A 59,176-nucleotide genomic window follows, 5' to 3' on the forward strand; every position below is an offset into this window, starting at 1 on the left:
GATAAAGCTGCAGGACACAGTGAAACGCGTTAGTTGCCTATTCCAGCCTCTGGATACTACAATTCATTACTTCCCACATCGTGGACTCCATCCTCCTTCCATTTGGAACCCCTCAATTCAGTGGCGGACACCGTGCACAGCTTATTCAGGACACCTGACAAATACTTCCCTGCACTCATATGTGCCTATCACCTACTGTGCACGGAAGCCGGAATCCCCATTTCACCCAGAGATACCCAAGGTGGTGGTTCGCTTAAAAGGACTCCTCGGTGACTCTTGCAACAACTTTCTTCTCCCATTGAATGGGTAACATGCACCAGTGAGCTACAGCGACTGATACACCCTTCAGCGGTGATCCAGCAATACCGCATCTATCGTGAGGTCTTCAGCTTATTCTCCACCAACCTGGGACCTGTTCCACATGTGGTAATATACACCAACCAACTACAATCAGTGAATGTTTCCACCCAATATTGCATAATATCCATTGAGGCTTGGCTATTGATTTTACCTTCATTCCAATTTACTTTTACCTTCCCCCCCTATATTGTTATAGTGTATTGTATTATTGTGTATTTTAATGTATTTTTAATGTGAGTAAAACATTTCATATATTTCCAATCATCTGGGATGATTATTTATAGCGCTGCTCGACTTGCCTTGTGCTTGTCCCTTTCTCTGTATAAGGGCCCTGTGCTGATAGCTGAGGATCCCCCTTTTCCAGGGATACCAGAATTTTGAAAATCGGCCCTGGGGAACTGGAGATATCCAACTTCAAAGCAGAAGTCCACATCCGACCTGTTAATTGCATTTCCCTGTCATATTTCTCAGGTTCTCTCTGACTTAGTGTTTTTCTGAGAGTATAATCCAAAAGCTGGGACTCTCCCCTTTCTGTGGACACTAGCGGCTTGTCTCTATCATGCCCAGAACCAGAGATATCAGCCTTCCAGCAGCCAGTTCCTGCTCCAACTCCAAACGTCTGGTGTACAGTTTTATATTTTTGTCAATGGATTGCTCTGGCTCCTGATCTCTGATCCCCAAGTTCCCAGCACCTCCTGAAAGGTGGGACTCTAGGTTTTTATACTATTGAAGGCTAAGAAATCTATTTCCAGATAATGGCGATATCTGCAGTCAAACAAGCTGCCCTTCCACTGTAAAATGACGAATATTAAGCCCACTCCATTATCCAACCCTCCCCTGCATATAAAACACCCGCTACCTCCCTGGAAGGGATGCAGTTAAAATCCCGTCGGTCGGGATCCCGGCGTTCAGAATCCCGACGCCGAAATCCCGACACTTTCTCCCTCCGTGGGTGTCCATTCCGAACGCCGGGATCCCGACCGCCGGGATTTCATACTGAATCCCCCTGGAAGGGACCCTTCATACAGCTCAGTGCCCCCTTCCACACGTCAGTGTTCACCCTCCCACCACCTGTGCAGTAAAGGAGTAATTAGCAGAAGTTACTGCTCCAGGTCCTACATGTTGAGTGGAATATAGAGCACCCACTGCCACCCGTGGGACATCAAAGCTGCCGCTGATAGCACCCCAACCCTTAGGAGGGGAGAATAGGTAAGGGCCCCAGTGCATTGCTTTGCCCAGGGGCCCACACTGCTGTTAAGATGGCCCTGCTGTTAGCACCAGCTAATAAGGCCTCATCTTCTATCAGATCTACTTATTGTCCAATACTTGTGAACTGTCCTTGCAGTCTGCTAAAATCTTGTTTCACTAGACATCCAGCTGTTTCTATTTAGAACAATGAAGTTTCAGCATAAACACATCTGTTATTACACTAGTTTGACCTTGGCCCGGCATTCTGATGGGAAATGTGGAGTCGAATAACATAAAATGTCGCAATATTCCATCTGCATCATCACAGAACTATTGCCTTGCTTTATTATGCAATAATACCGTTTTCTGGCACAATCATCACGTGAAGTTTCCAGATTATTATTTTGAAAAAAAAAAATTGTACTCTAGAAGTGATCATATAAAAATACATAAGAATTAGACCCATCTTCTTTAAAAAAATCGCATCAGATCGCATTGATATATGGGCCGATATCACATCCGATATATCGGCCGATATCGCATCCGATATATCGGGCACCGTAAAACTAAACAAGTACCAAAAAAATGTTATGGAGGAGAGTCTCAATCCAGCTGTACAGAGTGGGGTTTCATCAGATTAAGGGGGGTTACTCTGGTTGATTCGCTGGAATGCAAATTTGCATCCTTGCGAGCGAACCAGATCCCGCCTTGCAAATGGTGGTAACCCGGCCCACCGTTCGCACTAGCTGCAAATGGGTTTTACATAAACATCCATTCGCAGCCTACAGGGTAACATGGTCGCTGGCCATCCAATGATGTGAAACGCTCAGAGCCACCTTAGATCTGCGCGCACATTTGGAGGAAAGTGGGCGGGCAGCTGACACCATCGGCCCATTAGCATGAGAACGCCCAGCGTTCTCATTGGAACGCCCATGAAACACTGGGCTTTCCCATATGCTAATGGTCGCTCCCCGTTCGCGAGACTGGGTGCGTTCACCCAGCAGTTTGTTCGCTACGGGTGCATGCACAGAAATGTGCAAAGCGAAAACATCGGCCCCGTGTAAACGGACTAGAATAAGGTCCTAAGTTCTTAACACGTTTGTTTCAAGAGGGCACAGAGAATAGAACAATTCTACAGGTTTTTCATGTTATTTTTTAGCCGACAGTATTTCATGCCCTACCATCCACTAGTTCAGGCATTCCCAACCACGGTCCTCAAGGCACAACAACAGTTCAGGGTTTAGTGATATCCAGGCTTCAGCACAGATGGTTTAATCAGAATCCCTCAGATACTAATTAAGTCACCTGTGCTCAAGCCTGGATATCACTAAAACCTGCACTGTAAAGGTGCGTACACACGGGGCAATATGTCGTTAGCAATATATTGCTCAGCAATCATATTGCTCAGTGTCCCGTTTTCATGAAAATGTCACACTGCCGGGAGAAGAGGCAGTGGAAGTCGCTGGTCGCAGGAGCATGCTCCTCCGACCAGTGACCATTCAGGGGCTGAAAACGGGAGCGCACACCCGGCGATGTATCGCTGGTGCACACTCCAATCGCTGGCAATATGGTCGCTCAGCGACCATATTGCCAGCGATAAGTGTACCGTGTGTACACAGCTGTAGTGTGCCTTGAGGACCGTGGTTGGGAATGCCTGCACTAGGGCATAGAGGGAGAATAGAACAGTGCGCAAAGCTTTGCGAGCCATCCCGTACACTTTGGCGGAGTCCATGTCGAGATTCAGGACAAAAAATTATTATTTTTTTTTTAAACTCGGGTCATCCTTTTGACCTTAACCATGTCAACACATTTCATGTGTCGACATAAGCCATGTCAACCTTCTGTGGTTAACTCAATGCAAGTCAACCTAATATGGCCCATACCTGACCATGTTGGCACGTTCCCAATGTCTACATCGGAAATGTCAACATTGCGCAAGGACTGGCAGGATAAGCAACGTGAGGGGAGATTTCAGTGAGGATTAGCGATACTAGCCACACCGCAGGATTCATAAGAAGTTATCATATCATTGCCATAGCAGGTATCCCACCGCTAGACCACCAGGGATGTTTCGTCGACTTGCTGCATGCCGACATTACTACCTGGTTCCAGGATTTCTAATTTATTTAACTAAGAATGAATAATCTATAAAATTTGGGTTATTGAAAAAAATATGCTTAATTGAATAAAGATACTAGAGAGCGCCACACATCTTGAAAAAAGTTATTACAATTTATTGACTAGAATAATTAAAATGATAGACAATAGACATATAAAATTAATAATTTTATGTCTATTGTCTATCATTTTAATTATTCTAGTCAATAAATTGTAATAACGGTACTTGTTTCCTAGAACGGCCACAATCGTGAGTGATCGTGGCTCTTAATTAAGGGACACGATCCTCACGATGTGGCCGATTTTTAACAATTTTTTCCCTTTGATTGACAGAAATCGGGTCAATCGGTCGGTCGCGACCAATTAAAATCGGCCGCGATGCGACCGACCGATTGACCCGATTTTTCCATAGACTTCAATGTTAAAAAATCTTTTAACATTGAAATCGGGAGGATCTTGTCGGTCTTGTGCCATTATAATGGCACAAGATGAGATGGACTTGATTAAGTCCATCTCACATAGGGAAAAATGATAAAAAAGGTGAAATGGGCCAATATGACCCATTTCACATTTTTTATGTGCCCGCCATGACCCCACGATAGACGTCAACCCGAAGCGTGGCGAGCGCAGCGAGCCCGCGAGGGGCGGCGGTGCGCGTCCTCCGACCTTTTCATTCCCCTACTATCCACTAGGGCGTGGAGTGAGAATAGAATAGTGTGGCGAGCGCAGCGAGCCACCGAGCCCGAAGCGTGGCGAGCGCAGCGAGCCCCGCGAGGGGACGCGTATACCTGTGAAGTTATACGCGTCCGCTCGCCACGCTTCGGGCTCGGTGGCTCGCTGCGCTCGCCACACTATTCTATTCTCACTCCACGCCCTAGTGGATAGTAGGGGAATGAAAAGGTCGGAGGACGCGCACCGCCGCCCCTCGCGGGCTCGCTGCGCTCGCCACGCTTCGGGTTGACGTCTATCGTGGGGTCTAGCCCACTTAGTAACATTTGGGGGGGCAATTGAAAATAATCAAGTGAAAAAAAAAAAAAAATCGGGTGAAAAATCGGTCGGTCGGATCGGTCGCATCGCATGCGACCAAATCGCATGCGATGCGATCGATCCGATTTTTTATCTTACGACCACAACGATCTAAATCGTTGTGGCCGTGCTAGGAAACAAGTACCGTAATAACTTTTTTCAAGATGTGTGGCGCTCTCTAGTATCTTTATTCAATTAAGCATATTTTTTGCAATAACCCAAATTTGATAGATTCTTATTTCTTTCATTGGCAATTTCCAGAATTGTCTCTTGCGCTCGATTGTCTTCTTTTTATTTTTATATTTTTTTATTTAACTCAATGATTATTTTCCCATCTGCAAATTTTGAAAATGTATTTCCCAGAATCCTTTGTGATTCTCCCTAGGACTAGGCCACCTCAGTGAGCACAGACTGCTTCACCCGTTTATTCAGCAGTTGCAGACTGAGGCCTCGTACACACAAGTGCTCAGAAAATGGATAAAGGAATGCATTTTTTAGAATGGGGCTGAAAACGGGAGCGCGCACCCGGCGATTTATCGCCGGGGCACACTCCCATCACTGGCAATATGGTCGCCTGCGACCATATTTCCAGCAATTTCAGCCCCTATCGCCCCCGTGTGTACACAGCTTAAGAATGATCTTTCTTCCCACAAGGGTGCAGTCACGTGCCTGTCCCACTGGAGACACCCAAACGTGCTGAACCTCTTTGCGTGACTAGTAGGCGACTTTGGAGAAAGGGAATTATCGGTAAGTACCAAATTCCTTATTTCTCCTACGTGCATGGGACACTGTAGTCATCACATGTGGGATAATACCAATGCACTAAACCCGGGAGGGCAAGCGCTGAGGTTCCTGCAAGACTGCTCTACCAAAGAAAGAGTCCTCCTTGGTAAACCTGTCAAACCTATAGAATTTTGCAAAGGTATTGGGATCCCACCCAGGTTGCAGCTCTTCACACCTGTGGGAGAGAAACTCCTCTGGCAGCTGCCCAGGAGGTACTGACCGACTGAGTGAGCACAGATTGTAGCAGGAGTCTGTTGATGAGCCTTTATGTAAGCCTCCTTAATAGTAAGACATATCCATCTGGCCAGAGTCTGTTTAGACGCCAGCAATCCTTTGCATTGACAGAAAGACCCTTCAGGAGGTTGTGCGCTTGTGAAAGGACCAGCCTGATAGCCCTGAGCTCCAGGATATTGATGGGCAGCTTCGATTCCTGAGTGGACCATCTCCCCTGAAAAGTGTGATTCAGGGTAAATGCCCCCCAACCTCTCAGGCTGGCATCTGTCGTGAGAATTGTTCACTTGCAAGGCCTGAAGCTGCGGCCCTGCAGTAAGTGCAGCGTGTGAAGCCACCATCGAAGTGACAGACGAGCTTCCCTGGACGATGTAATCCGGTGAATTTCTAATTGGGACGCCGACCTTTGAGTCAGTAGATTTCCCTGGAAGGTCCTGGTATGGAACCGGCCATATGGGAGGGCCTCCAACGAGGCCACCATCATTCCTAGGAGGCGTGTACACACGTGGACTGAGACCCTGCATGTGAGCAAAACTTGACAAACTCTTCTGCAACACCAGAATTTTGTCCATCATGAGAGAGACTGTCTTGTCCACTGTGTCCAGCATGAGACCGAGGAATTTGAGTCTTTGGGACGGGTTCAGGTGGGACTTTTGAAGTTCAGTACCCAACTGTTTTGTGTTAAAAAAATTGCAAGCCAGAGGGGCGTCTGCTACTAACCTCTCCCGAAATGGGGCCTTGAGGAGCAGTTCGTCCAAATACGGGTCGATTGTGACTCCTTGCAATCTTAGAGAAGCCACCATGCAGGCCCTTATTTTGGTGAAAACCCTGGGGGGCCGAAGACAGGCCGAATGGGAGAGCCCTGAATTGATATTGATTGTCTTGTACTGCGAATCGAAGAAAACTCTGGTGTGGTTCCCAAATGGGAACATGCAAATATGCATCTCTTGTATCCAAAGACAGTAGGAACTCTTGTGGTTCGAGGGACGCTATGACAGATTGGATAGATTCCATCTTGAATTTCTGATAAGAAATGTACTCGTTTAGCTCTTTTAGATTTAGAATTGGTCGCACCAAGCCGTCCGGCTTGGGGACCACAAAAAGACTTGAGAAGTAGCCTGTTCCCCACTGGTGTGTGGGGACAGGGATAATAACTTCTGAGTCTAAGAGACCCTGAATGGCCCCGCAAAGAGCTAAACGGGTTTCTTCTAGTCTTGAAAGACCTATCGGAAAGAAACACGACGTAGGTGGAGCCTTGAACTGCATCTTGTAGCCTTGAGAGATTATCTGTAAGACCCATGCATCTCTGCAGTTCCAAATCTCTGTGAATAGTAGCAGTCTAGCGCCTACCGTGGGATTTCCACGTGAGCTGGGAAACAGTCATGCCACGGCCTTGTCAGTGGGCTTGGCGTCCTTTCGGGCTGTGTCAGCAGCAGCTGTGGCTGTCCTAGGCCCTCTACCTCTGCGTCCTCTGAAGGATGAGAATCCCCCTCGGGATCTGCCCCGAAAGCCTGAAGTGCTGCGAAAGGCACGGAAGGAGCCATGAACTGACGTTTCGGATTGCAGGAAAGCCGATTTTCCCCCAGTGGCTTGATAAATTAACTTATCTAGTTCCGGCCCAAAGAGTATGTCACCTGTATAAGGAAGAGCTTCTACGGCCTTTTTAATTTCTGCCTCTGCTTGCCAGGACCTCCGTCAAACTGTGCGTATGGCTAGGATAGCTGAGGCAGAGTCTTTAGCCCCCAAGGAGACCATGTCTGCTGATGCCTCTCCAATATAGGTAGAGGCGTCCTTAATGCCTTCTGCTAAGGACAGAAGTTCAGATCTAGGGGTGTTTTGTTCTAGGCCCGTAATTAGTTGAGCGGCCCATATTTCCATTGCCCTCGCTACCCATGATGAGGCCAAGGCTGGCCGTAATAAGACTCCTGCCGTGGTATAAATAGATTTTCATGTGGTATCCAGACAGCGGTCTGGTGCCTCTTTTAGTGATACTGCCCCTGAAACTGGTAGAGTAGTTTAAGACAGTCTAGATAAGGAAACGTCCAGGGTAGTTGGAGTCTCCCATGTTGCTCTGGACTCAGCAGTAAAAGGATATAAGGTCCTGATACGGGCTGATAACTGAAATTTTTTATGAGGTACTTTCCAAATGGTAATAAGTGGATTATCCAGTTCCTCTGAATCTGGAAAGCATAAAGGCTGCTTCTGAGTGCGGCCAAAAATGGAGAGCCGACTTGGGGCCTCGGACTGTTCTAGATTTAGGGTAGATCTAACTGCCCTAATTAACCCTTCAATGCCCTGAGTTATTTAAATAGACTGCGCTGCGAGCACTAATCTAGCCGCCCCCCTTGTTTGGCGCACAGTGCCCTTACCGGACTGGAGATGTGGGGGAAGATGCCAGGACCTGTAACACGAACAGCATAAGGCTGTGGTGGGTCCACCGGTGGCTGGGCACTGAAGGGAACACCGCATGCGGTGCCGACCAGACACCTCCAGGGTCCCTCATAACAGGCCTGTCCTCATAGCTGACTAAAAACGAGCAAATAAATAAAAATAAATAAAAAAACAACTTAAAAACCTAATCCCCTTAGGAGATCTATGCCCAGGAGACCGACTCCTCCGGGCACATTTTTAAGACTGGGGTGTGGGTGGGAATAGAGGGGGGAGGAGCTAGCCATATCCAAATATTTTACAAAAGTGCCGACTCCTCCAACACACCCACTCTATCCCTCACGTGATGACTGCAGTGTCCCCTGCTGCACGTAGGAGGAAAGTGTTTATATACATAAACAAGAATAAAATAGTAAAACGGTCATGAAAATGGAATAGTTTTATTTGATGGCAATATTACAGAAGTACACAGGATGTGACATTCACCTTCACGAAGATCTCTCTCAACACCTGAACCAGGACTAGTGTCTGAGGTGGGGTCACACTTAGTGTAATACCCTCTTTCACCAGTATATAAAACCCTTAGATATTCTTTGGTGCCCTTACTTAAGAACATACCCAAAAGTCTACATCTATAATGCATCTGTGCTAGAACACACAGCAGAGTTCCAAATCTAATGTAGGGTACACACAGAAACGATTTGGACACAAAACACCCAATTTAGATACAATCTTAACTGATTGTATGCAAATCGGGCATGTTTTGGGCTATTTCTGATCCGATTCCGATCCGATGCGCGGCCCCGCTGGTCGTTTCACAGATCGGATTGGATTCAGAACGCGTGCAGATCGTGTGCTCCAACAGATCGCGAGTTGATCTGCTCACGGCCTGCATCATTCCGGTGTGTACCAGGCATAACTCATTCAACCTACAAATAAAACTATGTACAGCAGATTTTGAAAGACTATTTACAAAGCGCCATAAGAGAAGAGATAAAATGGGTGTGATCTATCACCAGAAGCCTGACGGAAATATACAAGTCCAAAGATATTTTTTTTTATTTTTGCAAAAAATATGCATAGTTCATACATGTGGAGGTTTGCTATTAATTCTGTAGGTGTTGCCTTTAGCCTTTTTTGGGACATATTTGTTGCGCTCTAGTAATTAAGGATGTGCAGGTTTACATTGCGTTTTACGCTTCAGTTATGTTTTTCGAAGTAATAAGAGCCAGTGGTGGTAAGTCACCGATAATTGTAGTACTGCTCACAGTGCGTCCCACAGTTACAGCGCATTCCACTGTGGAACACAAGTGCTGTTTAGTTAGTCTATGCTGCTGTGCGGGAAATGTTTCAATTGTCCTCACGGGTCTGGTTCTGGAACTTCATTAAGGTCCATGGGTTCTTGAATTAAACAAATGTTGAGCCTGTGTAAAGCAACCCTCTATTTTAGTTCCAATTAACTGTAAATACATAGGGTGATATGTTTGTTATATAAGATGCTTGTGCGGTTGGGTGACCAATTGGCACAACCGGCGGCAGGATCATATACGATACATCGGATGCAGTCCTTTTACATATGATGTATTGTTTACAATCCTTTTCCTGGCTACAAAATCCGATGGGTCCTTGGTGCAGCAGTGACGATCTTTGTCTACTATTCGATGCACACAGGACCGTGCGTCAGATCAGAATCATTAAATTCCTCAGGCCAATGCCTCAGAATCAGATGAAAAAGGCCAAAATCACACTAGTGGATGGGGCTTTAAGACCTTACAGTTTTACAAAAACCATGCAACTTTTTGTTGCCACGGGTGTGAAAATGCAAGGTCTCTGTACATCTCAAGGTCTCTTCTTTGAAGTCACTTTCAGTGTCTTGATAACTATCTGAATAACTTTAGTATGCTTTAGGAACGTGAGCCGTTCCATTTCATAAAAAAAAATTGCAGACAAAAAACTTTTTAAAAAATAACGATGCTCCATTTCCTGTCCCAACTATGTGCAGTTATAGCTTCCCCGAACCATCTACCCTAACAGTGACTGGCCAGGACATTAAAAAAGTGATACACTTCTTCCTTGTCATATACCGCCACCTCTGTAGAACACTCAGTACATTTTACAGGGTGATACATTTCCGCTTCTGTACTCTGTGCTTCAGTTGCTGTATCCATGGAGGGAACTTTCCTTTTTTTGCGATCCCGTCTCCGGTGCTTCATAGGCTGTTCTGGGAATTTCAGTACTTCTTCCTTATTGACTGTGCAATTCATAACAAACATGGCTCTGTACTGTGTTTTATAGGACTCGTGCCTGCAAATGAGTTTAGAGGTTTAACACCCAGACCCAGTAGAGTAGCATTTTATCAAGTCTGGAGCAAGAGTAAATGGACAAGTACACTGTGGTTGCATAGAAACATATATTAAATAACAATTTTACCTTTGGCAATCCAAGCAAAGGGTGGTCATGCAGGCTGGGCAATTCAAAATGGCATCACTGCTGGGTATAGCTTGTGTTTTAGACTGCGAGGTCTGATTGTGCCTCTGCTTCCTTATGTTTCTGTAACTAGAATTAAACCAGACAGACAAATAGATGAGAATGATAATTAGCTGGATCTCACAGCAGGTCAATAATGCACGTCCTCATTGGCGGCAATGGGGTTGGTTACACCTGGTGCAGCCAAGGTGCCCCATCCCGTATTGCAGGCATGTGTCCACACACTGCAGTCACATGACCTAGTGGGAAGCTGAGCTTCAATCGTGCACGCAATGCTGCCTCCTCAGTGACAGGAGCCAATTGCTGCAGGATAATCTCACACTGCAGCAACTGTCTCTTGTCACTGCGGAGGAGCCAGCGTTTCATTGTCATACCGTGGAAGGGTGACACCCGGGCACAACCCGCACCCCCCTTGTGATGTCTGTGTACATCCTCTGCCCATTTCAAATGTCATGGATTAACCCTTTTTGCGTATTTTTCACACTTATTTCAGACTTCCAACAAAACCAAAAGGCAAGACCACAACATTTTGTGTAAACAAAAATTACAGTATTGGATGATTTCCTACGACCCCCTAGCCTTTCAGGGAATCCTCGTCCTTACCTCCTCCTTCTGGCATCCACCCATTCCTGGTCTCTGTCATCCTGATGCGGATCATATAGGAGGTCATCATTAGTTGGTACTTTGCGCTTCTGTTTCTGCTTCTTCCCAGGTTCAGCAGCTAAAAGTGATAACAAATGGGATGCATTATAAAATACACAACATTCAGCAGTACACTTGCATTTACTAACTTACGTCCAGCCACAATACAGAAATATAGGCTGGAAGATAGCAGATCATCAACACTTATAAAATCTAGAAGCAGCTTAAATATTTTAGTGGTCAGACAACCAAAATATATGAAAACATCTCATTCATGCCCCTTCACTGACCCTAAGGCTTCCCCACATACATTCCCACCCTGGTAGATGCCAGTTTCCAGAGTAAAATTCTTAGAATGCCACCAATACATACTGTGTACACCGAAGTGCCCCTTATACATAATATGCCACAATGTAGTGCCTCAATTACATAGCATGCCACACACTGTGCATCCAAAACGTGTCAATGTGTATAATGTAAATGAATGCGTACAGGGAAGCAAGGTTGCCGTCACTGCATCTCCTTCCTGGGCTGTGTCCTGAGACACCAGCAGGATGACCTGGTGGTGCTAATCAGCAAGGATAATCACAGCCATGCCCGTACTCCAGCCTGCGCTGCAGAGCATGCTGCAAATATTTAGCAACACAGCTTATCCAATCACAAAACAGAGGTAGGTCATTTTGCATGACTAAAGCTGGAGGAGATATTTGTGGAGTAGACTGTGTGGAGCAAACAAAACCTCAATCCCGGCACTGACTGACACAGGCACTTTAGGGTTAATTTTGTTAGAAGCCAGTTGACCTACCAGTATATTTTTTGATTGTAGGAGGTAACCCAGGCAAACACGGGAAGAATACACAAACTTCGCAGTTAGGGCCATGGTGGGAATTGAACCCATGACCTCAGTGCTGTGAGGCAGTAATGCTAAGCATTACACGTCCGTGATGCTTAATGATGTGTATAAAATACCATAAAATCCTCCAGCACTGGAATAACAGAAACAAGAAACCATACATATTTCATAAGCATGAAACATACCTTCGTCCTCCAAGTCAGAATCAAAATATACATCATCATAATACTGCTGACTGCTGCCTTCTGCTGGTGCGGCAGAGCCAGAGGCTGCACCTAAAACAAATAGCATAGTGATTACGGGGTGGTCTCTGAAACCCAAGGGGGGAAGGGGGGGGAACAAAAAGCAAAACCTCTTTAGCTCTGTGATGGGGAGTGTCATTCAGTGTTCTCAGCAAAGAGTCTCCTACAGAGCTCGAAATGTGTTGGTTCTTTCTCATGCTGCACTGCCATTACGGACCCAAGTATGTCCGAGCCTGTGAGTGTCTAGCAGGGAGTTATGGGAGACTCTTTGCTGAGCCCTGTGTACGGTGGTCCCTTATAATAATAATCATCAATCCACTTCTACTCACAATATGATGCCTGGTGTTCAACACAAATATTATTCTATTATGCGGATTTGGATGGGACCCTTTAGGTCTGATTTTGGAAGTAACAGTTACCACACCTGTACGTTGGACCTGCCAGCTCCCTTCAACGGTTTTCATAGTAGAAGTCAGCTCCTTCTCCATCTCTTTTGCAAATTCATCTTCACTGGAGGACTCGCTCTCACCAGTAAGACATTCACGAATCAACTTTCGCTTCTGCTCAGGGGTTCCATGTAAAAGCACATCCAACTCATCCTCAGAACTTTAGGGATGGGTAATTAAAAATGACATTACTGGAGTAACCTACAGTCAAGCTAAATAAATTTCACCAGCATTAAATAAATCATAGTTTCACTGGTAAAAACGCATTGCTATGAATACACCAAAATATCACCATGCACATAATGCAGTAAAATATAGGAGTCATTTAAGGCTTAAAATGTATCCATAAAATGATAAGCAAGGTTTATCTGATTTAACACAGCAAGAAAAAAAACTGACACAAATATAAAGATTTACAAATGCTAAAAATACCTGCTACTGGCACCTTCCTCATCACTGGGCTCCTCAATTGCATAGGCGTCATATTCTGGCTGTAACCGGTGCATGATGAAAGTCTAAATCAAATCTCTTTGGCATACAGCATGTGGTGTGTTCGGTGACCTGCTGGTAAAAAAAACATTAGGTTTAACCTCAATAAATGTCTCCAGTAATTCTGAGGACAAATCTAAATCAAAGATGGAGCTTCTATCATAGATTATAATGTACTCCTGACCAAAAACCAAAAGAACATTAGGAAATGTACTTCCCCAGCCACATAACAATCGTTTCAAAATAAGTCATGCAACAACAAACATTGCTGCTGCCCAATTAGAAATGACGACATCACCGCTCCGCGACTATAAGCAATGGCATCTCTGCTGCATGATTATAGGCAATGACACCACCTGCTCCCGGGTAAAAGCGATGACACCACCTGCTCCCAGGGTAAAAGCGATAACACCACCTGCTCCCTATAAGCGAGGAAAACCCTACTCCCTGCCTATAAGAAATTACATCCCTGCTCACAAACTCTTATGCTCTGTCCCTCTGACTTGAGCAATATGGGTCAGAACTTATAGTAGTATAAAAGGACTTGTGCTGCTCTCTAAAAATCATGGTACCCTCAATACCCTAAAACCACAACAGCCTCTGAAGACATCCCAATGAGAAATATACTATTATTTTAAAGAATAACAACACCTTTGGCACTAAAGATCGGCGTTATATATACTGCACTATAGACAGCAGGGTGTGTGCTAGGACTTGTCGTTGTGTATATTACCGGTGTCTAGAGAGCAACCACGGCCAGATCACCCGGAACATGCAGGTCAGGGGCTGCTAAACAACCCAATTACAGCCAGCGTCGCAGGATAATGGCGATGTGACCGCACTTTCTTCCGTCGCACCCCATGTGACGTCACTATGCAGGCCGCGCTCCCGCTCCGGGCACAGAGGACAAGCGCTCGCTCCTGGGAGCATGCGCGCACGCGGCTCCGTGCAAGCTTCAGTCACCACAGTGGACGATGATATGTTGTCGGTAGGGATTGCCATTGTTGGCGATAGTTCAGTCATCGATGGCAGCATATCTACTGGATGACCATCGATGTTTTTGACTATCGATAGTCATCTATTTTCTTTGACTGACTGGCTCATGGGTCAATCACAGGTGTCGGAGACAGAGCTATGCACCTTTAGGAGAATTAAAATATAAAAATAAAAAATAATTGCTGTGCCATCGATGGAGGAGAACCATCTGGTACTCCCCCATCGATGGTAAAACTATTCTACATCAACCATAAACCATCGTGTGCACTGCCTAATGGTCGCTGGAGCATGCTCCTGCGCCCAGCGGCTTTCCCCGACGATCGCTGTGCCGGGAAGTCAGCGCCGGGGAGATCAGCGTTGATCTCCCCAGCCCCGTGCCGCTGCTCCCTCCCTCCTCCCATCAAAGTGATCCCCCTCCGCCCCGTAGCAGTGTCTCCTTTTCATCGCTGATGAAAAGGAGACACTGAGCAATATGATTGCTGGGGATATATTGCTAGCAATATATCCCCAGCAATCATATTACCCCGTGTGTACACAACAGCATAATGCTGTGTACACATGGTGCAATATGATTGCTAGCAATATATCCCCAGCAATCATATTGCTCAGTGTCTCCTTTTCATCAGCGATGAAAAGGAGACACTGCTACGGGGCGGAGGGGGAGCGCAGCAGCAGCAGACGCTGCTGCTGTCACTTTGATGGGAGGAGGGAGGAAGCAGCGGCACAGGGCTGAGGAGCGATCACCGGGGAAAGCCGCTGGTCGCAGGAGCATGCTCCAGCGACCATTAGGCAGTGCACAGGGGAGTGCGCAGCTGGCGATTTATCGCCAGCTGTGCTCCAAATCACTGGCAATATGGTCGCTCAGCGACCAGATTCCCAGCGATTTTACATGAAATTGCACCCGTGTGTACACACCTTAATCGCTTTTTCAGCTGAAATTTACCTTTTTTTTTTCTTGCCAGGACTTATTTCGGAGTCCCTTGCACACCCCGCTAATGACTAGGCATTTGGAATTTTTCAACTAACATATCGACAATATGGTAAAAACAATGGCCTTATTTCACCCCAATCTACTTTTTGAATGTTTTATGCACTTCAAATGTAACTAAAGTGTTTATACACAAAAAATATATAATTTTTTTGCTATTTTGACTTCTTTGAAAAAACCCGTGCCAAGCGTAGCGGTAGCGCAGTGATCAACTTTGCCCAAAGTGTGGCAAGTGTGTATATGTTTTTAATGATGGTGGTTACACATTACTGAACATACATAATACACATTTATACACATAAAATTTGATCAAAAAATCCCCCAAAACTTGTGTTGATTATTGTTATGTCGACCAATTACCTTTCGACCTAAACACTTAAAAAAACTGTAACCACACCATTTGGCACATTTTAAGTAACTCTAGCACTTTCATTATGACCATAACAGCCTTCTATACGATTCAATTGTCACTCTGTTGGGGTCCAGGAGGCCTTCCCCATTTTTTTCAGATTGGGATCTCCATCTAGAATGTTCCGTGTTCTTTACCTATGTAACCGGATACAATTTTAACTAGGCTTACCATATTGTTATTAAATAAATCATAGACTGACTTATCATAGACAGTCATATGGTCGACATGGTCAAAGGGTCGACAGGTAAAAGGTTGACATGGTTAAAAGGTCGACATGGAAAAAGGTCGACATCAGTTTTTAATGTTTTCGGGTGTCTATGTCGACATAGGTCAACATGGACACTGTCTAAGTGTGCTACGCTCGGTGCACTATTTTAGTCTCCCTCCATGCCCTAGAGGACGGTAGTGTATGAAATACCGCCTGTCGGCACATGTCGACTGAAAATTTTGTAAAAAAAAAATGCATGTCGACCTTTTTCACGTTGCCCTTTTGACCGATTGCCTGTCAACCTTTTTCATGTCAACCTTTAAACCCTGTCGACCTTTTGACTGTGGACATTTTGACCCTGTCGACCATATGACTGTCTATAGACTGTTCTGTAGCAGATTCAAATAAATTGCAAGCTTGAAGTCAGCCAGCCACAGAACCTGTGTAATTCAACAATGTCCCAGATCAAAGACATAGTACGGTCAGCCTAGTTTTAACAGCATTTTAAATTTCTGATCTAACCAGCTCCATTAGATTTTTTATAATCACTGCGGGTAGATTTACAACCAAGGGTGCCTCAAACAGGAGCAGCGCCTTTGATTATCACATATACCCTATATAAACTCAATCTATCATTTTTATTCCTTGAAATAAAAGAAAAGAAAAATACCACACCTCTCACCACATCAAATCAATAAGTAAAACAGGGAAGACGGCAGATATTTCAGTTCGAATAAGCTTCAAGGCTAGTAGCACCCGCAGGATTCTGCAAGTTGTGGAAGAACTTGCAAGGCCAGCAGAGAAGCCTGACCTCAGCCCATCAAGCACATTTTGGGATGAACTGGAATGGAGATTGATAGCCAGACCTTCTAGTCCAACATCAGGGCCTGACCTCAAACCAGGGATGCGGAACCTTGGTCTCTCCAGCTGTTGCTGAACTACACATCCCAGCATGCCCTGCTACAGATTTAGCATGGCCATATAGCAAAACTGTAGCAGGGCATGCTGGTATGTGTAGTTCAACAACAGGTGGAGGGCCAAAGGTTACCGCCCATCCCTGTCATAAATGCTCTACAGAATGAATGGGCACAAATTCCCACAGAAACATACCAACATGTTATGGAAAGCCTACCAAAAAGAGTGGAAGCCGTTATGGACCAACTCCATACTAAAATATATGTACAGTATTTCAGTACAATGTCAATACAGCCCCAGTTGGCGTAATGGGCAGGCGTCCTAATACTTTTGCCCATATAGTGTATGTTAGAACTTACTGAGCATGCGTGCAAGCGATGAGCAATGGTACCAGCCAGTGACTGGAGCATTCATATATAGCCAGCACCCAATAAGAGCTTTGGCTTCACTGCAGACTGCAGTAAGATCTCTGCTGTATGTACATGGACTGATCTGAGCATTTGATGCAAATGACCGAGGAAACATGGACATGAAAATAACTACTTGTATTTAGAAGATGAATCACCGATGTCTAATAATTTAGCTACAAGTTGAGTATTACTCTTTTTTGTTATTTTTATAATAAAGTGGTTGTTTTTAATGAGCCATTTGGTTAGCCGGTGTCAAACCTTTTCCTTCGGATAGAGAGGAATAAAACCCACACAACACATTTGCAAGCAGAAATAATCATTGTTGCGAAGCACTAACCCAGGTGCTGCTTGCAGATTAACTGATGGACACAATGCTGATTTTGTATGAATTGAAGCAATTTTATTTTAGCAATGCAATGAGAATAGTCGCACTGCGCATTTTGTTGCGATTGATACAGAGTGATTGATGGAGCGTTTTGGGGGAGTGAGGACTCATGCGGGCTTGTTTTGACTGTTTCTGGGGTGCATTTTAGGCTGCGACAGTGATCCTGTGGGTAGTAGAAATGTCTCAGTCTTAAGGCCCTCATACACTGCGGCCACTTCCCCTCTCGGTGTAGTCACACGCAGTGCACTCGAGACGCCTGGGACATTCCCAGGTGGCAGGATTGCATGTGATTGCTTCTCCTGCCGTGGAGACTCTGACTGTCCGATGCGATGTGCGCGGGACCGTGCATTACATTGGACCCGCTGTTATTCAGCTGCAATTTAGCATCTGTTCCTGCGATTGATTGCTGCACTCACAGGAAAAGAGACCAAATTGCAGCTGAATCCCCAGTGTATGAGGGCCTTAACTTCCTGCAGATATGCTGTGCAACCAGATTGCTAGTCAGATGGTCAATGTTCACAACTGGTGTGTAAGAGATGCTGCAACGTTTATATAGGTTTGCACGGCCACTGTATACATATTTGCAGCTGCAATTGCACTTCCACTGAAGCAACCCATCTAATTGAGATTACCCAGAATGGGTATGGGTCATAGGGTCGACACAACTAAGGTTGACATACATTGAGTCGACCACCGAAGGTCAACATGGGGTTAGGCCAACCGGGTCATTAGGTCGACACAAGCATTAGGTCAACATAGGCAAGGTCGACAGTCAAAAGGTCGATATAGGTTTTTCATGGGTTTTTTAACCCGAATGTCGTCACAGTCGACAGACACATTGTTGGTGCACCACGTCCCCTCGCATGGCTCTCTCGGAACAATATTTTATTCCTTTTAGCCCTAGTGGATGGTAGAGCATGAAAAACCACCTGTTCGCTCAAAAAAGAAAAAAATGGTGTCGACATTTTGACTGTCGACCTAATACTTGTGTCAACCTAAGCCCCTGTCGACCTTAGGTGTTTCGATGAAATTGTATCTGTACCATTATGAACGTCATACTGTAGAACCCCCTTGATTTTGCAATGCATTACTTTGTCCAATGTTCTTCGAAAAAGTGATTCCAAATGAAATCTTGATTCAATTCTGCTTCTTTGGGAAAACAGGAACACCGGAACAATGTCAATTAAAAATCATTGGATTCACAGTTTTATTTTACAAGATTTGAGAAGTCTACAAGTTAAGGCAAACATACTGATGCATTAGCATTATGAACGGAAAATGTAAAAAGAGAATTGGAGCGCTCTGAAATATCTAAGAAAAAAGGTTTAATAAAAAAAATATAGTTCAGTAAATCAGGATAACAGAGGCTTAAAAAACAATCATTACATGGAACTTGGACAAGGTATACGGCGTGAAGAACTAACGCGAGGTTAAATCCATTCGAACGGTACGAGTCGAACATCATCCAAGAGTAACATACACTGGTAAATAAGATTGGCATTGAAATGTTATACAATTCATAACATGAAGAGCGTTTAATTGCTTATTTGTACCCAAATGAAAACAAAATTGGGGAGATTGTATCTGTGACACAGAAAGTGTACAATGACTAAATAAAGGTACGTGTGGACTTTGCAGCACAGTGCCGTTTCTAACATGGAGGTAGCCCAATGTCTGTGTACGGGTTCATCCTCTACGGAGCTGGGAATACCCACGGGACTGATCCATGGAAACTTGTGGCGGCTCTCGGAGGTGTCAGGAGTGTCTGTTTTATTCGCAGATGAGGACGGAGGGTGCATTACGGTTTACCGTTTAACACTGCCAAGCAACTCTGCAGCAGCTGCAGATTACCCTATAATAAAAGAGACAGATATAAAAATATCATTGTAAGTTTTATTTATATAGCGCACGTTCTCCAACAGGATTCAAGGCGCTTTTACAGACATCAAAACAATGAGAGCACAGTAAGCAAAATGCAGGATTGGTGTAGGCATTAATAACTTCCACGAGTTGTGTATTCCACCCTAACAAGGTGGCAGGTGAGGCAGCTAGTTTAGGCGCACTGCGTAAGATTACCCTGGAACAGGCTACCCTTAGTGCAGTTTCACACACACCGATTTCAGTTTGGTGGCGGTGGAAGCTAAAACCGCACACCTAAAGACCGGTGTGTGTGAAAGGCCCCCGTCGCCCTCAGCACACACTGACCTGTCAGGACGGGACGGCCACGGCAGGGCAGACGTCCTCTGCAGTGGTAAGAACCAGCTGCTACCCGGCAGCCACGCCGTGACCGTCCCGTATGAAAGGACAGATTGCTGTCCATTATTCTGAGTGCGGACGGCACAGCTTTTGGCCGTGCAGCGTTTTGCCGCCCGGCAGGTCAGCCCAAGAAAACAGTCAGGACCCTTTATCTTTCATCCCATCCACAAGTGTACAAGATGCGGCAGCCATGTTGGGCGCACTATGAAGGTTACATTGTGGGAGATGAGCCATACAGGGGCCCAATGTAGATATGCAGATGCTTGTGTAGTAGTATGATTTGGGTGCCGGACGGGGTCCGACGTCGGGATCCCGACTGTCAAAACACCAACAGCCGGGTTGCCGACGGCCGTCTGCTATTTTCCCCCGTGGGTGTCCACGACCCCCCTAGAGGGAGAATAGAATAGGTGGCTCGCAGAGGGAGAATAGAATAGGTGGCTTGCGTATCCATGCCATCTGGGTCCGGCCAGTCGGGATCCAGACTTCGGGCTAATGACTGTCAGACCCCTGTACCGCACCCGTATGATTTACCTTGCACTGAAACGAGCACGTGAAGCAGGTCAGTGTCTATAATGTGGATTTTGCCAATTTATCTGTCAAATGTAATCGGGTGTGAGATTTATAGTGAGAGATTTCAGGAGATTTTCCTTTTGTTTTCATTTATTTATTTTTTTAAAGCGGCAATTTATAACAATGGGAAAAATCTCTAATGATCTCTCACTTTAGGATTCTCACACCCTACTACATTTGGCCCCTGGTGTCAACAATTGTGCATGTTGACATATACAACACCCCATCAGACAGGATAATTCCACACCTCATTATTAGAACAAACGGTTAAGAACTCATACAGATGGTAACTCTGTAAAACCGCATTTAAAAAAACAACCACTTCCCTATTAATATAACTGGTAATATGGTTTTCCTAGATAGTTTTGGGGGTCTCAAATTAGCATCATTCACAGATATATACAAAAACTATAGCGATCAGGGATTTAGCATAATTAATAGACGACATAACATAATAGGGGGAAGGGACTGAGGATCAAAAGCCAGAAAGAGACAACTGAATACATTTCAGGAACTATACCTTGGCGTGTTTTAGTTCCAGTTCAGCCAATTCTACAAGGTTCTTACGGAAAGCAGCCACTCTTCTTGTTTTAAAGTCGGTGAGTTCTAGAACAAAATATATATACATAATGTAACAAATTCATAACCAAATATTTAATTACAGCTGCAAAATGGATGGACACTATAACTATAGATCAATGGTTAAATACAAACATACAATGTGGAATGGACTTCGGCAGCCTGATCTCTGTAGGAACATGATGGAATTCAGAAATGAACAATAAGATTTTCATCCGAAAATATAGAACACACCCTGAAAAAGTAGAGCCAGATATTGCTGGTGAGAAAAAGTGGAAGGAGATAACGCACCAGCCAAACAACTTTCAACTGTCATTTTTCAAAAACAGTTGATTGGCTGGTGCGTTTATCTCCTTCCACTTTGAGCCGTATTCAAAGCGGCCGGCGAGGGGGTTAAACGGCGGGGTTCGCCAAAAACAAGCAATCTTCGCTGTAGGTCAACATGAGTTTTTCACTTTTTTTTTTTAAAGGTGGTTTTTCATACTATCCAGGTGGACGAAGAGGTAGCTATACCTTTTTCATGTCGACCTATTGCATGTGCCGAGTTTTCAACAATGTCGCCTCAAGGCATGTCGACATAATTCATGCGATGACCAACAGTGGACGACCTAATTGCTGTGGACCCTATCACCTATACCCATTTAATCAGAATAGAACATAAAGTGGACGTTAGTCAATAGACATTACTATTTCCTTACTGATTATTTACTTGCGTCAGGCACATTAAAAATAGACGTCACTTCCTAGATTTTGCAAGATGCTTTTCTTATGAAAGAAACCCCCATAATGTGGCAAGACCGCAATCTATGATTCATTACAGCTCCGGTGATTAGGATTACTACAGAAATGGAGCTTCTCAGACTAAAAAGCCCCCAACTTTACGCCATGCATCAAGGACAACAGGGTGATTAGGTCGACATGGGCTAGGTCGGCAGTCAAAAGGTCGACATGGGGTTTTTCACTCTTATTTTAGCAGACAGGCGGTATTTTATGCCCTACCATCCACTAGGGCGTGGTGGGAGAATAAAATGTTGTGCCTGAAGCATGGCGAGCTATGCCCATGTCATCCGAATGACCCATGCCCCTATAGATGATGCGGATTTCTCATGAATACCTTGTTTTGCAGAGTCGGAGATTTTCTCAAACTTCTGGCAGCAGAGCTGCTGAGTGGTCTCCGCTGATAACACTTCCTTGTTCTTAGCCCTCGCTTTATCTAGTGCTTTATTGGCATTTTCATAATCTACCAAAGAGCGAGACCTTCTGTACAAGAGATCCTGGGGACGAGGACAGTTCAGGCAATAAACACAAGTGTAACAGTGTAAACATGGCATTTCTGTTTATAACACCAGTTATTGTGCTGTTGTCGGCTGTTTTTAAAACAGTGCACGTTTTCCAGGTCGCCCGGCAGGTGCACTCATTATTCAGGCACATTTGAAAAGATCCACAGGTGGAGCTAATTATGTCACCTGTGATTCTGTGTGGAGACCTGGAAAACCTGCACTGTTGGGGGTACTTGAGGACCAGGGTTGGGAACCACTGTTTTAAAACATAAGCCAATTACTTTTTAAAATGAAAACCATCATTCAAGTGTTAAGTTACATCCTGCACAGCCAAACCCATGCACAAGGTAGACAAACATTGGGGCAAATGTATTAAGCCTGGTGAAGAGATTAAGTAGAGATAAAGTAGAATGTGATAACGCACCAGCTAATCAGCGGTGTTTAAAAAATGGCAGTTAGGTGTTGATTGGCTAGTGCATCATCAACTTCCCTTCCACTTTATCTCTTCACCAGGCTTAACCCCTTGAGTGGTATGCCCGGAAATTTTCCGGGCTCAGCTGCGCTGCCACAGCGGGCTGTCCCGGAAAATTTCCGGCCATACCACAAATATGAAATAGGTGTGTGCCAGTGGTGTCCACCACCTTTTGAGCCCCCCGTTGCGTCCCCCAGCCCCCCTAATCACCTGTCACTGTGCTCCGGCGAGCGTACGCCGGAGCTCTTCTAAAAAGCCTCTAGCCGCCTGTCATTTTGCAGCAATGATGTAGGCGGCAGGCTCGGGGATGTTCAGGGTGGCACTCAGGCGCCCGAGCCGCCGTGAAACATCCCCGAGCCTGCCGCCTGTGTGATGATTGACAGGCAGCTGGGGCAGCGGCGGAAGGGAAGGTTGGAGCGCCTAATGATCTGTGGTGGGTTTTGCTGGGGCAGGACAAACCTGCCCTGGTAGGTTTGTCCTGCCCCAGTAAAACCCACCACTCAAGGGGTTAATACATCTGCCCCATTGTCCCAAATTATCTTCTAATGGGGTCTACAAACATAGCGATCTCAGGTCATTTTCTGAGCGATGTTAATTTAACTACATTGCTCAGAAATGGGCCCTATATCGCTGTGTGTGTAGGAGCCATAGCGCTGCCTGGTCCCACATCTCAATACCCCCTGGCGATTAATATCCAGCGTGCTGGATAAATATAGGTAATCGCCTGGGTCAGGGTCCTGACGGATCACTCAGCGGCACATCGCTGTCCAGCACCGTGTGCTGAGCGATCGGAGCATTGAGTGATCTAGCACTGGTTGGAACGCTCATCATCCCACATCACTACACGTGTAGGCCCCATACAAAGTAGTACACTGTTCATGAACCACTTCTACTATGTGTTTACCCAGAAAACTTTCATACAAAGAAAAATAATAATCGTATTCACCTTAGCAGCTTGAGATTCTCTTAAATAGTATTTTAGGAGGTCGGAAAGTTTCAGGTCTTCATCGGCTGATACCCGGGCTTCAATTTTCTACAGAAAAGAAGAAAACATACCCATCTTGTAAGACATTGGTGTGAAGAACAGCACAACATCATCAGCTAAGTATCCCCTTGTACAATTTTGAAACACTGAGGCCTTTTTTCAGATCTGATCGCAGTACAAATTTGTTCTCAAAATGGGCAAAACCATGTGCACTGCAGGTGGGGCAGATGTAACATGTACAGAAAGAGTTACATTTGGGTGGAGTCTGTTGAAACTGAAATCTAAATTGCAGTGTAAAAATAATGCAGCCAGTATTTACCCTGCACAGAAACAAAATAACTCACCCAAATCTAACTCTCTCTATACATGTTACATCTGCCCCACCTGTAATGGTTTTACCCATTTTGAGAACAAATTTGTACTGCGATCAGATCTGAATAAGGGCCTATGACTGCAAATTTTTAAGAAAATCATGGGAATTCAAGCAGATTGGCTTAATTGGGAAAACGATGGCTTCCAAGCCGGTCTGTTTAACGATTAGGGAACAGATGAATACAGTAACAGTGGTTTTAGAACTGTTTTCTATACCGTAACGGCTGGTTTGAATCAAGAGAAACAAAAAGAAAAGTAAAAAAGGTCAAAAGGCGATAGATACATTTTTAACTTATACAGATGGGTCTTGTCCCATCCTTGCTGGCGGGTCGCCATGGCGTCTGCGCTGGCGACCCGCCAGCAGCCACGCCAGCGAGGAGACTGAGACGCGCGTGCGTCTCACTCGCACGCGCGTCTCAGTCTCCGTCGCTAGCGCGACGGAAACCCTGTTCGTCTCCGCCTCAGGGAGACGGACAGGGTTATGGGGGGGTTAGGGGGGGTGCGGGCAGTCGGCGGGGCCCCCGGTTACCGCCGGCAAGCCGGAGGGGACCCGGGGAAACGTATGGAAGCGCCGTCGGAAGGGGGTGCGCGCGCGTCCCCTTCTCACGATCGCCATGGCGCTGGCGGGGGATGGCGGCTGGCGACGCCAGCGCCATCCCCTGCCAAGATGGGAAAAGACCCATCTGTATCAGTCTCATTTTTAACCTAGCGCTGCTTCACCCAGGGGTGCCAAAGGATGTTGGCCAAGAGCCCATTTTTGGCCAATGTGACTGGCAAAGCCAGTTCTAATGGTTGCTGTTCATACAATTTATTGACAAAGAAGCACAACCCGGTCTTCTACCAAATGAAGGATCACATGTTTCAAGGGAACTGTGTGTCCTAATAGGATTGCCGGGGAAAAAAAATATCAGAAAAAAATAAAAATAAAAAAAAAACAGAAAAACTTCTAATTTAATTGGCTCATTACTCTTTGCATAAATGTTAAAGAAATGAGGACTAGAAAGTTACTCTCCAAGATAAGTGTTTGTCTATTATGACAGACCACTGTTTCAAGATTTGTAATATAAAAGGTAAATAACAGGAAAACTTACACGAGTTTTATCAAACAATTCTGACACTCTCAGGAAAAATCTGGAGAAAAAAAAAAAGAAAGAAAAACCACAATTAAATCAGTTCCATTTATATTGACGGGTTTTCTTAGTGTTAAACGATAGAGAAAATCCTTAATGGGTGTATACCTAATACTTTAAGTTAAAAAAGGAACTAGAACTGATTTGTGTAACCTTTCCCGAGAACTTGTTCTCACAACCAGATGCAAACATCAAACGCAACACAGAATGGTGTCTGTATTATATTTTCCTGGTCACCACCATGCTAAATACACTATAAGGACAAAAGTATTTTGCCACACATGTTAAATGATTGAATCCAGGGTTTTTTAAATCGGACCTGCTGCCAGAGGAGTATAAAATAAGGCACTGAGGGGTAGAGGTATGATGCAGTGATAAGGGATAAGAGATAAAGTCACCGGCCAATCAGCTCCTGACTGTTGCTTTTTAAACCCAGCCAGTAACTTAACAGTCATCAGAAGCTGATTGGCCGGTGATAAAGTACCAAGCATATTATCACTTCTTTTCTCATTTGAGATACTACAATTGGGTCGTTTAGAGGAGCTCATGACTTCAAGCGTGGTACTGTGATTGGATGCCACCTCTGTGTGGTACTGTGATTGGATAAGACAGTTTGTGAAATGTCATCCTTGCTGTATGTTCTATGGTCAACTGTGATATTATTAGAAAGTTGAAGCGTTTAAGAACAGCAACAACTCAGGTGAGAGACCACGTAAAATTACAGAGCATGGTCAATGGCTGAGGTGCATGGTGGGTAAAAGACGCCAATGCTCTGCTGACTCCATAGCTAAAGAGTTCCGGTATTCCACTGGCATTAATTTACACTGTGCCGAGGGAGCTGCATGCAAGCCTCACATCACCAAGTCCAATGTCAAGCCTCTATACAGACACGGAGCAGTGGAAATGTGTGTGGTGATGTCTGGATTTGGTGGATGCCATGAGAACGTTACCTGCCTGACTGCATCATGCCAACTGTGAAGTTTGGTGGAGGAGGGATAATGGTATTGGGGCTGTCTTTCAGGGTTTGGGCTATAGTCCGATCTCCAGTAATATTAATGCTTGCGAGCCAGGCCTTCTCGTCCAACATCAGTGCCTTACCTCATATATACTATATCTCAGTGGTCAGGGAACAGGGGTAAATTACCCCAAATGGGGAGAAAATTAAATTCCTGGGGGTAATGGACGGTCGCACTGCCAAGACAAAGCCGGGTATGCATATGAATCTATATGCATGCCCGGCTGTGTCTCGGCAACGAAACCATCCATTACCACCAGGAATTTCATTGAATTGCATATAGAATATATATATATATATATATATATATATTCTATATGCATGCTCGGCTGTGTGTGTTACAGTACTGTAGTGTACAAGGACCTGTTGCAGTGCAGTGCGCCAGACCCTTGTGCATAACACGCTTCCCTGGGCTCCGCCTCTTCAAGAGAACCAACTTGTTGCTGCGCCTTGTCTGTAGCGCGCAGTCTGTACTGCCGCGCCAACTTTCTCTTTTGTACCACACACAGCCATACATGGTAATCATCATCAATTGCTGGGGGTAGTGCAATTATATGATTTCCTTTCTTTCAAATCGAGGGGGTAGCGTCTGTGTATCTAAATATATTTTGGGGTAAAAGGTAAAAAAAAAAGTTCCCTAACCCGTGCTCTATATAATAAATGGACACAAATTCCCACAGAAAGCCACATAAAGAAAGCACATAATTGCACATGGGGGACCAACTCTATATTAAAGTATATATATTTCAATACAATGTAATTACAGCTCCCTGTTGGTATAACGGTCATGCGTCAGAATACTTTTATCTGTATAGTGTATGTCATTCCTGTCAATGAGGACAGCTAAAGGAGGCTGGTGAGACCAAGTACAATGTATCCAGTACATTTATAACTCTGAGATCACTCCAGGAATCATATTACAATACTGGACAGCAGGCCTGTGCTTACTTGCATATGTCAGTGTTGTCCTGTGTTCCCAAGGAGTACATTGAAGACCCTATTCTATTGTAGTCATCGGCAACACCTACAGCAAACGAGGAGAATAGAATATTACACCGTAGATATTTCCTGTGGAACAGTGAGAAATCATCCCATTAGTCAGAGAAAAGAATCAGCCCCCAGGGGGAGAGTACTGGAAATGACCTGAAAGCAATAGTAGGCCGGGGCAGTCTCCAGAGCAGGCAGACCAGTGCTTTCCATCACAGCCATTAGATGGCACCCCATATCAATTATACTGTCCCAACATTAGTTGCAGTGGCAGCTCCAGAGGTGGAGCTGCAGCACGGCTCAAAATTCAAACAAGCACCAATGGAATGGCAGTTGGTGGCAGTGGGTGAGCCTCCCTTATTTGAATTTTGAACTGTGCTGCTAAAGGCCATGGGAGGGGGGGGGGGGGGGGGTTTGTTGATTGTGAGGAGACAGCAGGGAACAAATTTAGTTTCGCCCTCTACACTCAAAGTATTTCAGTGCCAGCGGTGTCACGTTTTAGCACAACATCTACTGTAATGCCACTGGCTTTACATTATAGAGTAAAACTGATCAAACAGCGATACCACAGCAAGGCACAGTGCAATACTGCCTCGAAAATTCAAAAATGAAACTTCAAACTAGTTTCCGTACTCTAATATATATAGAACACTGCTTCTACAGTATATTGGCAACCAATTAGTTAGAAATAAGGAACTTGCATTTGTGGGATCTCGTCATCTTATCAGACTTCGCACTTGCGTCCTTCACTCTGTTGTGATATTCCACAAGGAATGTCCTCTCGTGGTCAAAGAAATCATCTACGTCCTGGACAGAAGGAGGAAAAGCAATAAGAACATTCATTCACAACCTTGTACCAGTACCTGTACTGTAAGTCACATCTGAATATAAGGAAGCCCACTCCTAACAAGGTTCTAGCTTACCTTGGTGCCTGACACAATGACTCCGTCCGCTGATTTTACAACACTTTTGAAAAAGTCTTCAAGTTTTTCTTTCTTGTTTTTCCCTCTGACACTTAACTGTAAAATACATTTAAAATGTTGTAGTTGCTCTCTTCTTAAGAATAGTCCACAAACAGCAGCAAAATGAACAGGGTTTATAGAATGAAAATGTCATGTCATACAGTATATAAAGTAAATGTTCACTTTAACAGATCAAGCAAATTAAATATTCTGCATAGGACGAAAAAACCCCAACAAAACTAGGGGTTTGGCAAGTATACTTAAGCCTCTAAGTGACGAAATATATATAGGTCCTTTCCCACATTTTGATGAATTGCGGTTGATTCTGTACTTTTGCTGGCGACTCTTTCTGCCTCGATAAAGGTCCTTAGCGGACCAAAACGCTAGCAGGCTGCATTGACCAAATAAACATGGACCCCGTGGTACTTTTGAACATTGACTTCAAGTCTGGTGAGTGCTGTAGTTATATATAAGTACTCATCACCTCTAGAGGCCACTTAATGGACCTAATTACTACTTTGTGTGCTAAAAAACTAAAATAAAAAAAATTGTCATGACAGAAAGTGAAAGCAATTTTTGCAGGGACACTGATCATGCCCTTTTCCTGCGATTACGATGACAGACGCGCTCCCGTGCGCCTCGCATCTCAATTGCAGATCTGACTGGCTGCCATGAATATTTCTCGCCATCGGAAAAGAATAGGTGCACATCGCAGCGCATTTACAGCACAACAACAAAACGAAATTCTGAAAAACCACAGTTTTCAAAGCCCTCTCGGGAAGATCCCTGCCACATTGCAAACAAAACGCATACAACTTATTTAGAGATCCTACTAGTGGATGGGGGCCTTAACTGTTCTTGATCTGCAGTCATCAATTCTACATTCTGGGAAATAAAGTGAACTAATAGTCAACTTACATCCTGATTGTACTCCAGGAACACATGGAAGTTTAAATCTTTCCTAAGAATGGGATGGGCCGCGACACGACACAGGAAGACTTCGTGCATTGCTACTGTCTTTTTGAAAATTGCAAGATACTCTCTGCAAACAGTAAGACAAAGTCAGTATTGTTAGATGCATACGAGGGGTAACATCGCTTAGATTTGGCATCAACGGTTACAAAATGCAGGTTTAAAGCACATCCGTTACCAAAGAATTCCCAAGGCCTGAGACCAATTGCTTTTCTACAGGGCACAAAGCACTAAGGGCCTTATTTTGGTTCATTCTTTCTGACAAAATCCTTCTTAGATAGACAAAACCATGTGCACTGCAGGGGGGCAGATGTAACATGTGCAGAGAAAATTAGATTTGGGTGAGTAATTTTGTTTCTGTGCAGGGAAAATACTGACTGCTTTATTTTTACACTGCAATATAGATCTCACTTTGTAGTAAAACCCCACCCAAATCTAATTCTCTCTGCACAAGTAACATCTGCCCCCCTGCAGTGCACATGGTTTTGTCCATCTAAGAAGGATTTTGTCAGAAAGAATGAACCAAAATAAGGCCCTAAGATCTGCTATATCTATTTTATAGCAGGGGTGCGTTATATTTTATTACAGTCTTTACAGGAAAAAATAATAGAGCCACACTCTATATATTTATTATTTTATTTATTAACAGTTTCTTATATAGCGCATACATATTACCATATTACACTTTACAGATAATGTTTGAACATTCACATCAGTCCCTGCCCCAGTGGAGCTTACAATCTATATTCCCTACCACATGTACACACACACACACACACACACACATTCTAGGATTAATTTTTGTTGGAAGCCAATTGACCTACCAGTATATTTTTGGAATGTGGGAGGAAACCGGAGTACCCGCAGTAAACCCACGCAAGCACGGGGAGAATATACAAACTCCGCACAGTTAGGGCCATGGTGGGAATCGAACCCAATGCTAACCATTACACCATCCGTGCGGCCCCATATTTACATACATATTGTACTGACACAGAGACACTGATGGTGTGATGCCATTACCCAAAATGATAATAATTTTATTACACCACCAGAGTTGATGAACCTTTTGTACATTTTCTTGCACTGGGAAACCTACGTTACCATCAGGATCTTACACCACTCAGAACATGCTGGCTTCCATTACCACTATGTGATACAATATATACATATTAGACCTATATAGTTATATACCTTATCCTACATATGGATGGTATGCTTTGCATCATGTATTTTTTTCCTACCATTTGTTATTCTGGCAATAACATGAATATTATCATTTTAGGTAATGGTCTTTGCACCTTTAGTCATTCACCAATTTTCCTTCACCGCTGTATTTAGTGTTCATTTTAGCATCCTGCACATTTCAAAACCTGTGCAGTTCCTCTTTCCTGCCTGGGGTGTCGCTGTCTGCTGTGGAGTCTCTATCACATTGCGGCCTGTATCTCAATACAACCCAGACTGTACTAGAAGCAAAAAATCAAACAGTGACACCCCAGGCAGCAAAGAGGAACTGCATGGGTTTTGAAAGATGCAGGGTCCTAGAATGAACACTGCCATTGTTTGTTCATTGGGAAATTTAAAAATGTATTAACCCTCAGCTGCCTAGTTAAACACAAAACAAACACATACATGTTCAATTGTACGATAAGACAATACTACGACATTAAAACTTACGCTTCAAGCTCTTGTTTCATCTTAGTAAACTCCTCCTTGGTCATTGACCCCTCCCCTTCACCAAGTTTTTGCAGTTTCTCTCTGGAAGCATCAAAATCTGGCCTGGGGGGTGCAGGTGGGATCTGTATATATATATAGCAAAACACACTTCAGCATTTGGGACCAATCTTAATGGGGAAATATGATAAAACAGACATGCTAGGCAAACTAAACTCTATCTCTCTGTACAGTACATATACTGTATTAGCTCACATATAAGGTTGTCTATCACTGCTATGCTCGTGGTTCTCCATTGCCATACATGCACCTTTCCAGCAAGCAATACCCCGAAGACACTGTTTGCTATATTCAATGCCACCAGCGAGGGGGTTTGTGCGGCGAGGATGGCTTGTTTTCGGCAAGGATCACTGAAAACAATCCATCCTGGTGGTCAAACCCCCTCACCGGCCGCTCTGTGTATGTTCTGGGGAAATCCTTGCCGTCAGAGCCTGCTGCATTTTGTAGCAAGCCTTGCCGTTTTAATGGGCACACTCGCTGTTTCCACCTCGCCTCAGGGAACAGGTGAGGTGGAAACGACGAGTTGAATAGTGACGGCGAGCTATCGGCACTGCTATGTATTGGGAAACCACTATAATACAAACATATGATTAATAGGAATGGTGTTGTAGAAGATGAGGATGATTATGGGGAGTGGGATTGGGGGGGGGGGGGATGGTTCTCATGAGCAGTCATTGCTGCGACTTGTTAGTGCAGGTTGAGTCTTCCATACTGAATTTGTTAGAGCGCAACTGATACGGTGATGCCTTTCTGATGGGTCAATGTCACAAACTTTGTTTCACGCACAACACTATTAAAAAAAGATTGCATAAAGTTATCTTTGTGTTTATATCTTCCAATAAAAATATTTATTTAAAAAATGATTTCATATGTATGTAGGTGTAATGAAATGGAAATAAAATGTGTATAGACTTGGAACTCCAAGATATCTCATTATGTATACTCAATAAAAGTTTTAATTAAATAAAACCGATATATTGTGCTCTAATGAAACAGTTTGGAAGAGACTGATTGCAGAACTCTGTTCTGATTACTATGTTCCATCACCCTATATACCAGTCCTGGGCAACCTGCGACTCCCCAGCTGTTGTGAAACGACACATCCCAGCATGCATTGCCACCGGTTTAGCATTCCCTAATAGCAAAACTGTGGCAAGGCATGATGGGATGACCGCAGATTGTAGTAGTAGTAATAAACAGATTTTGGTTGACACCTGAAATAGGTCGAAATGCTTAAGGTCAGAATGGTTGGAAGGTTGATACAGGCATTAGGTCCACATGGGTTTTTCACTTTTTTGTCCCGAATGTCGACGTGGACACAGTGTTCCCTCTAAGCTTCTTTTGCAGGGTGCCCGCACCCTGACTATTTTTAAAATCTCAAAATGCACCCTGCCCTTTTTGTGTGTGGCACTGTGCGCCCTTATGCTGCCCCCTACCGCGCCAACATGCTGCTGAGAACTTTCAGTGTGTGCCATCAGGTGTAATGGGTATTATGGTGTATGCCATCATGAGTAATGGGCATTATGGTGTGTGGTATAATGTGTATGAGGCATTACAGTGTGTGCCATAATGTGTAATTGTCATTAATATGTATATGGGCATAGCAGAGTATGACCATGTTTTAATGGGTGTAATCCTAGTGCAGTGTGCAATTTTTTTTTTTTTTTCTGTTTCTAATGTAAATTTCCCTGCCTGATATTCAGCACCCTGCCCTTAAAAAATCCTATAGTGAACACTAGACACAGTCGACCTAATGCTTGTGTCGACCTTCCAACCACATCGACCTATTTCAGGTGTCAACCAAACGACCGTATACTGTACACACTGGGCGATAATTTAAACCATATGCACAATAACGACATTTCTGTGCACATCGTTCACTGTGTACTCATTATATTATAGGATATCAGCTTAATCTGAGGATATCGTCAATGGCAGCTATACTCCTGGGGTGGCCAATGACAATATCATTTGTGAATTTGCTCAGTGTGTACACACAATATCGTTCGACCAGGAGTTCCAGGGAGTTCAAAGGAAATCATGAGCGATATCGGTTTGTTTGTGTAGTCCAGTGTTTTTCAACCACTGTGCCGTGGCACACTAGTGTGCCTTGAGCGGTTCTCAAGTATGCCCCCAGATCTAGAGATGCCCAAACCAGTTTACAGTCACCACCAGTTAAACGGGTCTCTTCTTTCATGTAAAGGGACAATGTATTTTTATTTGTGTTACCTGTGGGGACCAATGTGATTGTTTTTTTTTTTATATGAGGACCAATTTTTTTTTTGTCCTGTGGGGATCATAGTGTGCCTTGGGAATTTTTAGAACTTATTTAGTGTGCCGCAAGGTAAAAAGGTTGAAAAATCACTGGTGTAGTCTATTGTGTACCCAGCATTAGTCAATTATTTTTCCCAAGAGAAGGTAAAAGTACAATGAAAGGAATTCAGAAAATGTGCAATACCCCACACTAGTAGAAACGAATATAAATTATAACCTAGTGGCAAATACATAACATGCCAATTACCTTATTAACTAATAAATTACATAAAACAATAACAAATGTCAAATTGTCTTAATGCTGGGACTCATCCCAACCACCCTCGGATACAAAAACTGAAATAATTAAAACATGGGTTAACTAATATTTTGGAGACTTTAAATGAGTGTGCTTGATTGCTATTATTCCCGTTAGGTACAATGGGGCAAGATCCAAATCCAATCATGTTAATTAAACACCCTCAGCTTTCCAGCATGTGCTGTGTACTCTCAACTTTTGTCACAGTGCCATCTGCTGGCAGAAAAACAGATTGCTGGGAGTTTCGATATTACGCTTTGCGAAGCGCACATCACCTGATGCAACAGGATTACTTAATGCCGCAGCAGCAAATGACCAGCAACATCCAGCAATAGAGGACAATTCGACATGCGCTACATCTGTAGATAGTTTTTTTGCAATTTTTACAGCCTGAAAATAATCCAGTGATAGCTATTACACGTACAATATATCCAGCGTAATCCTCATTTTCCACAAAGGAATCGTGAAGCCAAATAAACTCCTCATGCTGTCGCACTACGGAAAACTCGTTCTGCTTGAAGTTTGGTAGTGAACTCTGTTGACACAAAAATATAAAATAACTACTATGCAAAATAAAAGGGTAATAATATGTACATTAGAATGGGAGGTATACTCGAGATTGGAAACTCAGAGTAGAAATAGGCGCCCTATGGGGTGTGTCGCTAAGCTGCTCCTGCTTGAGGGGTGTGAAGCCCTCTAGTGGATACAAAAGTGGGAAAAAAAGGTGGAGCGCTAAATGGATCAATTGGATATCACAATTTTAATATATATATATATATATATATATATATATATATAAAATATTAAAAAACAACCAATTTGTAAAAAAACAATAACATAAATGTCAATCACAAAAAACATATAAATATAATAAAGAACAAGGAAGACAATACTTATGTCTCTGTGTAGCTGCCTCGGTATCCCAACCCCCCCCTTATTCCAAGGGATACCGAGGCAGCTACGCAGAGACATAAGTATTGTCTTCCTTGTTCTTTATTATATTTATATGTTTTTTGTCATTGACATTTATGTTATTGTTTTTTTACAAATTGGTTGTTTTTTAATATTTTATATATATATTAAAATTGTGATATCCAATTGATCCATTTAGCGCTCCACCTTTTTTTCCCACTAATAATATGTACATATCTGTAACAATAATATTTTATATATTCATATTTTATGAATTAAAGTATTAGTTTTCTGACTTGACAAATTGCACCAATGGGACAGATCCATTGCACATCGTGCGGTGTGTGTACGGTCGATCTGCTGCAGGAGCCAGCAGTGATTGACAGCTCACCTGGGCGGGTGTATCGTGACTTTAATCTGCCCAATCCATCGAGAGATAACTGATCTGCAGATATGTCTATAAAGGGGTGTCCACACAGTGCGATTGCTTTACTCCCAATCGCATCGCGATCGAATAGCAAGGCAAGGCAAATGCATTCGATTTGGATTATATAGTAGATTCCGATACAATCTGGATCAAAGGCAAGGCAAAAGCATTCAACTTGGACCATCTAGTACAGATCTGTCTTGCCTGCACATTCTATTTTTCAAATCGATTTCAATGCCGCGGGGCTGCGCATCGGGATCGAACCAAAATTAAATGCATTTGATTTCGATTAGATTTTACTGTATATAAGCAAAATACAATAGAACAATAGACCACATTGAACCGTGGACCTTATTCAGGTCCATTCGCAGAGCCGCGTTCGTTCGCATGGGGCTGATGTTTTTCCATTGCGCATGTGCATTTCTGCGTATGTGCTGGGTGAGTGTGGCCACGGCGCACCCATCCTTACGGGCAGGGGACGGGGCGGTCCATTAGCATATGGGAATCCCCAGTGTTTCATGGGCGTTCTCATACTAATGGCCCGATGACGTGGGTGCGGGCAGCTGACATCACCAGATGTCAGCTGCCCGCCCACTTCCCTCAGAGTGCACACGTATATGTAAGATTGCTCTGAGCACCCTTAGATGTGCGTGTGCCTTCCACATCATTCGATGGTTGGCGACCATCGAATGATGTGGGTGTTCCCCCCGCAGGCTACGAATGAATGTTTATGTAAAACATCCAGTCGCATGCCGTGCAAACATACACACCAGGCGAATGGTGGGCCGGCGTACCACTATTCGCAAGGAGGGATCTGGTTGACTCGCAAGGATGCGAATCGCATCCGAGCTAATCAACCAAAATAACCCCTTGTGTGTACCCAGCCTAGATATGAACCATGAAGGTCACCTAACTGTTTTAAACTAGTGTACTCAGTTACACACAGCTGCCGCACCTGGCATATCATGTAAGGCCATGGGAAGTATATATCAAAATATAGAGAGAGGTAAGTGAAGGGATAAAAAGCACTGACCAATCAGCTTCCAACTCATTTTACAGCCAGTTTGTATGTTTGAAAAATGCCAGGAGCTGATTGGTGAGGGCTTGATCGCTCGTCATGTTGTGATAAAGTACCCCGGGATTTGAAATATGAGAATAGTCTTTTCGATTGGATATCACTTCCCATGCACAAAAAAGTTAAAACATTTACAAAATGTTAAAAATATAGCACAAAATAAAAAACAAACATGTAAATAAACCATGTCAGAAACATCCCTAAATTTTATGCAAACACACACATTAATAAATAAATATATTAATGATTTCACACACTGCTATACAATCGGTTATACTACCCCATATAACCAAGTGTAGCATGAATGATTAATGTAAAATTCATCACCATTCCTACATGGAACTGTGCTAAAAATATAGAAGTATGGGGAGAGGGAAAACAACTGAGAAAAAAAAAGAAATGTCTGTTGGCCACATCTGGCTTATTCCTCTATATATAGATACACATGACTTAATGCCAGATTAACTTACATTTCTGATTGACATACTGTAGATTATGCCCACAAAGCAAGAAGGGTCCGGAGAGCAGCCCCAACACTGAATAATTCATAGCTTGGGTGATTATTTGATAACTGCAGTTTAATTGGTGACACAGATGACGCAGAGATGATGCAGAGATCCTTATACAATATATAATGAATGCAAAGCTTTAAGTTCCTGGCCTTCCTCAGCCATCGTCTTTATCAAGCAATTATTTTTTCCATTTCTTTGTGGGGCTTATTCGGAGGTGAACACTTAACACAGCCGTCTTTGTACACTGCTGCAGTGCAAAGTTCTGAAAAGGCCTCAGGAGGCGTCTTAAGTAGAATGACGCCCACTGCTGGCTTCTCCGGTCTGCTGATGAGTCCAAAGATGCAGCATCGGATCATCTTAAAGACATCGGACAGTTCCTGTTTACCAGGTCTCCCCACAGAGTAAAGGTGCCCATACACGGTGAGATTTTTCACGTGCGTTTTGAACTATATCGCATCGAATCGCGTGCAATGTGATTAGAAGACAGTACAAAAAGTATGTGCAGCACATACTTTTTGTACTGTGCGATGAGATGCCAGCGGGAGCGCTGATCGCATTGCACGGCGCTATCTCACCGTGTATAGGCACCTTTACACAGGTGAAATAATTAGCGCCACCTATGTCAGTGAGTAATGAGCACACCTGTGCTCCTGTTAGGTGACCTAAGAAATGTGCCAGTGTGTAATGAGCACACCTTTACACCTGCTGTGTGACTGAGAAATGTGCCAATGAGTAATAAGTACACCTGTGTACCTGCTGGTTTACCTGAGAAAGATCAGTGAGTAATGAATACACTTGTGCATCTGCTGGATGACCTGGGAAATGTGTCAGCGAGTAATGAGTGCACCTGCTGTGTGACCTGGGAAATGTGTCAGCGAGTAATACACCTGTGCATCCGCCTCCTAACCTCTCCTCCTAACCTCTTTTGATCCTCCTATCCTGCCTCCGTTCCCACTTATCCTATTGTTTTTCGTTCATCTACCCACTTCCTTTTAGTATGTTAACTCTTATGAGCAGGGCCCTCCTTCCTCACGTACTCACCCTACCTCTTTACCTCACCAGTGCTCCTGTCCTGTTCTTCCCTTCCTCTACTTCATCTTCAGTCTCCTCCACAATTTCGACACCTACTTCAGAACTGATGCTGATTTTAGTTCTACCAGCTAGACCCCTATTCATACTGTATTTTATCAACACACCCTGTACGTTACCTTGTAATTTGTTTATTGTTTGCTATGTACGGCGCTGCGGACACTTTGAGGCGCCTTATAAATAAACGTACTACTACTACTAGATGGAAAGGACTCCCATTCTCATTCTCTTGATAAGATCACCCACCTTTGTATGAACAGTGAACTTCACTTTGTCCCTCTCGCTTAGTGCATCAGATATATCCACCTGCAGAGTGGCATCAGGCTGCAGATCTACATTAATTGCCCGTGGCTAAAAAAAAAAAAAAGAAAGGGAGAAAAATCATATTAGTGAACTAGGTCATTTTCAGAAATAGCTGTGCCGACACACTTATAGCTAACGCCGCATATTCCAGCTCTTATCGGAAAGACTAAACAGCCCACTTAAGGCCCACAGCATGTTTGAGCGGCTTTCAGCTCAAAGCCACACAGTGTGTATGCTCCAGCGATGAGCGCTACTGCGCGCTCCCGCATCATTGCTGGGAAAGCCGTTCATCTGCTGGTTATACCAGCAGATGAGCAGCTTTCAGGATGGCTTTGCATAGCTCTCCGCTATGCAACGCCCCTCTCCCCCCTCCGTCGGCGGATTTCCACGCAGCAGGCAGACCGTACCATCACATCTCAGAATGGGATCACTTGGTCTACAGCAAGTTGGTCACCAAGCATTAGGTCAACGCCATTAGGTCAACATGGTTTTAGGTTGCCATGGGTCAAGGTCGACATGGTTCTAAGTTGGCTGGTCAATAGGTCGACACAAGCATTAGGTCGATGTTTTCACTGTTTTTTTTTTTTTACCCAAATGTCGACATGGACACAGTTTGCAGTGCACCGCATCGCTCACGATGCTTCGGGCACACTATTTTATTCTCCCACCACACCCTAGTGGATGGTAGGGCATGAAATACCGCCTGTCAGCACGTGTCGGCTCAAAAAACAGTGAAAAACCCCATGTCGAGCTTTTGACTGTCGACCTAGACCATGTCGACCTAATGCTTGTGTCGACCTAAACCCATGTCGACCTAATGGTTTCAACACAATGCTTGGTGACCAACTTGCTGTAGACAAAATGACCATATACCCACATCTCAATGAAAACAAAGGGCCTAATTCAGGTTAATTCGGAATGGGATGAATACGGCCAGGGAGGGAGGACCGGAGCGGATGGCGGCGGGAATGGCACTTGCCCATGGTGCTCAGTAAGCTGCGAACTTTGCAAACCTTAATCAGGCCCAAAATTAGGAAGGACACCGCTCAATGACTTTTACAGATTAGAATGAACAGTATGAGGAGGATCAACTTAATCTGCCAAAGGGCACACGACTCCTATTAAATAAGATTGTTGCAGCGGGGGAAAAAACAATTCTATCACAATGGATAGACACAACACCTATCCCCCTATCATTACTACATCCCAGATTACAATATTTGTTCTTAATGGACTGGACAGAAACCGCCACTAATAAAGAAAATCTGGTTAGCAAATTTGTGGATGGGTGGTTACCCTACATACAAACGTTAGGTCAAACTATGAAAGATACATTGAGAAATAGTCTCAAATCAACCTCCTGGTATGACATGGAGATCATTGCAAATGGTGCACCACCGTTTTGAGGCATCAGTTGCAATCCTCACGTATAGCTCACTTAAAGTATAAGATCGTTTGTTGTTGATATGCCTTTTCCTGACCACAACGCTGACTTTATGTATACTAATATCAACCTTTGTATGCTATTCATGTGTATTTGCAGGATTACTGTAATGGACTTTACTATGTACAGAACAAAAACCATTGATTCAAAGTATACTGTTTGTATCACAACCAATAAACTATATTTGAAAAATAAAAATGAACAGTATGAGACAGTCTAGTTGTAGGGAAGGTTCATTCTTACAGGGCTGGGACACTATTGTCATGTACATCAGTTGTGTGCGCGTGTAAAGCACTGGAATCCCGAAGCAAGGACCAATAATACACAATTGTTTTTCACCTGACATTGCTATTCATTTATTTGAACAAGAGGGAGTGGGGAGTATAATCAGAATTATTATTCCCTTTGATAAGAACACAAATGCTTTTGTGCGCCGTCCCTTGTAAAATCCATTTTCGCCCTCTCCGATTACAAAACCTGATTTGTAGGTAACATCAGTCTACACTGTAGAAACCATAGAAGGCTATTATACAGTGGATAATGCGGCTGGGTTACGGCTTAGGAATTATCTGTAATAGCACATGGATTCCATCAACATTGTACAATTCATACAAATAAATAATGAGATTACATTAACGAATCTTAAGTATCCGGATAGAACATTTGGGTTTTAAGAAATTATTGAAATATTTAGATTTACTTGGTGGCGTCAATTCAAGTGTTCAGCTGCTGGGCATCTAAACAAGCGGACGCCTATTGGAGTCATTCAATTTTGCTTTAAAAAGATGTCCATTAACCTCGGCAGCCATTTTTTTTATTGCAGTCTCCAATGGCGCGAGGAAAAAATGTGTGAAAAGTCCATTGTTTTGGCGCCCAAACCAGATCTACAAACAGGACCCTTTCCTTAATGTCAATAAAAACAATTCTACTTTATACATTTCACAGAACAGTCAGACTTTAACCTATTCTATGAACCTCACAGATGATTACCTAATGGTTGGCCAGTCGCACATTTCCTTAGTTATTCCAGGATACCGGTTCCCCCACTGACAGCAATATCACTGGTCAGGCCCACGCCAGGACTAGGTTCTTGTGTATTATGATTTAACATTTCTCACTTGTGCTAAAATTTCACTATCGTATCAAATCTCCATAAACAAAATCCCACTGTGATTCTGTGGTGTCCAACTGAGCAACGAGACCATTGATCGTGTTCTTTCTGTGACTTCTAGGAGCAATGGGTGGTAAATTTTCTAAGCTAGGACTTCTATTTTATATGGGATGTTGCAATGGGCAACCAATCAGAAGCTACTTTATTTATTTAGCACCTTTTAAAAGATAATAGATAGTATCTGATTGGTTGCCCATAGCAACATCCCTTGTGAAATAGAACTCCCATCTTAGTAAACTTCCCCCACTAAGAAGGGTTCAATTTACTATGCCAGTAACATGATCAGGGCTGGGCAACACCGGCCCTCCAGATGTTGATGAACTACACATACCAGCATGCCTTGCATCAGTTTCAGCATGGCCACATAGCAAAACTAATGCAAAGCATCCTGGGATGTGTAGTTCATTAACATCTGGAGGGCCCGTGTTGCCCAGCCCTGAACAAAGCAGTTAGGAGCCAATTGGCTAACACTTTCTCTCTATCCACTTTATCACACTTTTGGGGCAATTCAATTGTTTTGTCTGGGCTGACTAAAGCTATTCAATTGTTTCCCCCATTGGTCACGCATGCTCCATGTGCACGTCCATTAGTTCCAGGTCCAGGTTAAGGTGCTCAAACTCCAGTTTGAGCATCTAACCATTTATCCGCACGTTTCACCTTGCACCTCAGTCGGCTGCAGGCTGTGTCTCCCTGCTGCTTGCGCACACGAATAGAGCAACAATTGAATTGCGTCATTCATGCTATTTAATGGCAGCCAAGGAGAACAACAATTGTATTTGAATTGAATCCTTTGTGTCTCTAGAACATAACAGAATTTGACCTCCGAAACGTCTCTACTCTGGCACTGATAGCCTTATAAAACCAAGAGGCTCAATCTGTACTTTTGTGTTTTCTGGCTCTCTGAAAGCAGACATATTTCTGGGAAACCCAGCAAGTCATTAGTTATGTTGCTTTTAACCGATAAATATCAGCATGGCATTTTCAGTTAATTGGATTTGTCATGTTGACTTGTAATTGGGGACATTTTTTTACTTTACAATGGAAACAATTTTGAAAAGGAGTAGGACTGTAATAGCATTTGCATAGTTACTGATGAACTGCAGTGGCTGCTGGCCACAGGATAAATCAGTAACTGCAATGTTGGGAACAAGTAATACAGTACAGCGGTAAACCTTAGTAATCTTACAATGATGGATAACTGGACAAAGATCAACGCTTCAGTATACAGAATACATGGTCAGTCTTCTGCATCTGAGCTAATTCCTGCAAATCAGTACACCTGTACAGTCAGGGTTAATGCCAAAGGTTTGGGATAGTTGGAAGGTAAAGGAGGTATCATGAAGCAAATGAGGTGCTTTTTTTATATTTTTTAATGTTTCGGAAATCTCAACCCTATTTGATCCTTTTAAGGATATTCCTATGCCTACCCCAAGCATGGTTAAATGACGGAGCCTCTACCTCAGGGATGGAGAACATGTGGCCCTCCAGCTGTTGTTGAACTACACATTCCAGCATGCACTGCTATATTTTTCTATTTGGCCATGCTAAAACTGTTGCAGGGCATGCTGGGATGTGTAGTTCAACAACAGCTGGAGCAGGGAGATCCCTAGTGACCTGGATGTCAAAGGAGAACTACTCAGAGGGAAATACAACATCTCTCTTTAGCTGTTCCAGACTATGGGTCCAAGTCAACAGCAGGCGCACCACCGCCATGTTGTTTCATTTACAGCAGCTGCAAGTGACATCACGCAGCCACACTGAAAACAGCCCGCACACGCTTGCATTGTCTGGTCACGTCTCATAAACAACACAATGCTGCACCCTCCACTGTAATTTAAAGTGCGATCACTTCCTTCCGGGATGCAATTGCGCAGAACGATATCGGTCAGTGTGTGCGCACTACAGTATATTGTTCTCCCGCATTACTACAATGCTAGTTTGTGCTGATCAGGTATGTTATTATGTCTCAGATACCGTGTTGCATAATACGTCAAAGTCATAGAAATAAAGGAGGATAATAATTATAGACAAACAAAGTAACGTCTCTCTAGGGCATGGTGAGCTGTGCAAGTACTGAGAGGATCTTTAAAGAGGACATGAAAAAATGTGCAACAATAGACAGATCCTTCAGGTTTTCAACACACAACTACAATAACTCAAGTGGAGTGGTTACAATGGCGTTTTACAGAGATGGTATGTATAGAGTGAAGGCGTCAGGCAGTAATGGAGATGTGAAGCATCCTCCCATTATATGAAACTATCAATTTCAACATTCATTGTATGGACAGATATAAGCTAAATATTGTCATTATTTCTTAAGTGTTCTGCCAACAGACAACATTCAAAGAATGTTACCAATCAGATTCTACTTTCTATTTATTTAACACTTTCTAGAAGATAATAGATGTAATCTGATTGGTTGCCCATAGCAACAGTCCATCTTCAACAGAACTCCCAAATCTGCCCCCCCAGAATCAATCTCTATGCAAGGCAGTCCATGTAATCTATTGAAGAGTTGGTGCTAGCAGGATAAGGGGGTCTGGAAAGCAGATCCTATGCACAATTTTTGGGGTTTATGGGCTATTTCACAAGCTCCGGCTCCTGCCGGGCAGCGAAACCCTGCACGGCCAAGAAGCCGTGCCGCACTCAGAAGTTTTCAATGGTGGGGATGGCCACAGCCCAGCAGCCGTCCCTTCCAGTGGTGGGATACAGCTGCAACCGGGCGGCCAGGCCGTGGCCGTCCCATGTGAATGGACACAATCTTGTCCATTAATAACTACTGAGTGCGGCACAGCATTTGTCCGTGCGCGGTGATTCGGCTCAGAGCAGAATCACAAGCCAGGAAGTCAGGTATAAAACGTGGATCTTCCCACTGTATAATACACCTTGATAAAGCTGTAAGTAAACACAGCGAAACGCATTGGTGTTGTTGGACCTGATATTGGAGAAGAAACCCATCACCAGTTGCAGAGTAGTTTGACCACCTGCTTAATCTTTTGATCCCGTCCCTCAATCAACATCAGAGTACCAAAACCATTTTCAAACCTGACCTATTGAACTGCCATCTACAAAGGTCCCCCGGGGCTGGCTATAACATCTTCTGCCAGCGGGTTTGGAACCAAGATACCACTAGGAGATTCAGGCTAACCATTCAACGGACTTTCTCTGTATTTGGACTCAAGCGTCGATCAATGCAAGTTATATCAACCCCCCAGTGGTGACTTTTATTACTCCAACAGGTCCCCCGACCTTAATATTGCATGCTAATATATGTATTGTTAATGTGTCATTAAATTGTTATTTTTACTTGATGCATACACTTATTTTTATGGATTAGCGCTGCTTCATTCTTGTTCTTTCTTGCTTTTCAATAATTGGGGAATTGACCGCCCCCTGAAGCAGCTGTTTAATAGGCAACAACCCATATAGAGGCGCTCTTATAATTAACTCAGGTTAATTATTGTATTATTTGTATCTGGGGACAGTCTACAGACCTCATATCCTCATGCAACTAGCCTTACAGCACGAGATGCCCGATGGTAGCGTTCCGCCAGGCCGTGCTGCAACTCTGCATGTGCTGTGCTTCTCATTTTAGAGAAAATGCATCTTAGTCACGGTGTGGCTAGGAAGCATCAGGAGACTGTGCTGATTCATGTACAACTGAGTCCGTATACAAGCACACGAGAACTTGGAAAAGAGCCGCGGATGACACCTTCTGTCACATTCTGCCTTTCTTTATAAACAGAAGATTCCCAATAGTTTCAAAATTGCAGTTATATCACTTCTACACAACACTGATCTGTGCGAGTGCTTTCAGTTCCATGATTTGCATAGGATTTAAATTTGGAGGAACAGAATCACTTATTTTAAATGTTGTGTTAACATTGGCCGATTTTTGACCTTGGCATAATACATTTAACCCCTAAGCAGCTAAAGCTTTTCTCTCCCCTGTGCTAAACCCAAATGCATGTGAGCGGGGTTTGCCTACACCCCTTCAAACTGTACAACCAAGCATGTTTTCCCCACATCTCAGCACCAGATCCCAGGGAGGAGGCAGCCTCTTTCTGGGTCCAGGATTGGAGGGTCGAGTACCTTGGGGGAGAGGGGGCATGCATTGCTTATACCCATTGCCAAGCACATGAGTCCATAGCACCCCCCACACCCACACACTATTTTGCTCTGGGACCCCATCAGACAATAAAAATAATAACAGGACCCCAACAAGTTAATGCAGAAGGCCGTCATAGTCATAGTCAGCAGCCAGCACATACATGGCAGCATTGTGGAGGCACAAAATGATGGGAGGAGTCTAAAATAAGAGACAATTCAACAGATTTTTTAGACTCCTTGGGTGAGATTTAATAGGATGAGAGATTCAGAAAGTTAGAGGTTTGGTAAGAAATTGCCATTTTTTTTTAAAGGGGCAATCATTTACACTGCTAAACCAGTTTGATTTTGAAGTGTAAATGATTGCCGCTTTTCTCACCAAATCTCTCACTTTCTGAATCTCTCATCCTATTAAATCTCACCCCTTGAGTCACTGACTAGTTTAGAAATGTCATCAGCCTCATGGTCAGTAACAGGGAGTCGGGACCCATGTTGAGAAGGCCGGGACCCAATTTGGGATCAGGACCCACGGTTTGAGAACCGCTGTACTACTGCAACTTCTCCAAAAGGAGAAGTTGCATGCAATGCCCCCTGAACCACCCAGAAGCTTCCAGGGCGGCAGGAGAACATACGATATATCATATGCGGGCCTTTTGCATAAGATATATTGTATGCATTATCAGAATGCAGAATAGTCCCAATGCCTGAAAAGCTGTCAGAGTAGGAGGCTGGACATCAGTATGCCCAATCTCCAACTCGGTTGCACACAGGACCACATACTGGATAGGATTGGACGTCAAACACATGCGATATGGTCACTTTTCGAAATCGGGTGAAATCGCACTAGTAAATTACCGGCTTAAGTTCAACATCAATATCAGTAAATGTTTATTCAAGGATACCCCCCAAAAAAATTATTACATTTTAAGAAAATACTAATTCATTTATACCTTCTCCATCCATCTAAACTCCTGCCTAAATGGACAACAGAAAGTGTATTTTTAAAGAGATTGCAAATACGCGGAGAGCAAATGCACAAGGAAATTCCCAAAGAAAACAGAAAACAGAATTCCAGATGTATTTTACAACCAAATCTACACTTGAATATTCTAAAGCAATTTTATTGGAATCTTGAACTACTGAACGCAAAGAATGCGTAGGAATATTATTGGAAGCCAACATGCCATTTAGAAACAGGGAAATGTAAAACATTAAAATGGAAACCTTGTTTTTATTGACCCAGGATGTGGCAGAGCTGCCATCTGTGCGCAGTCTAATGTTATGTGTAGTGAGATCGCAAACGTCTGGTGATCACATGCTCAGCGGACATTACCACTAGGAGGACATATCCTTTGAAAGAGGGGACTCTCCTCTTTCAAAGAAGGGTGCCCCCATACGGTTTCCTACCAGTATGTGATAAATATGCAGGAATTAGATCTTTTCACCAAACCTGGAAATCTGCAGTGTAGGGGGTCACTGTCTGGTGATCACAACAATTTATATGGGGCAAATATGAAAAGTGAAAAACTCTCTATGTACCAGGAAGCACATCTGGGCATTCCATCCATGTGTCATCTGAGAGATAGCGTGCTACGAGTGGAATGTGCCATCCCTGAATGGCATATCATCTGAGTAGCAAATATGGCTGATATGGGCACTGCCCTGCATGGGGCGCACTTTTTACAATGACTTCCCCCCATAGTTTGGGGGAATATTCACCTATACTTAGAAGAAATATTCAGGGATGCCAGCAATAGCCTAAATGATCACAGACTTACAACTGCATGTTTAGAATCAATGGTATAACATGTTTTAAATTGCTGAAAATGACAATTTCCCCACTTCTATCTGCCAATTCCCCTGCTGGGTAAATTGATGGTTTCGACTCCTCCAAACAAGTGGACCACTATCCTCAGTTAGAAAAGGACATGCTGCTGGTCTTGTCCATGCATCCGCCAATTACTGTATCCACAGCATTCCAAGTTTTCCTAGTTTAGCACCAGAGGGGAAAGCATGATCGGCAGCAGGTGCTACAATAGGAGCATTGCAGATGTCCGGGCCTTACCAAATTCAGTCCTTAATGCCCTTGCCTCGCCTTACCGCTGTAGCACAGGTGCACTCACTACAGACTAGCACATTTTACAAAACCCACAGGTGTTACTAATTATTTCACTTTTGATTCTCAGAGGAGATCTGGAAAACATGCATTGCCTATAATTCAATGAGGAGTGGATGTTGGGAGACCCTATGCTGCATAGGAGATGGGAGGGAAGATATAGTGCTTGCAGCTGGGAGAAGGGCACAATAAGGCAAGGGTGGTCCATGCCCACAGTCAGGGGCCATTTATAAGGAGGGCACGATGTCTGTGACCCTCTCCATGCAGCAGCTGCCAAATAACGGTACCCCCCACCCCCTGCACCTGTTACCACGGCCAGGTGCCAGCCTGATGGCGAAGGGGGGGTAGGAGGGCACTCACCGCTCTGTCCTCCTCTGACAGGAAGTCGGGTCCGTCATCCAGGCCTTCCTGCTGCGGAGAAAGAGCACAGGACAGTCCGTTACCCACCAGAGCCACCTCACCCCCGTCATGCCACCCCGGGGGTATCCATCAATACCCGCCCTCACCCACCGCTGCTTACCATCATGGCTGAGACAGTCACTCACTGCCAGGCAGGGGACGGGCTCCAACCGATGGGCGAGGGGGAGGGGAGATGGCCGCCGGGACACGTGATAGGAGGAGGGGTCACAGTGACAGCTGGATGGCGCTCTGGAGGGATGCGGCGTCACGTGATGTTGGGCAGGGAATGTCGGCGGCCATCTTTGTTGAGGGACAGTGACAGTAGCCGTAGTAGCAAAGTTCTCCTGAGCCTGATGAATGAGCAACAGTGACATATAAGCAGGGGTTTCTTTCTGCATTGTTCGACAACGGAAAATTACATACTTAGCATTTACTATTTAGTTTACTTTATAGAATAATGGTAATTAACCCAAACAATTTCCTGCATGGGTGTTATATGTGCAGAATATTGAATGATGACATGGATGGGAGGTTGTCGCGCCAAATAGCTAGGATGTCGATATAATTATGTTTTCCATAGTTCTCTTAACTAACCCTAACCGCAGCCCAACCCTAATGTTGAGTGTCAACATTCACAATGTCGGCATTTTCATTTTGACATTCTGTCATTGTCAACGACATTGGTGAATGAAGACAAGATCTCTATATATACTTTCTGGTGTCGAAATGCGAATGTATTGGCGTTAAACAAGCTTATCTAGCATGCACTATATAAGAGCAAAAGATACTTGTGTAGTTTCACGGCGGCAGCGTAAGCTAGGTTATCAGCATAGTCTGCCGCCATGAAACGAAACAAGTAACTACCGTACTGTTGCCGGGAACTGCATCTCTGTCCCCGGCGTCCATGGCAAGCCTAGTTAGCGCCTCTCTCACACCACCGGTACCAGCATGATCCCCTCTCTTTGGCAGAGACGGGATCATGCTGACGCCGGCGGAGAGGCGCTCCATCTGTTTGACATACAGGAGCATTTGAGACGCTCCTGCAATGATACGCTCCTGCGTCTGAGTAGCTGTTGCTCAGATGTATGATATGACAGGTGTGAATGTGTTCCTGAAACACCCCCACTATCCACAGCAGCCCGAAGCTTGGCGAGCGTAGCGAGGGGACGCGTTACGCGTCCTCCTGACCTTTTCATACCCCCACTATCCACGGCAGCCCGAAGCGTGGCGAGCGGACACATTCCGCGTCCTCCCGTCCCTATGTCAACAGCACAGAAGTTGGGAGGTATGCATAACAACAGGTCCGCTGCAGCACGTAGATTACTAATTATTACGAATCTGCGGCTGCTCAAGATCTGTTCTGCGCACATGCACAACAGGTCTTAGCATCATTCACCCGCACGTCCCCCTGCCATTGCCTCACTGACAAGTATTAATGTTGAGGGGGTGGGCAGAGGGTCCCACTTTACTGTGTTCCCAGAAAAGGGGGGGCCATGCCCCCTTAAGCTGGAGCTTTTACAGATGGTCACGATGTTGGATCCAAATTTGCGACATAAGTTGCAGTGCTGTTTACGTTCAGTGACTACACACCCTGCCAGCAGTGACCTACATAGTGCACCCCAGATGCTTCCACTGAGGGCAGGATGTGCTTCACTTGGATCTTTAACCTTTTGGATATAGTAATACTACACTAGATGGCACTGTTTCAACATATATTGCTTTGTTTGAATCCACATAGGTTTTAGAGTGGCAATTAGGGATGCCAATCCCGGGGCATTTTTTCAATCCCGGATTTCGGGATTGAAAAATGCTCAATCCCGGGATTCTCGGGATCCCGGGATTGGCATCCCTAAAAGAAAAACATGCCCTGTCCACCCGTTTAATCGAAATGGCAGGGGGGGGGGGGCAGGGCCGGCGCTACCCACTCAGCAGCTCCTGCAAAGCAGGGAGGCGCCATGCTGAAAAGGCGCCGTCTCCCTCCCTGCTCTGCTAAAGCTGTCTCAGCCCTCACTGTCACTGCCTCCTGCACGCCGCCCACAGCGCCTGTCTGGCAGCGGGAGGGCGGCAGTATAAAGAGCTGCTCCCTGCACCGCGCACACACTGTCCTCCTCCTGCGACCTGCCCCCTCTTCCTCACAGACACTTGGCTGTCTGTGAATGCCTGGATGACATGTCATGTCCGGATCAGCCCCCTACCCATTGCTTCCTGCGCCTGTCAGCTGTCAATCAAATGACGAACAGGCAGCAACGCCGCCTCCCCTTCCTTCCCTCTTCTCAGTGTGCTGTGCCAGTGCCGCTGCCAGTCCTCAACACTCCGCCCCCTCTATCTCCTCCCATCTACTTCCATCTCCTCCTAATGTCCCCACCTTTCCCCCTCAGTCACGAGTGCTGCACATACTTTTTGTACTGCTTTCGGATTGCATCGCACACACATTGCATGCATGCCGTGCGATTCTCGCAGCATGTATGGACACCTTTAGTGCCTGCAACATTTTGCGGACACAGCACTGAGATGGTGTATGCAAACATGTACATACACCCGAGATCCTCCATAGGATCGCATGTTGCATACACTCCCACAATCGGGCTGCAGCTTGTTGCAATGGCAATGTGAAAGGGCGCAAAATGTATGGTTTGCAGGAGGGCGCCGGACACCCTAGCACCGGCCCTGGGGGGGGGGTGGACATGGGCGGGCATCGACAAGGGGTGGGCGAGCGGGCGGGCATCGACAAGGGGTGGGCGAGCGGGTGGGCATCGACATGGGGTGGGCGAGCGGGTGGGCATCGACATGGGGGGCGGGCGGGCATCGACATGGGCGGGCATCGACATGGGCGGACGGGCGGGCATCGACATGGGCGGGCGGGCGGACAGAGCAGCGCTGCAGCCCCGCAGATTACAGTACCTTACATAGGCGGGCTGGAGAACATAGCGCTGCGGACGGTGAGGGGAGGAGGTCAGTGCGGCCGGAAGCAGTCACCTCCTGTGATAGGCTGCTGTGGCCTGCGCAGCGTGACAGTCAGAGGTCACGCTGCGCAGGCCGCACGCCGGGGTCGGGAACAGCCGGGCAGCTTCTGAGCGGGTGCTCAGAAGCTGCTCGGCATTAGACTGCGCGTGCGCAGTCTAATCCCGAAATCCCGGGATTGGATACTCCAATCCCGGGATTGAAATCCCGGACATTTTGGGGCCAAATCCCGGGATCCCGCCGATCCCGATCCCGGGATTGGCCACCCTAGTGGCAATTATACTATAACATACACTGGATAGTACGTGCACTATGTTGAATACCATAAAAGTGACCCTAACTGTCTCTGTCTCACTGGTCTCGAACATGTACAACCTACCAAACAGGGTTGTTAAAGGTTTTGCAAACTTTGTAAACAAGAAATGTTCTGGACATTTAAGATGGACTGCTTATTTCCTAAAGCATACCTCCCAACTTCTGGTTAAATGAAATAGGGACACTCGCGCAGCGAAGCACCCGAAAAGGGGGCGGGACGTATGCAAATGAGGTCGCGGCTTATGCTAATTAGCCGCGACCTCATTTTCATACGAGAATAGACGCTGTGCGCATGCGCACAGCGTCTATTCTATTAGATTGGGGGGTCTCCCAACTGCATACCTCCCAACTGTCACGCTTACCGCGGGAACGTCCCGATATTCGGGGACGTTCCCGCGTCCCGCCCGGGGCCGCCATCGTCCCGCGGTGGGGGGGACAGTTGGGAGCCCCCCCAGCTTGCCAAGAATAGACGCTGTGCGCATGCGCACAGCGTCTATTCAGCGCCGACGAGCGGTGAAAACGGGGGCGTGGCCGCAGTTCGCGTCACCCCCGTGAGGTCACGCCCCCTTTTCTCGAGGCTGCGCCCCTTTTCGGGGACGTCCCGACCTCCCAACTTCAAAAGTTGGGAGGTATGCAACTGCCACCCCCCGCAGCGGGACAATGCCTGCCGCGGGTGGGACAGCGGGACAGGACCCGAAATCGGGACTGTCCCGCTGTAATCGTGACAGTTGGGAGGTATGCCTAAAGGGCTTCATAAAGCAATGGAATTAAATATTGCACTTTAGGTTTAGTTTTTTCTTCTTGTGCTATGTCTATATATATATATATATATATATATATGTGTTTTTCTATTGCACTTTAGGTTTAGTTTTTTCTTCTTGTGCTATGTCTATATATATATATATATATATATATATATATATATATATATATGTGTGTGTTTTTCTTTTTTTCCTCATGTATATATGTCCCTTATACATTTTGACTTAAATCATACCTGCCGACTTTTAAAAACTCCTTTCCGGGAGAAGCCTGGAGAGGAGTGAATGGGGGGCGAAGTTTCGGGGCGGGGCGAGGCTGATGTCACCTAGCCCATACCCTCCAACTGTACCGAACTTGCCGGTACAGTACCGTTTTTTAACAGTCTGTACCGGCAAATATAAATTGTACCGAATGTACCGCATTTTGCATTTCAGCAGTCAGTCACTCACTGTGCGCCGCATTAAATGTTCCTCCCGGCTCCTGGACCCCAGCTCTGTGTGCTGCCTTTGGTGCGCCAGCTCTCCCTCTCCCCCTCACCCATTCCCAAGAGTGCATTGCGCAGGCTGGTGCCAGGCATCATAACGTCACGCGCCGACACCATGCACACTGCGCACTCATGGGAAAGGACAACATTGTCTCAGCCTTTAGCCCCGGCGTGCATGACACTGACCAGACTGGGAATGATTATCTTTGCATCGGAGGAGCCTGGCCCGGCCTGCCACTTCAGCACACACTGCGTAAGTGCAGCAAGTAGGTAGCTCAGGCTTAAGTACTTTAAATAAATATCCACACTGTGACTTGACTCTTCTTAAATATCCATTGTGTGACGCACCTGCAATGCTGCTTGGCTGCAGCTCATGTCACATGATGGCTTGGTGGGCTGCTGGTATATTAAATAAGTATATTAAATATACTTATTTAATATGCCAGCAGCCCACCAAGCCATCATGTGACATGAGCTGCATGATTCGTGTAGTAGGTTTACAGTACACATTCGGAAAGGGGACGTGGTTACACCCTTTTTGCCCATGTATCATTATACAGGTGGACAATTGTCTTTAGCTTTCTGTGTCCGATTGGGCGGATATCCCTCACCTACCATGATTCCATTTTGACACCAATGGCCATTAAGTGCCGATCCCCGATCTCTTCCGGCTAGACACAGGAAGTGATTCGGGGAGCACGCAGTGGAACGCATATGCGTTCCACAACTTTTTTCTAACTTTATACATTATTTGGTTTAATCTTATAAGGTATACTTTGATACTATTGAGAGTCTCTATAATATCCTTACATGTGTTATAATATTGGAGCTCCAAATGTAGGGAAATTCCCCTCTCTACACCATTTGATATATAATAATTAGTATTGCAGAAAGTGAATAATTCCTTGGGCGCAAATGGGTAACAAGTAATTTATTGGAAAAAAGGTAAAAACATCACATAAAACATCTGGAATAAAATACAATGAGGACAAGAATAAATCCCTCTCACCCAGTGTAGGTGGTGGAGCCACAGATGGCAAATGTAGAGTGTCCCAAAGAGATACACCCTGCAGGCTCCACAAGCTTAGCACTGAGCTGGGTCCTTGGGTAGTAGCAGCAGTCCTGGTCCAACGCGTTTCGAGTCTCTTGGACTCTTTGTCAAGGCTATTGAAATTTTGTGAGGTACTGCTATTTATGGGAAAAAGTGCGGGAAAAAAGGTGGGAGGGATAGATATCCAAATCCTGGGACTTGATATTCATTGGTGGTTCAGTGTGTCTACATCAAGAACCTTGTCTCCTATTCGCGGAGAATGCCGCGACTTGGTGTTCATTGGTGGTTCGGTGTGTATACATAAAGAACCTTGTCTTTTATTCGTGTATAATGCCGCAACTTAACTTCCGGTTTCCGGAAGTACGAGTGGCGGAAGTGCAGGTCCGTCACTTCCTGCACCTCCGGCTGGCAATTCCGGTCATCTTGGTTCTGACTGCTCCTCTGTGAGGCCGGATGTCAGTGTCTGTCAACTTCCGGATTCCCTGCACCGTGCAGAGAGATTTGTGCTGGTAGCCATCTTGGAGGGGAATGTTTATACAGCGCCGGCGGCCATCTTTGATGTGGAAACCGGGTATTTCCATAAATAATTTGATGGTAAAAGACCACATAAAAGAATAAAAATAAAGGTTGTGTTAGTTAAAATACTCAGATACATAATAATGATGATGATCAGGTAACACAACCCAGGAAGTGACTATATCAGGGTTGCCTACCTGACCCTCTCCGGGTCCGCCGCATGCCCGGCACCACCCCAAACCCCCCCCCCCTCCCCTTTATATGCAGCAGCCGGGTTCGCCACATGGCCCTGGGTATTTATACTCAGACCAGCAACTGTATCAGACACCTTTGATAAAGCTACAGCTCCTTGTCTCCTTGACAATTTCGACACCTACTTCTGAACTGATGCTGATTTTAGTTCTACCAGCTATACCCCTATTCATACTGTATTTTTCAACACACCCTGTACGTTACCTTGTAATTTGTTTTTTTTGTTTGCTATGTACGGCGCTGCGGACACTTTGCGGCGCCTTATAAATAAACGTACTACTACTACTACTACAGCAAGTAGCAAAATGCGTTAGTTGCCTCTTGCCTTTCATCTCCAGGATATCCCAGTATTCCCACTTGTCCACCCTGGCCCACTGGGACATTTTCTATTATCGTTCTCTGGAGTATGAGAGCTTCACTATCATATTCATTTTTATGCTGATATTTTATTGTTATTTTTATGTATGTATATATGTATTAATTGCTGCAATAGTAAAGGTTAATTTTATTTCAATCACTTGACTATATATTAAGCGCTGCTATATACTTTGTGTGTTGCTCTGTTACTGGATAGTACGTTCAGCCAATAGTGTTCACGAATGCCTCCTATTTGCCTACTCTCTATAAATGTTTATCATCATTACAGAACTTGGAGACCAGCCCTGCTGATGCCAGACATACCCCTAGCCAGACATTCCACATTGCAGGACAACAAAAAAGTTTCCATGTGCCACGGTGTTTACATTATACAAATATTTACAGAACAAAGGACTACTTAAAATGTTGGATAAACTGCCCTTCTATTTTTTAAGCTTGTTTGCTGTGACACACTCTCTTTATTTCACATACAAGCAGGCTGCCGAGAGGGGGGATAGGGTACTAATTACCTGGGTCCAGGCTTGCTGGAGGGGCCCGGTGGGGGCCCTGGTCCTCCCTCTCCTCCCCTTCATCCCTCCCGGGCAGTACACACCTACAGGATGTGCTGTGCTGGCAGCAGGCTCAGCATGAGCATCTTGGTGACAGCGTGAGAGCTCATGCTGAGCCTGCTGTCAGCTCAGCACATTCTGTAGGTATGTGGTGCTTCTGCTGCTGATGGGGGGTGGGGCGACAATGACGCTCCCCCCTCAACTTAAAAGTGTGTTTTCACCCCCTAATCATTTTTGGGGCGTGGCCTAATAGCCGGAGGTGGCCACGCCTCCTGCTGTTAGACTACGCCCCCACATTTTTACCGGGCCTGGCATACCTCTTGGCTGCCCTGCATACAAGATCAGGTATATTATTTACTTAACCTCCTTGTGGTACACTAATCGGACATATTTATCTTTGGGACTCATGCACTAGTTCTGCAAGACAACCTGTGGCATGTCATGTTCTGACAGTAGATACCCCCTTACTTTTCTTCATACCTCAAAGTTGCAGAGATTTCAGAACCTTTGCCCCTTTAGCTGTTAAACTACACATCCCAGCATGCCCTACTACAGTTTTGTTGTTTGGCCATGCTAAAACTGTTGCAAGGCATGCTGGCATGTGTAGTTAAAAAACAGCTGGACTCTGCAGTGACAAAGGTTCCCCATTCCTGGTATAGGGGGAGCACTTGTTTATCTCCTGTCCCTTGCACATGTATGCACACTGGGGCAGTAGCATACTACTGTCACTTCCTAGATGATTTTATTTATTCTCTCCACGCATACATGTGAATTCATGTAGGATTATATACTGTATATCTATGTCTATGATCAAATTCTGACCAATAGTTGATATATTGCATTTAAATGGTTTCCAGTATATATGTATGTCTAAACTCTACATTGTGATTTATATGACAATGGAGTTGTACTTTGACTTTTACTATAGACTTTTATTCCAGAATGAGGATTTTTGGGGAATAATTAAGTGTGTGGCTAAGGGGAGAAGAGCTATTTATATCCTGATATCCCAATTATACAACACTGGGGATTTATTTGGTCGAGGTTTACTTATTAAATGTGCATGCAATCAGTTTGTCAGGATTGTCTGCAGTTGGGGAAGGGGATGGGTACAATATCCCAGTGCTCAGCATCCCGACATTTAAAATCCTAACAGATTTTGGTAAGCATTGTAAGTAACCCCTCCCACAACCTAACCCTAACGGTCCCAACCGGCAACCTAGCCCTAACTGTTCTATCCCGGACCCGCAGCTTAACCCTAACTGTCCCATCCCACATCCTAACCATAACTGTCCCATCCCACATCCTAACCATAACTGTCCCATCCCACATCCTAACCATAACTGTCCCATCCCACATCCTAACCATAACTGTCCCATCCCACATCCTAACCATAACTGTCCCATCCCACATCCTAACCATAACTGTCCCATCCCACATCCTAACCATAACTGTCCCATCCCACATCCTAATCATAACTGTCCCATCCCACATCCTAACCATAACTGTCCCATCCCACATCCTAATCATAACTGTCCCATCCCACATCCTAACCATAACTGTCCCATCCCACATCCTAACCCTAACTGTCCCATCCCACATCCTAACCCTAACTGTCCCATCCCACATCCTAACCCTAACTGTCCCATCCCACATCCTAACCCTAACTGTCCCATCCCACATCCTAACCATAACTGTCCCATCCCACATCCTAACCATAACTGTCCCATCCCACATCCTAACCATAACTGTCCCATCCCACATCCTAACCATAACTGTCCCATCCCACATCCTAACCCTAACTGTCCCATCCCACATCCTAACCCTAACTGTCCCATCCCACATCCTAACCCTAACTGTCCCATCCCACATCCTATCCCTAACTGTCCCATCCCACATCCTAACCCTAACTGTCCCATCCCACATCCTAACCCTAACTGTCCCATCCCACATCCTAACCCTAACTGTCCCATCCCACATCCTAACCCTAACTGTCCCATCCCACATCCTAACCCTAACTGTCCCATCTCACATCCTAACCCTAACTGTCCCATCCCACATCCTAACCATAACTGTCCCATCCCACATCCTAACCCTAACTGTCCCATCCCACATCCTAACCCTAACTGTCCCATCCCACATCCTAACCCTAACTGTCCCATCCCACATCCTAACCCTAACTGTCCCATCCCACATCCTAACCATAACTGTCCCATCCCACATCCTAACCATAACTGTCCCATCCCACATCCTAACCATAACTGTCCCATCCCACATCCTAACCCTAACTGTCCCATCCCACATCCTAACCCTAACTGTCCCATCCCACATCCTAACCCTAACTGTCCCATCCCACATCCTAACCATAACTGTCCCATCCCACATCCTAACCCTAACTGTCCCATCCCACATCCTAACCCTAACTGTCCCATCCCACATCCTAACCATAACTGTCCCATCCCACATCCTAACCATAACTGTCCCATCCCACATCCTAACCCTAACTGTCCCATCCCACATCCTAACCCTAACTGTCCCATCCCACATCCTAACCCTAACTGTCCCATCCCACATCCTAACCCTAACTGTCCCATCCCACATCCTAACCCTAACTGTCCCATCCCACATCCTAACCATAACTGTCCCATCCCACATCCTAACCCTAACTGTCCCATCCCACATCCTAACCCTAACTGTCCCATCCCACATCCTAACCCTAACTGTCCCATCCCACATCCTAACCCTAACTGTCCCATCCCACATCCTAACCATAACTGTCCCATCCCACATCCTAACCATAACTGTCCCATCCCACATCCTAACCATAACTGTCCATGGTGCTGCGCTGCGTTCGGCACACTATTATATTCACCCTCCATGCCCTATGAAATATCGCCTGTCAATAAAAAAAAACTTGAAAAACTCATGTCAACTTTTTGACTGTCGACCTTCCCATTGTCGACCTTAGCAATGTCAACCTATTTCATGCATTGGCCTAAGCCCTGTCATCCTGTAGTGATCAACCTAATGTATGTCAACCTTCATCGTGTCAACCTAGCGACCGTATCCCATGTGTGGCCCCATAAGTCTTTAAAAATGTCTTTTTTTTTATTTTACCGAAAGTTACATTTTTCCTTTCTAATGACGTATCTTCATTATTGGATATTGCCCTACTGTAACTGTAGGAAACAACACAATTGTTACCGCCTGGAAACGCAACATAACGCTGTATTATGTAAGCAAGTCCCGGCTAACATACAGTAAAGTGCATAGTTCTGCCATTTCTGTCCAGCGATGACAAGACTGGGAATGTGTTGGCTATTAATAGGTCCGGTCGGTGAATGAGGGCCTGCAAGCGGCATCATGTTACAGACTAATGTTCTTACAGATTACATGTACTGGATCCTAAATGGCAACTTGCAGAGAATACATTTGTGATATCCCATACCGGAGAATACAGTAGAAAGGCCTTTATTATGTTCCATCATTTATTAAAGGCGACTGGTTTTCAAAGCAAGGATGAACATATCGGCCCATTTATTCTGCAAATCACCTTTGTCTGTTTCATTTCTAAAATGCTATACTATCTAAAGTCTGTTTAAGCAGCTGCCTGACAGATCCGTGACTGATTTATACTCCGTGTAGCCCAAATAAGGATATTGCATAGCAGTCATGGAAATACTTGAAGTTCTAAACGTATTCTTATATGGTTTGTGTAGTGTTCTCAAGCATGCCGACGGGGGAAGAATGAGAGGGTTGCACAGGTATTAATTACCTGGACTAGGGGCCTGATTCCGTAAGGATCGATCCCCAGCGTATTCGCTTATTTATATTGGTGGGCGGCCGGGAGTGGGGCAAACAGCAGTGGGTGCGGGGGGGCATTAGACTGGGGCTGTGTGGCACTGGCAGCAACAGGAGAAGGGGCTGGCAGGCAGAACCACCTGACGGCGGCAGCAGCAGAGTCGGCGGGCACAGGAACAGGATGGCAGCAGAGTGGGCAGTGGGGCCTGCGCAGGGTGACCCCTTACTGTCCCGCTGCGTAGGCCGGGCAGCATCTGAACGAGTGCTCAGAAGCTGACCGGCATTAGACTGCACATACGCAATCTAATCCCAAAATACCACACTTTTTGGGGTCAAATCCCGGGATTCCACTGATCCCGATCCCGGGATTGGCCACCCCACTTCCCACATATCACTGGTAAAATCAGATATTTAATAACAGTATATAAGCAATTAAATAACATTTACTGTGTGAAATTAGGGCAGGCATTGTAAACCTATGTCCTCAAGGTGTACTAGTTCCACTTTTCACAATATTGATAACACGGGAAGCGGCTCGGTGGAAAAGGGTTAGGGCGGGTCCAGTGACCCAGGAATCCATACTGGCTAGCTTGCAGGGTTGGTCCTGGGAAGGATCCAGGTTGCAGTGCAGTTTACACCAGTAAGCCGGATTGATTTGACCCAGCACACCGGCAGCACCCATTGACTGCATAGCATACAATGCTGATGTATCAAAGTGGGGCTAAAATGACGCAAAATGACGTGATTTGCGTCATTTTAGTCCCACCCCTCCCCCAGACCCGCGATTAACGGCACGGTACTTGTTTCCTAGCACGGCCACAATCTTATGGATCGTGTACCTTTAAGTTAAGGTACACGATCCACACGCGTCCCCTCGCGGGGCTCGCTGCGCTCGCCACGCTTCGGGCTCGGTGGCTCGCTGCGCTCGCCACACTATTCTATTCTCAACTCCACGCCGACGTGGATAGTAGGGGAATGAAAAGGTCGGAGGACGCGCACCGCCGCCCCTCGCGGGCTCGCTGCGCTCGCCACGCTTCGGGTTGGCGTCTATCGTGGGGTGGGGTTTACGCCGTTAAATTTGGGGGGGTTGGGAATATTTT

At 45.0% G+C, this 59,176-nt stretch overlaps 2 protein-coding genes across 3 annotated transcripts; both read right to left on the bottom strand.

The window, feature by feature from the left end:
- Positions 1-8,515: 8,515 nt before the first annotated feature.
- Positions 8,516-14,139, bottom strand: EAPP (E2F associated phosphoprotein). 2 transcript variants are annotated; one of them, XM_083166007.1, is made up of 7 exons: positions 13,987-14,139; positions 13,197-13,328; positions 12,743-12,924; positions 12,262-12,351; positions 11,185-11,302; positions 10,525-10,650; positions 8,516-10,398 (listed from the first exon to the last, which is right to left on the bottom strand). In XM_083166007.1, the coding sequence occupies exons 2-7, from the start codon at positions 13,268-13,270 to the stop codon at positions 10,122-10,124; spliced, it is 867 nt and encodes a 288-aa protein (XP_083022133.1). In that variant the 5' UTR covers positions 13,271-13,328; positions 13,987-14,139; the 3' UTR covers positions 8,516-10,121. The 2 variants fall into 2 exon arrangements, with proteins under 2 accessions (XP_083022133.1, XP_083022134.1); XM_083166008.1 differs by having other exon boundaries at positions 13,197-13,325; positions 13,987-14,136.
- A 4,607-nt stretch (positions 14,140-18,746) lies between these two features.
- Positions 18,747-47,272, bottom strand: SNX6 (sorting nexin 6). The gene is made up of 14 exons (XM_083167688.1): positions 47,130-47,272; positions 46,970-47,020; positions 37,715-37,819; positions 33,878-33,988; positions 30,825-30,946; positions 29,094-29,217; positions 28,137-28,232; positions 27,915-28,020; positions 27,175-27,250; positions 25,173-25,212; positions 23,671-23,757; positions 22,087-22,246; positions 20,914-20,999; positions 18,747-19,419 (listed from the first exon to the last, which is right to left on the bottom strand). The coding sequence occupies exons 1-14, from the start codon at positions 47,133-47,135 to the stop codon at positions 19,366-19,368; spliced, it is 1,224 nt and encodes a 407-aa protein (XP_083023814.1). The 5' UTR covers positions 47,136-47,272; the 3' UTR covers positions 18,747-19,365.
- Positions 47,273-59,176: the final 11,904 nt, after the last annotated feature.

The sequence above is a fragment of the Crinia signifera genome, chromosome 12, assembly GCF_055691185.1.
Source record: "Crinia signifera chromosome 12, ASM5569118v1, whole genome shotgun sequence".
Lineage (NCBI taxonomy): Eukaryota > Metazoa > Chordata > Amphibia > Anura > Myobatrachidae > Crinia > Crinia signifera.

Coding starts and splice junctions, on each gene's coding strand:
- EAPP (XM_083166007.1), bottom strand. CDS start 13,270: ATGCACCGGTTACAGCCAGAATATGACGCCTATGCAATTGAGGAGCCC. Junction 11,303..12,261: donor TTCTGACTTGGAGGACGAAG/GTATGTTTCATG, acceptor TATCACTTTTAG/CTGCTGAACCTGGGAAGAAG. Junction 10,399..10,524: donor CTTTGCTTGGATTGCCAAAG/GTAAAATTGTTA, acceptor ACTCATTTGCAG/GCACGAGTCCTATAAAACAC.
- SNX6 (XM_083167688.1), bottom strand. Junction 28,233..29,093: donor TCCTGGAGTACAATCAGGAT/GTAAGTTGACTA, acceptor TGTATTTTACAG/TTAAGTGTCAGAGGGAAAAA. Junction 28,021..28,136: donor TCATTGTGTCAGGCACCAAG/GTAAGCTAGAAC, acceptor CCTTCTGTCCAG/GACGTAGATGATTTCTTTGA.